Below are 69,998 nucleotides of genomic sequence, written 5' to 3' on the forward strand. Positions count from 1 at the left end.
CCCTAGTGCAATGCCAAGTGCCTGGCCCTTTGGCTTTACCCAAATAATCAGTTGTAGCATCTACAGTCTCTAGACCCAAAGTGGCTGGGTGTGACCCTGATGTCCTACCTGGAGGGGACCTTTGTTTGGTCTACCTTAGTCCAAAGGAGATAGCTCCTCTCTCCTCCTGGAACCTCATTCGCCAGGTGTCCTCAGGTGGAGCTGCCCTAGGTGAAGACGCTCCGGCCTGCTCAGGGACCCTCGTGAATGAGCAGCTGTCTCCAGGAAGGACTTTCTATGCATCTGACCCATCATCTCGTGACCTAAACTGCAGGGTATGACTTAATGAATTCTGTGGAGAGGGACCCAGAGAGGCCCTGGGAGGGTAGGTTGACTACTTCATGAGGTATGAGGACCTGGTGTTGTGCCCAACCATGATCTGAATAGCCCACAGCAGACCCCAGGATGTAACTCCCATTAGATGACTGTTGCCAACTCATATACAACAGGAGGTTTCAGAACTCCTATCTCCAGAACCTAGTCTCCTACTGGGACTAGGTCTCAGAGCCAGGGGACCTAGGATGCCCCTTGGGACATGGTTCCTGAGCTGGTTAGTTTTGTTTGTTTGTTTGTTTGTTTTTTGATCAACTTGACACTAGCTAGAGTCATCTGGGGAGAAGAAATCTCAGTTGAGAAGATGTCTTCATCATATTGGCTTGGAGGCAAGGCTGTGGAGCATTTTCTTGTGTAACGATTTTGGTTAGTGCCACCCTTGGACAGATATAGTCTGGGTTGTATAAGAAAGCAGGCTGAGCAAGTCATGGGGAGCAAGCCAGTAAGCAGTACTCCTCCATTGTCTCTGCTTCAGCTCCTGCCTTCAGGTTCCTGCTTGTGTTCCTGCCTCTGTTATCCCGATGATGGACTCTCAGATGGACTAAGCCCCTTCCTCTACAAGCTGCTTTTGGTTACAGTGCTTATCACAGCCACAAAGCTAGCTAAAACAGACCCCACATGGAGGACCCCTTGTGTTGGGCTAAGGGCAGGAAGGAGAGTCACCTTCTGAGGTATAGAGGAGCCCTCAGAAACTTTATATCACTAAAATTGTCACCTGTCCCCCGTCCCCTGCATGAGGGTAGTGAATAGTGACAATACCCCTCCCACAGAGGCATCTGGTGCCACCCAAGATAAGTGGGCGCCACTCCCTGCTTAGTCAGTTACCCACTCTTTAACCTATCAATCACTCGGTGAGCCCACTTATTGGGGTACAGGACTGAAGTGGACCTTCCGTGATGTTCCCTTCCTTCTCTCCCTCCCTCTCTGTTTATCTGTCTCCATATTTACCTCTTCCTTATTCACCTTCCTATCTCCACCTGTCCCCGTCTCTTTCTGTTCTGTCTGTCCCTGTCTTGTTCTGTCTCTTCTGCCTTTCATTTCCTGTCTTGGTCCTGTCTCTACCTTCTCTGTCTCTCTCCTTGTCTCTCTCTGTTTCTCTCGCTCTTCCCTCCCACCCCTCCCACTCTGTGAGTGTTAGTCTGCACCAAGCACCACGGAGCCCCGTCCAACCAAACCTCACAATGTCCCTGAGGGGCTCATTTTGCACATGGGGCAGTGAGTTCAGAATGAGAATCAGTTCACAGAAGAGGGGCCCCCAGGGAGGAGAGCCTGGGCCATCTCTGCCCAGCCCAGCCTGCCCCGGCCAGCTCTGCCTGCCCTGGGACCATAAAACTGTTTATGAGTGGAGCCCTACCCGCTGGAGCCCAGCCAGGTTTCCCCGGGAGGCTATCATGCTTCCTGGGAGTCCCCAGGAAGATGTGAGGACTAGGAGGCAGTGGGAGGCAATGACAGGCACCAAGGGGAGCTGTGGACAGGCCATGTGGGGTGGCCATGGCTCAGTGTCCTCCATCTTCCTGCAGCTGGCACAAGGAAGCCTGACCTTAGCCCAACCTACAGTCTTTGGGGTGTTTCTCCTGCTCGCCTCTGTGCCTTGCATCCACTAAATTGCAGGATGAAAAACCCACAGGATGGGGAGGGCGTCACGACACAGCATCATCAGACACCTCCTGATGTCCTTGTTCCAGTCTGAGTGGCAGATGGGGGTGATGGCCCTGCTTGCAAGCCTGAGCCCAGAGGCCTGTCAGACAATATTGAAGTAATGGGCTATGGAATTTCTCAGAAAACGGCCCGGGATCCTAAGGCTAGCAGAGCATGGGAGAGGCGAAGTTTATTCTCCCTGAGAACCCTGGCTCTAACCGCCTCTTGGAGTTAATGTCATCCCCACCCCCGAGAATGCTCACCCAACTAGGAAGATGGGAGGTATTAACCTTCTGTCCCCTTATCCAGACTGATGGCCACCTGACCCAGCTGTACCCGTCTCTCAGCATCTGAGGGCCAAGGGAAAAGGGTATGTGGCAAGTGGGGCTGGTTTCATACACGGTGCTGTCTTTCAGGGCTGCCCAAGGCTGCCCAGGCCACCTCTCTTGCTGACACTTGCTGAGCCAGAAATGGGGAGGTGGAAAAGGCCACAACAGACTTCCATGTGGACTCTACTTGAGGCATTTGGACTATCTCCACCTCCCCATCCAAGAAAAGGGAGCTATGGGCCAGGGACCACCAAAGAGAGCCTTAGAGGAGACCCATGAACATAGAAAGGCCAAGGAGGTGCTGGGAACCTGTGAAATCTTGCTTCCAACTCAGAGAGACGACAGTATTCCACATGAAGAAAGAGATCTCATGGCTCCAGAGGACCCTTTCGGTAGGGAATCCACCCGAAAACCTGAGGCACAGTTTGGAGATCTGAATAGATCCAGGACTGGGTCCCTGGTGGCAATCCAGCCTGTCTCTGGGCAGTCACTACAGTGGCTGGACTCCATGTAGCTGAGAGGGAACTTGGATGGGCTGGGCCTGGAAGAAGCCCATTTTTTTCCTTCCTCCCTGCAGGACACAGCAGGTCCTGAGAGCTCCTAGATTGCTAGTTCCAGTCCCACCCCTTCACAGGGAAATGATGAGCTGGCCTGGAGTGGAGAGGGGAGGAAAGCAGAGGGCAGGGGAATTGAAAGTGCATTCCAGACTGGTGACACAGCCCAGTGGCCCCAGGGCAGGGAGGGCACCAGCTGTGCTGCTGTTCTGGAAGGTCCCTGAGCTCTGAATCCCCTGAGGAAGGAGGGTACAAGTCAACTTTAAAAGCTACTTGGAAGTCTTCTCAGACACCCTCCTCCCTACTCTGGACTGAGGCTCCCTAAACTGCCTGGTTTAGGTCTAGGGCAGAGTGGACAGTCCTCTCTGGTCCTCATCAGTTTACCTGCCCGTACCTTCCATGGCCCAGAGGCCTATGCAGGTGAGGTGGGTAGTTCACACCGCCCTTGGGGAAGCCCTGGTAGGTCTACCCCTAGAGGTGGGAGTACCAGAAGGGAGGGAGGGGACTGAGGATGAGGGATGGCTAGATTAGCCATTCTCCATCAGCTGGGTTCTGTGCTAACCTGTGCCAGGCACTGCCTCAGGGCCTTTCCCTGTTTTAGGTCTCAGGACCTGCAAGCCTACAGAGCCAGCTACCCAGGTTACAGCTGCAGGACCAAGGAGTTGTGGGCGGTGGAGCGGGGTTTTATGCTAAGCTCTGATGGGAGAGCTGGGCCACAGAAATGGAACCCTTTTCTGGCCTAAACTCTAGAGGATGTAGTTCCCAGTGATTCCAGGAAGTTGGTGATGGGTGTCCTTTGCTGGGGACACCCTTTAGAGTAGCAAGCAAGGCTCAACCTCCCTGGAACATCTGCTACTCAGGAGGTCCCTCCCTTTACTCGCAGGGTTCTTGCCTTCTTTTCCATGGCCCATGCAATAAATAGCCCTTCAAGGGAAATTCTGCTGGCTTACAAGCCCTTGATAGTTTTACGGGGGACAGGCAGGGTGCTGGGGCTTGGCACTGGATGGCTACGAGTTTCAGATCGCACCACAGTCCGCAGTCAGGCAGTCCCCAGTCATCTACGGCCCTTTGGGGTTCTGGGTCCTTGTGTGGTCCCTTCGCAAGTAGGGCTGTTCTGGGTGATCCGCTCGTGGGTGGTACCTGGAGAAGGAGCCATGAGGTCTCTTGACCTTCTGCATAGGTTCATTCACACCTTCTGTGGGCCCAGTTAACCCACCCCAAATTCAGAGCTCCAGAAATCAGGAAGTCATAAATCCCACCCCTCTTTTTGAGCCTCCAAGTTTTGGGGTAGTTTGTTATGTAGCCATGGACACCTATGAACCTATGACAGCAAGTGTCACCATTTCTGGGAAACTGAGGGCTGGAACAGGACTTGTCCACGGAGCATTGGGTACACAGCTGCCTCATCAGCATGTGGACAGTTAAGTAGGCTCACTTGGTACTGAACCAACAGTCAGTTTCACACCCAGGCCCCTTGGAACCATGACTGATGAGCTTCTCTGTCCCCTGGAGCTATTAGGATAGGGTGACATGGTGACTCATTATTTAAATCTAAGACTCAGGCCAGTCATGGTGGTTTATGCCTTTAATCCTAGCACTTGGAGGCAGGGGAAGGTGAACTGCTGTGACTTTGAGGCTAACCTGGTTATATAATGTATTTCAGGATAGCCAGGGCTACATAGTAAGATCCTGTTTTAAAAAGCTGGTCCAACACAAAACAGGAGCCAAGGCTTACGCTAGCCTGCTGAGGAGGCTGAGGTAGGAGGATTATTAGTTCAAGACCTGCCTGGGCCACAGAATGAGCTCAAGAGCAGGCTGGGAAACTTAACGGGACACTATATGAAAACTAAAAATTAAAAAATAGGGCTTTGACGCTGGTTGTTGTGGTACGTGCCTTTAATCTTAGCTTTTGGGAGGCAGAGGCAGGTGGATCTCTTAAGTTCAAGATCAGCCTGGTCTACACAGTGAGTTCCAGGACAACCAGAGCTATGTGAAAGAGCCCATCTTTAAAAAGGGGCAGGATGAACTTTTGGTTATACTTTAATGGTATAACCTGCCTAGAATCCCCCAGTGAGGGGCTGGAGTGTGGCTCAGTGGTAGAACCCCTGCCTAGAATCCCCCAGTGAGGGGCTGGGGTGTGGCTCAGTGGTAGAGCACCTGCCTAGAATCCCCCAGTGAGGGTCTGGGGTGTGATTCAGTGGTAGAGCACCTGCCTAGAATCCCCTAGTGGAGAGCTGGGGGTGTGTCCACATGGTAGACCACCTACCTAGAATCCTTTAGGGATACTTGATGTCATTCAGCTTCAGAGATTGACCTATAGATGGACAGGGCTACCCTTCTTGCAGAGTGCCACCTAGGACTCCTGTCACCCAGAGGAGACAGCTCCTCTTCCTCCTATAGTGGAGCCGATTCTGCTTACTGAGGCCTGCCATATGCCATACATAGCCCATGGCATTCAGCCTCCTCTGCCACCAGGCAGTCTCCATGCTGGCTACATTTAGGCGCCATGCCAGGCTCTGCCTGAACAGATCCTTCAACAGACCTAATTAGCAGCTATTTCTGCTTTATTATCTCTTCATCGTCGAGGCCTGCAGAGGCCCAGAGAGGTGAAGCAACAGGTGGAAGGACACATAGCCAGCAGGTGGCAGAGTGGCTGCCTCTCTGAGCCAGAGCCCTTTCTCACCTCTGAGGCCTTTGAACCAAGCAGACACTTAATAATGAGGCTGCTGACATTTCTAGGAAGGTGATTTGTATGGCTCATGTGGCTATGTTTTCCCTTCAGAGGGAGGTGGCTGCCACAGGGATGCTGGGGCCTCCCTGCCCTAGAATGGGATGAGGATGAGATTACCTGCCTGGACTTTGCCTTCTGCTTTAGAGGAGCCGCCTGGGTGACCCAGCTTCCCCAGTTGACAGGAAAGGGAGGATCTAAGGCTGGTCCATGGCTCTGTCCATAGGGCAGGGGCAAATCTCCAAGGCAGAATATCTCTGAGGTCACTCGGTGGAGATGTGAGTCTCAAATCCCCCTCACCAGAGTGCTCCAGGGTGCAGGAGCGGAAGTCACCCTGCCGAGATAGAACAGGACACATAGCTGGCCAGGGCAGAAAGACTGAGGGTGGAGTCTGCAGCTGAGACAGCTCAGTTGTCCTTATTGTCTGTCTCAGGGCAGTTTTCCTTGGTGAACAAGCTGGCTGGGCATCTCCGGTCCAGGCATGGCCAGCCGCACTGTCCTGACTTCTCCTAGCCACCATATCCTCAGGAGCACAGCAGTCCAGACAGTGTGGGATGGTTATGGAGAAGCAAGAAGATGAAGCTGTTCGAGTACCATTGAACCAGTGGTACCCTAACGCAAATCACACGGACCAGCACAGTCTCGGGCTTCCTTGGCTGATTTGTATTGGGTTGTGGAGTCCTGGTCTCTCTTCAGACAAGGTGGGGATGGAAACCATCACACATGAGGATATGATAGGAAATGTTCCTTTTTAAAAATTTTATTTATTTGTGTGTGTATTTGTGAAAGCAGGGTCTCTCACTGGCTTAGACTTTGCCCAGGAGTCTAAGCTGGCTGGCCAGGGAGCCCCAGGGATCCTCCTGTCTCCTTCAATCCAGTACCAAAACTAAAGTATGTGCCATCACACCCAGATTTTTACATGCGTGTTGGGGACTGAACTCAGGAGTTTGGGCCCCAATCTCTTTCTTTCTATTTATTATTATTATTATTTTATTATTTTTTTTTTAGACAGAATCTCACTAAATTGCTCAGGTGGTCTTTAAACTTGCCATTCTCCTGCCTCAGCTTTTGATCTGAGTGCTGGGATGATAGACCCAGACTCATTTTTTCCTCTCATACTTCTTCTTTTGATATTCTCATCACATTCCAATCTTTTGGTTTCATTGAAGATTCCTTTGTTCCCTGTCCTAAGGCAAGGTGTCCTGGCCTGTAGAAGACCATGCCATGCCCACTGAAGCTATATGTGGGTGCCTCTTTACAAAAGAGTCTTTGCCCTCACCTCACCAGTCCCCAGCAGAGTATAACCAGCCTGATATGGCTCCCACATGCTAGTCCTCCAGGCCAAGGGCACACAACCACAGACAATAGCCGCTCAAGCACTCTGTGTGTGGGCCTGTCTGACTGGACTACCATGGTCTAGGGGTGCGGCTCAGAGACAAGGGATACCCCAGAGGCAGGGAAATGGCCTTGGTATAAGAAGTACAGCCCTTCTAGAAGCAGGATACAGATAAGGAGAAAAGGTGCAGCCGAGAAGCAGGATGTTGCTGTTTGGTATCATCTCTGCTTTTCCCTTTCTTCCAGTCATGGCTTCTGAGGTCCCAGCACTAGCAGAGGCCAGCTATGAAGCCTCATTAGCAGGCTGGAAATGCCTGTGGGGTTGCAAGACAGACAATTCACTGGGTAATAGTTCGGAGGCAGTGGGGCTGGAACTTGGGAACGGGGTTGTGTAAACAGGCATTCCTGGAGGCTAGGGAGATGGCTCAGTCAATAAAATCAGTCAAATCCCCACCTGAAAAAAAAACAGGCTTGATGACTCAAGCCTGTGGCCCTAGCTCTGGGGCAGGGAGAGACAGAAGGGTCTCCTGAGCTCAATGGCCAGCTAGTGTAGCCTAGCTGTGAAGGCTGGATTCAGGGAGAAACCGTGACTCAAAAACATCAAGTGGAAGGCCAGCTAGGTGGGTAAAGTGTTGGCACACAAACCGGATGGCTGGAGTTTGGTTCCCAGAACCCACTGCTGGAGAAGATTGGATACTTCTTCAAGTAGTCCTTTGGTTTTTACATATTCACCATAGTACATGCACACCACACGCACACACACACACACACACACACATTCTTAGGAAAATGGTGTGAATGCAGATCAGATTATCTACATGGAGGTGACAGCAGCAAAGGGGCAGGCCCGGTAGAGACATCCTCATTCCAGGAAGTGTAAAGTAGGAGAGAAAGCAAGGGCCTGCATTGCACCCTAGCTCGCAAATTATCGAGAGATGGATAGGAGCCATGGTCTCCGGCAGTGGAACAATCGCCAGGAAAACAAGATGAGGATTTTCCAAAGCTGGAAATACAGCTATCTCTGGTCCGTGTCCTGTCATTAAATGAGTTCTGTGTTGCTTTGCGGAGACAGGATCTCACTCGGTAACCCAGACTGGCCAAGATCTCAAACTCTCCTGCCTCAGCCTCCTGAGTGCTGTGCATTACAGATGCACAGGTCCACATCCGACTTTGCCATGTCAGGCCTTCTGAGAAAGGGGCCCTTGTTCATATTTGGGCCGCTTTGCCAGGCTGGGGCCCAGGTGTTGGATCACAAGACCACAGCTACTCTGGATGCCAGCACTCTGTGGTGGCCAACTAGGAACGCGTGGCCAAGGCTGGAAAGCAGCTGTGTCCCCATGCTCCTACCTGCTCTTGGGTTTTCACAGGCAGCACATCCTCCACGCGCTTGTCCCCAGAAGCGAGCTTGAGTCAGGACACACGTGCACTTTAAAATCTAGCTAACGAGTCAGCAAGCTGGGTCAGCCGGTGAAAGCACTTGCCATCAAGCCTGACGACCTAAGTTTGAGGCCCAGAATAGAGACAACCAAAACCAATTCCTGCAAGTTGTCCTCGGACATCTACATGTGCCATGGCATGTACACATGTATACACACACACACACACACACACACACATACAAAACAAATATATGCCCCCAAATCTTGCTACCATTAATAGGGACTCTCATGGCCAGGCGGTGGTAGCACACACCTTTAATCCCAGCACTTTGGAGACAGAGGCAGATGGATCTCTACGAGTTCAAGACAAGCCTGGTCTACAGAGCAAGTTCTAAGACAGCCAGGACTATTACAGAGAAGCCCTGTCCTAAAAAACCAACCAACCAACCAACCAACCAAACAAACAAACAAACAAAAAAAAACAGGGCCTCTCATCCCAGACACTTGGGAGGCTAAGACTGGAGGATGGCAAGTTCAAGGCTAACTTAAATTACAAAATGAGTTAAGAGCTAGTCTGGGCAATTTAGCAAGACCACACCTCCAAATGGAAAAGTCAAAAGAAGGTTGGGACTATAGTTCAGTAGTAGACTAGAATCCCCCATGAGGGGTTGGGGTGTGGTCAGTGGTAGAGCCCCTGCCTAGAATCCCCCAGTGAGGGGCTGGGGTGTGGCTCAGTGTTAGAGCACCTGCCTAGAATCCTCCAGTGAGGAACTGGGGGCATGGTTCAGTGGTAGAAGGTTGGCCCAGCATGTATGATGCCAAAAACTGGCAGTCCGGTTAATATGATATACATGCAAACAAAACACACAATGAAAATCATGCTGTTGCAACACACGGCTGAAGGACTCTGTTGTTCAGGCTTTTACATTTGTCCTAGATGTCCGATGTCTTTGTCTTACTGAGTCTAGGTCGTCATCGTCTTCTTCCTCTCCTCTTCTTTCTCCTTCTCCTTCCCCTCTCTCAGTCCTCCTTCTCTTCTGGAGGTAGGGCCTTACTGTGTAGCCCCTGTTGGCAGCAAGTCTCTGTAATTCTTCCGAGGGCTGGGACTGCTGGCCTGTGCTACCACACTCAGCCTGGTGTTCTTTTCACTTTGAACTGGGAGTCAGTACCCTCCTGCTGGTCTGTAGCTGGTGACTTACTCTAAGCTTTCTAAATCCGGAAGCTGGTGGCCTCCTAGGAGGCTGGTGGGCGAAGCAGGGATCATCTCATCATGGCTTTTTATTTTGCAGATTTTTCCGTCTTGCAGAAACGTTAGACAAGGACACTGAGGGCTGGGAGTGTGGTTCAGGCGTGAGCGTGCCTGTCTAGAGTGCACAAGTCCTGGGATCCATTTCTAGCAGGGCATACACCAAGTGGGGGCATACCATTTCTAGCAGGGCATACACCAAGTGGGGGCATACACCCAGAATCCGTCAGGAGGTGAAGGCAGAAGGATTAGACATTGGCTACTTAGTGAGTTCAAGGCCAGACTAGGCAACACGAGATTCTGTCTCAAAAAGAAAACAAAACAGGGCAAAGAAAAGTAATGGGAAACAGTTCATCTTTCGCCTAAATTCACCAGTTGTCTCCATACTTACCTATCATCTATGTGTCTATCTGTTTATCATCTATGTCTGCTGTCAATTTCTCTCTTCCCCTCTCCTTTCTCTCTATACATGATCCATTTGTCTATCAACCAATCAGTTATCATAAATCTATTATTTATCTTTTTTCTTTTCTTCTACCTTTCTCTCTCTCTCTCTCTCTCTCTCTCTCTCTCTCTCTCTCTCTCTCTCTCTTTCTTTGTCAAGACAGGGTTTCTCTGTGTAACTCTGACTGTCCTGGAATTTGCTCTGTAGAGCAGACAGGCAGACCTCGAACTCACAGAGATCTACCTGCCTCTGCCTCTAGAGTGCTAGGATTAAAGGTATGCACCACCACCTGGCTTATCTAACAATCTTTTATCTATCTATCTATCTATCTATCTATCTATCTATCTATCTATCTATCTATTTATCATTATATATTATCTATCTACCAATCATCTATTATCTGTTATCCATCAATCAACAAATCATTTATGATCTATCATGTATCTATTTTGCTTCTGATGTATGTATGTATGTATGTGTGTATGTGTGTATGTGTGTGCCATTTATCTCCTGTATCTATAAGGTTTGTATCTATATATTTATCTTCTATCAGTGTCTATAATCTATGTAGCTATATATCCACCTTTCTGAGTATCTGTCAATCTTCCTTTACCCTACCTCTTTCCTTCTCTTTTCCTTCATATGTCACTTCCCCACCCCCTCAGCTTTCCCAGTCAATAGAAAGAGTGCTGCAGACATCAGGAGCCTCCATTGGGTTCTATGAGATTCTGAGGTGTGTGGTGATAACACCATGGGCACACTCTGGGGACTTCCTGTTATATACCTGTCACTGGCTTAATCCAGCACCTCTGGTGGTTCTGTGTTGCTGCTGGCTTGGAGAGGTGGTTGGAGTCCACGGCAAACAAGAGCTGATGTGATTCACCTCCTTATCAGCTTGCTGCCTTAAGGACCAGACTTCGAATTTAAGTGGTCTTGTCCAGCACCATCTCCCCTCAGTGCCACTCCTCGGCCCCCTAACATTCCTCCCACAGGAACTGTCGTACCACAGCAGGTGACCAGAGTTAAGAGCATGGGGTTATACCTTTCATCTGTTTCTTTATGTTGTGTCCTGCAGACATGGAGCCAGGTTGGTCACTATCTTCCCTGTCTTCTTCCTGCAACAGCAGCCTTTTCTCCCTAGTCTGTTCTCCAGCATGCACGAGAGACCCTCAAGCAAAGCCACCACTCCTGCCTCAGGGGCCGGTTGTCTGTGTTCAGAGCAAAGTTGAGACTCATGAAATCGGATGGCTGTGGCATCAAAGGACAGGGAGGCTAACTCTGGCAGGGCTGCAGCTTTTGCCTTGGACACTGGTGCGTGACTTAGGTCGTGGTGGGGTTGGACTCGGGGATCCTGGAAGGAGCTGTTGATGCAGAGGTAATTGTGCCTTGAGGAAGCCCACACTGGTCTGCCTGAGGGGACAAGGGCCCAGGATGAGGGAGCACCAGCTTTAAACACACATTCAGAGTCACAAAAAGGTCTACTCCCTCCATGACACTTCCGGATTCACTGAGGAGAAATCTTTAGGGACAATGGCTGGTACCCATTATGACATTGCACTTTGTATTCCCCTCAATGGCTTCATTCTCTGCAGAAAAAAACAAAAACAAAAACAACAAAAACGACTCAGTTAAGCATTTGCTTGCTATCTCAGTGCTCAGAAGGTAGAAGCAGGAAGATGTGAGTTTGAGGCCATACCTTGACTCAATATGACAAACCAAAGTGTGTGTGTGTGTGTGTGTGTGTGTGTGTGTGTGTGTGTGTGAGTGGGGGAAACCCCAACAAACTCAGTTTCCTTCCTTTGGACTTAAAGGCCCATGGTCATACCACCCACTGCCTCTGACCTGTTTTGTCCCATCATCCTTTCCTCTTTGCAGGACTTGTGACTTGCTAAGCCGGTTCCTGCCTCAGGGCCTTAGCACTTGCTGTTGTTATCTTACCTTGGAATTCTTGGTCTGAGTCTTTTTATAAATGCACCCTTCCCAGCCACCTGAAGTGACAGCCACTGGCTGCTTAATTTATTGCTTCCTAGATACTGTGGGTTCCAAGTAGGCCTGGTATACTTCTGCCTCTCAGTGTTTATCCAGATGCCAGGCACACATTTCTGAAGGCTACCTGCAGAGCCGCCTGTTGCTCAGACAAATCTGAGCTTCTGAGAGGCCAGTTTACCCAGAGTAACACAGAAGTGGGGATGGCGGGGCATTGTGGGCCAGAGTTGAACCCCTATGCAGGTAGAGTTCAGAAGCTAGAATCCTTACTTGGCTCAAAGAGGAAGTACATGAACACAAGTTCTCTTCCTTGATTTGGGGGATTTTTTTTTTTTTGAGACGTCTCATATGATAGCCCAGGTTGGCCTGAAACTTACTATGTAGTCCAGGCTGGCCTAGAACTCCCAATTCCTCTGCCTCAGCCTCAAGTGCTGGAATTATAGGCATAAACCATCATAAAGGGCTCCAGATACCTTTTCTATTTTCTTTAAAATTTTATTTGATTGTTTATTTTGAGACAGGGTTTGTGTAGCCAGGTTGGCCTGGAACTTTTTTGATCTTACTGCCTCAGCCTCCTGATGCCTCTACAGGACTGATTTCCACGGGTCATTTTTAGTGTATCTGAACCACATTTAAAAGGGGTATGGGGTGTGTGTATGTGAAATGAATAATAACCTTATTACTTATTTAACTTCATATTTGCAAAATGTTACCGGTGTAATCCAAACTCACTACAAAAGTTACTAAGAAAAGTTTTACTCTGGTGGATGGAGGGATGACTCAGCAGTTAAGAGCACTGCCTGCTCTTCTAGAGGACCTGGGTTTGATTCTCAGCACCCACATGGCAGCTCACAACTGTAACTCCACTTTCAGAGGATCTGATTCTTTCTTCTGGCCTCTACAGGCATCAGGCTTGTGGTGCAGTTATACATGAAGGACACTCATCCACCTAAATTTTCTTTTTTAAAAAAACATAAAGCTTTTCTCTACCCTGCCTAGGATCCAGAGTCCCGAATCTTCTGAGCCACCATGCTTTGCAGGTAGCAGTTCTGACCAGACACACCTAAAGGCCTGGTGGCCACCTGTAGCTTCAACCTCTGACCAGGACAGAATTACAGAATTCATTCTACTCTTTGGGTTTCCACTTATTTATTTATTTTAATTTTTATTTATTTATTTATTTATTTTTTGAGACAGGATCTTATTATGTAGGTCAGGCTATCCTTGAAGTTGAGGTAATCCCACACCTCAGCTTCTCGAGTTCTGGGATTATAACATGCACCACCATGCCTGGTTGGGCTTTCTCCTCTCCTGTCCCTTTCCTTTCTTCCCTTCCCCTTTCTTCCTTCCCCTAAGGCAGGGTCTAGTGTGTGTCCCTGGCTGGCCTTCAGCCAGCTGTGAGTCTCAAGGATGACCTTGAATTCCCCATCTCCAGCCGGAGTCATTTTTATTTGGTGCTGGGAATAGAACCTAGGGCTTTGTCTCTGCGAGGCAAGCACACTATTGCCTGTGTTACCTTCCCTCGCCTCTAGGTTCTTCCTTTCAAAAGCCACGGTGCATTCCTCTACATAGGTCTTCATTCACAAAACATCCACAAGTCTATTGTGGGTTTATAGGCTATTTTAAATTTAATTTCTGTTTGTGTATTTAAAAGTGAAAATAAAAACACTTACTAGGGAGTGGAAATCAGCCTGGAGGTGCCCTCCCACCCCAGCACAGACTTATCTTGTTTTCTGGGGAGCCTGAACTGGAAAGGCCCGATCCTTAGCCCGGGGGAAGGAGGGGGGGGGGCAAGATAATGACATAATTAAGGCTTGTGGCCGGGCACTTTTGATCTTCAAGGACCAGAGCCCACATGGCTGAGGCTCCATTTGGGTTAATTGCCCAGAACCAAGAAAGCCTTGCCCAGAGATAAAGGGAAACTGGTGTTTCAACATTACAAATTGTTCTGGGATGGCTCTGGCAGAGCCTGGAAGCCTGGGGCCCAGCTGGCCCCACCCGCATAGAGAGGGTCCTGTGGGTTCCTGGGGACGGCTGGGTGCAGAGACCACCTGCAGGGTGAAACACTGACTTCCAGTTTTGTTGGTTTTTTCCCAGATAAAGGAACCAAATTCAAGGCGAGCCAGGGACAGATCATACCAAGAACGAAGTCAGCAGCACAGAGCAGAGGGGGCTTCGATGTACCTCTTTTAGGGGCTGGGGTAGGATGTCAAGAATTGGAGTGACCCATCCGTCCATATAGCCTTCGCATTCTTGCCTAGTGCAAACGCAACCTGTGCCATTCTAGTTTCCTGTCTCCTTGGATCTCCCAAGGGATGGAACCATGGGTCCCTGGGACTCAGTGCCACCTGCTCTCTGTAGATTGGAATAGGGTCTAAGTCCCTCTGCCTCCGGGTGGCTGTGTGAAATTATTTCGTAGGGAGAAAGACCGACATCAGTATCAGGGCTCAGTATCGGTCCTTGCAGCTAATGATCGCAATAACAACGATTGCAATAATTGAGCACGGATAATTGAGTTCCAAGTAGTTGCAGGGCACTGGCTAAGTGGATGAGTCTGGGGGGAAAAGAAGTCCTTCACGTTTAAGATGCGGGGCTATGGGGCGATTTCTCAGTCCAGTCCGATGGTCTCCCTCCTCTCACTGTCGTTGTCTACCCTCCCCTGTGTGCTCCAGGTCTTGGATGGAGAGGGCACCATCAAGGGTTAGTTGGTTACCTCAGCTGCTCAACCCCTCTCTTGGGCTATTTGAAGCACTTGACACTTTAATTATGGGCGGGCGGACACGTAGCGCTGCGCCGGGGGCGCTGGAGACAGGCCGGAAGCATCCGCTCCGGGGGCGACCGGACATCCCTGGTCACCGCCAGGTGCACCTTCTGGTGCCGGTGCCCACCTCCTCGCCTAGCTCGGGGCTGCTGGTGTCTTCTTCCTCCAGGGACCCTCCACCTGACATCAGGTGTCCACAGCCTCTAAGATGTTTGCCCTGGTTGGAACAGCATTATTTGGGGGTGGGTGCGGGTCTTTCTCTGGCATCGGGCTTGGGGGTTGTTCTCAGTCGCTGGGGCGGGGATGCCCCGTGGAGCCTGGAGCGACGCACCTACAGGCTAGGGCAGCAGCCGCCCACACCTCCTCCGACTCTAAAGTATATTTAGCCTCATTATCAAATGTTTGCAGTGAACCGAGTGAACCGCCTAATAGCGGCTGGAAGTGAAACTCGAATCCCAGCCAGAGGGAAGCACGTGATCTCTCCCACCAGAAGGGATCACCGAGGCGCGGGCGGGACAGGTGCGGTGGCCTCGAGCGCATGCAACCCCGCCAGCTTGGCTTGGTTTCTTGGTGTTCTCTGGAAGCCTGACACCTGAACCTCACCCCCTCACACAGCCCCTTCTCCAGAGGCCAAAATGAGAACTGGAGAGTGAGCAGCGGGTCCCAAGGGGAACCGAGGCACGGGGCTGGTCTGAGTTGGCTGGTTCTCCTTTAGGCCCTTGACCACATGCTTTAGCCAGTCGCAGTTTTCAGAGACCAGGTGTCCATGTATTAGGCGTCTTCCGAGGACCTATGGGGTGGGGTGTGTGACTGGGTAGGGGTCGCTGCCTCACATCCGAGAACCCTGTAAGCTTAAGGGCGCGTGCCCCAGTCCCCTCAGGCGGCTGGCGCCGGGCTGCACAAGCTCTTACCACCCTCGCGCGGCCGCTGTTGTTGCGGTCGCTATGACGACGGGTCGCGGTTTTATTTTTAATAGCGGTCGGCGATTAGAGCAGTGCCTGCACCCAGCTCCCCGCAGCTCCCGCGTCCCCGGCGCTGCATTCAGGCCTAGCTTCACTCTGGTCCCAGATGTCCCCTTGCGCCTTCAGAAATCCTCCCGCCCTGCTCTGATTTCCAGCTGGGCGCCCCTGCAGCGCCAAGAGAGTAAGGGGGAGAGAAAAGCACCCATAGGCGGGGTCCCCAGGAACCTGCGGGCCTCCACGCGGAGGTGGTGGCCGGACGGGCGCGGCATCCCCTCCGCAATGCAACCCGATCTTCTTCCTGGATTCCCATATCCACCGTCACACCGGGTCGTCGAATTGCAAAGAGGTGTCCTCTGGTCCTCTCTGCCTGCGAGGAGCCCGAGGGCTTGGCAGGACAGAACGCGCAGTACTCTCGGCATAAGAAGGTGAGGAACTCTACCCAGGTCCAGCTGGGTCCTGGTAGTCGCCGCCAGAAGCCATCCAGTGAGCCTCCATCGCCAGAGCTGCACAAAGTTCCACCAACACGGATAAGGCTTTGGCTTTCGAGGACCTCGAGGTGGGGCGCTTTTCAGCGTTTTCCAGACTCCCTTGTTAGGCCAAGAGGGGGTGTCATCTTATCTCCTGAGCACCTCAGGTGTTAGGGCAGGGGCGTGGCGATGGGGGGGAGGCTGCAGGCCTAAGGAAGTCTGTGTAACAACAGTAGATGCCGGTTGCAAGGATTCTCAGGGGAGGCTCAACACCCCCGCTCCCCCCCGGTATTTGGGGCTAGGTGAGCCGCCCTAAAAGGGCCCTTCCAACTTGGCCTTTGAAATGCAGGAACCCGGAGAGCTGGGGATGAAAGGCTCCTGCCCCGTTGCGCTTTTGTCTGGGGACAAAGGAGATTGGAGAGGGGGGTATCGACCGGGGCAGGGTGCACGGGTTAATTCACCTGATAAGGAGTGAACTGGACGGGCAGTATTCTCTATTGCACTCCTATCCGTGGAACGTTTCGGTCTTCGGAGCCCTAGGCTTGTCTAGCTTTGGGATTCGAAAGATCCACAAATCCCCTAACTCCGGTGCATGGCGAGGCACTGATAGTATTGGCCTTGCCGTCGGGTCACTTCCCACCTGAAATCCGTCTCGCAGTGGGAGAACCGTCCAACCCTGATCAGACTTCTGCCCCCGTGTCGCTTCCCCGCCACCCGGTCTGTGCTATGACTTGGCCGGAGGTGGCGCTCTGCGTTCCCTTGGATCCCGAGGCAGAACCCAGGAGTTCCTCACCCGTAGCTTCTTTTCTGTCTTTCCTTCTACCCCCTCAGCTCCCCGGGTTCAGGGTGCGGCTGGGCCTTCGGCCAGGGGCTAGGGATCTGGAGGGTGCAGGGTGTCAAGGTGGCGATGAGGCAGGCGGCAGCCTCCTCCCAGACCTGGGCTTCGTTTCCACCTCCACTCAAGAGTGCAAGTTCCTCAATCAGGTGTCCCAAGCTTTGGCTCTGGGGCGCGGGCGCGTGGCAGCCGTCAGGTGAGTGCCCTAGACGCGCCCCTAAACCCGCCCCGCCTCTCCGCAGAGACTCACTCCCCCTCCTTTTATGGAGAGGGGAAGGCTGGAGCCCTGGATCCGCACGGTGGGAAGCGGCCCGAGCGCCGGGCGGGGGCCGGGCCGGCTCTCATGCCCTTTTTGGCGCAGCAGCTCTGGGCGCTGCCCTTTACTGCCGCTGGGGCCCGAGAGAGAGGCGAGCCGGAGACGGCCGTGCTTCTGCAGCGGCCTCCTCCCCTCCCCGCCCGGTGCCGCAGGATTGCAGCTGGCACTGAAGGGTGGGCAAGCTCGAGGGAGGGGCGCTCCGGGAGCCCCGGCGCCTGTGGGCTCCGAGCCGCGGGCGCCGAGCTTGGATGCATTTAGCTGCCTGCGTGAGCGCGTGTGTGGTCACTGCAGTGGCGGTGGCGGCCGGGCCCGATCTGGCCCGCGAGACCCCTACGCGCTTCCGAGGTGCGGGTCCCGGGCGGGAATCCGGGGGAGGCGGGGGGCGGGGGAGGGGGAGGGGCGCGGTGGCGGCGCTATAACCCCCTCCCTGTCGCCGGCCGGCTCCACACGCGCGTCCTGCGGAGCCCGCTCAACTCCAGGAGCCCGGCCTGCCTGCGCCTTCCCCTTCTCCACCTCCTCCTCTGGTCTTCCCGCGGCTATTGCGGCGGCGCCAGCGGCGCCAGCTCGGCCCTCTGCCCGCCCTCCGGCCCGTGCGAGCGGCTCAGCGAGGCCCCGGGCGGGTTGGTTGCTGCCAGGCGGCGCGGCCGCGGGAGCTGCCCGGCCCCGGCGGGCGGAGGGCGGAGCGCCGCGCCGTAGCCGAGGGCGCGCCGCGGAGGGGCGCACGCAGGCCGCCGGGCCGCGCTGTGCTGGGCCGCCGCGCCGTGCCCGGCCCGGGGCGGCAGCGGCGAGAGGAAGGCCCGGGGACAGGGTCTCGGGGCTGCCCGTAGCCTTCAGGGAGAAGCGAGGCAGCCGCCGGTACCGGACCGAGAGTCCAGACAGGTGATCGGTGGTGCGGCGGGAGCTGCAATCACGCTCCGTGGTCCCCTCCCGGGGCTGATGGCAGGAAATATGCGGATTTACCGGCCGGGTCGCTCCTAAAGCCAGCGACGGGGAGCGAGCGCGGCGGCGGCCAGCACGGGGAACGCACCAAGGAAGAAGCCCAGCCCCCGCCCTCCGCCCCTTCCGTCCCCACCCCCTACCCGGCGGCCCAGGAGGCTCCCGGCGCGACTCTGTTCCTCCTCCTCCTCGCTGGCTCTGCACTCGCTGCTCGCGCCGGGCGCGCTCCGCAGGCTCCCTGCTCTCCGCGCCACCCTCCTCCGGGCCGCGCTCCCTGAGGGATGGTACTGAATTTCGCCGCCACAGGAGCCCGGCTGGAGAGCCCGCCCCGCGGCCTCGCCTCCCTGCCGAGCTTCCAGCGCCTCGGGACGCGATGAGGACCTGGGCTTGCCTGCTGCTCCTCGGCTGCGGATACCTCGCCCATGCCCTGGCCGAGGTGGGTGCCACCCCCGCGCCTCCGTCCCTTCTTGGCTCCCTCCGCGCACGCCCCCCTCGGCTACCTGTTTCAAGCTCTGCGAAGAGCATTTCGATTTTTGCCAGGGTGGTGTAATTTAAAAAAAAAAATTCCCAACTGGGTTCTATTTTCTGCCATGCCCAAGTGTGTCTGGTGAGTTTCCAGCGCGTTGCGTCGCTCCGCCTTGGGGAGGGACGGGGGGAGCCGCGAGGTGAACCAGTGGGCAGAAACTTCGGGGGTCTGTGGGTGCCTTTCCTGAAGGGGCAGCCTGAACGCAGCGGACAATGCAGTAACGGGGTGCGGGCAGCGGGAAAGGGGGTGTGTGTGAACTGACCATGCCCTGGGAGGGGACTAGGGCGGGCAGTAAGCAGGTAAAGGAGGGTGCGGCTGAAGCCTGGGACTGGGCAGGGTGGGCAGCGCCCAGCTGCAGTCCCCGGTTCCCGGTCCCCAAGCCCAGTCGGGCGCGGGGCTGGAGCAGTCTCCGCCCGCCCAGGGCCTGCTTACAGGTGGCTGAACGAGGCAGATGGGGCCGGGCCAGGCGCCCGCGCCCTCCCACCGCTACCACCACCCCCAGTCCCCGGGAGCTTTGCCGTGATGAATGACTTTCCACAGCCCCTGTCGTGGGAACTTCGTGGTTGAGTCCCCCAGCGACCCTGACTCCCTTTAAAAAACTGGGAGGGAGAGTGGGGGAGGCTGAGCGGTGGGGGTGGTCTGGGCAGGGACCGGAGAGGCGCGAGGTGGATATTTAACCCCTTGCGTTCCCTGCAGCCTCTTTAAGCCCCACTGGATTTGGGCGTCCTAGTCAGCGCTAGGGCCGTGACTGGGCCGGAACCGGGTGGGGCAACAGCGCGCGCGTGCGTGTGGGGGTGCGCGAAGACCCTCTCCCCTACGGGCTCGGCCCAGGATTCCCGGGAGTGAAATTGAACCCTCAGGCTAGATTAAAGTGTTGGGGCTGCTGTGACTCCAGGCATGGATCCGTGACGCATTTCGACGCTCTCTTTCTACATGTGGATTTAGCGATTAAACCAGAAACTCTTCGGGCCCCTAGCTGCCCCCGAACACCCTGGGGAGGGCCAGATCGCGGGTGCTTTTTGTCTGAACATGTCAAGGCGGTGTTGGGGTGGTTTTTTTTTTCTTACCAAGGTCAGACAGACAGGAATGGGGTGGAGGACTTGGGGGGGGGGGTCCCATCTAGCCCCACCCGAGTCTCTGGTTCTAGAGCTTGGCGGGGTTCGGGCGGGGCTGCGTGGCCCCTGAGGCCTGGCTGGAACCCCTGGGCGCCGTCCTGACGGTGTGGTCTGCTTGCAGGAAGCCGAGATACCCCGAGAGCTGATCGAGCGACTGGCTCGAAGTCAGATCCACAGCATCCGGGACCTCCAGCGACTCTTGGAGATAGACTCCGTAGGTAAATCGCGCCCCTGCCCCTGGTTGCGGGAAGGGCGCGGGCGGCGGGGCGGGCAGTCTGCGAGAGGAACCGTACCCAGCGCTCGGCCGGGCCGGGTGCTGCGCAGGAGCGCACCGAAAGGTCAGACTCCACTCGCCGGCCATAAACGCCCAGGCGTATGAGTCAGGCGTTTCTCCTGCAGCCGCCACTTTCTCTCCCAGCGGCAGCCGAGGGTTGCTTCGCTTGTCCGGGGGTTGTTTTTGCATTTAAGGGAAACGCAGCGGGTGTGTCACTGAAAGTTCAGCTTTAGAGTGTGCCGAAAGACCCTGCCAGGTGTGCGGGTCAACGGCCGCCTCTGGCCCTGGAGTGCGAGAGCCCGCCCGGAGGGCGCGCGGCTCTAGCAGGTCTTCCGCCAGGCAAGGGCCCCCGGAGCGTTGAGCAGCTAGTCGGTCCGGGCCTTTTGTAAACTACTCTCCCTGGTGTCTTGATTGTCCGGGGCTGGGTCTCTGTGGTAGCCACGGGAGGCCAATGTTTTTCTCAACATTATCCTGTTAAAAAGGCGCGCTTGGGGCTATTTTGGGGGCTCCCCGCCTCGGGCTAGAGCCAAGTCCCTGTAGAAAACAATTTGTAAATGTAAGATTGGATTAGACTCGGGTCGACAAGTGCTAAAATAGAGGGTCATGAGTGGGGGTGGGAGAGGCACACTGTGCTGGAGAACAAGGTCTCCTCTGCCTTTTGTGACAACCTTTTCAAAAAGAACCCTTGGCCTGGGTATTCTTTTTGACACGCTGGTATAAACTATACCAGCTTAAAAAAAATGACCCGATGAGTTTGTCAGGACTAAAGGGTACTAAAGTGAAGAATTCTGAGTGACGATCTCTCCCGCCCCCACCCCTGCAAACTTTTCAGAAAAGGGGGAGTGGCGAGAGAATTAAGTAAAATCACATGGCCTAACCATTTGGAAATTTGTACCTAATTATGGTGGTGGAGAGGCCTAAACTGTTTTTGTTGCATGCCAGAATCATTTTTTTAACAAGGTGGCCCCGTTTCTGTAGTTTCTTGACCCAGGAAATCCTTGGCCTGATCCTTATCAGGAGTGGCAGGCCTAGGGTTTCCCTTGGAGATCAAGGGTGGGACAGGGGGTTTTGATCTGATCCCTTGGTGTGCAGGTCTGGGTGGAGGACTTGGCTTGGGTCACTGGGGAAATACACCCGTAGTTGTTGCTGGTCCCCAAAGGCTTTGGAGACGGGGTGCACTGCCTTCCTGCCCTGCTTAAACCAGGGCTGGGCCTCCTGCTGGCGGGTTGCAGGGAGAAATGGGCCATTCACTTTTCTGCTGAGACCATTCTTATGCTGTTCTTTACAGCCACGCCTCCCCAACCCCCCACCATGAATGCTTTTAGCTTCTCGGTTCTGTTAGGTTAAGCCAGTGTACCCAATGGGGGGCTGGAGGCTTCTGGGTTGGGGCCTCCTCAGGAGGGTCCAAAGAGAAAAAGCAGTCCTGCCCCTGGATGTTTCAAATTGCTTCTGTAAGAATGGTGTGTGTGTGTGTGTGTGTGTGTGTGTGTGTGTGTGTGTGTGTCCCTGTCCCAGGGGATTTAGGACATCTACCCTCTTCAGTCCACCTGTCAGTCACTAGGGGGGGTCTCTGGGGATCTCCATGGGAAACTTCTGAGAACCAAGTATGGTTTTGGGCTTTGACTTGAAGACTGGAGGAAGAGGACCCTTTGTGACACCAACCCCAAATGGGGTCTCTCTGCAGGTCTTTCCCCCCACTCTGGTGTGGAAACTAACTAGAGTCTAGTCTTTGGCCCGGGGAAAGGAGTGGCTGGTTGGCTCTCCTCCTTCTCATTTGATTCCTTCTGGAAGTGCGCTCTGTGGCTCAGGCTGCAGACATTTGTGGTGATCAGTCAGTTTTAGAGTCAGCTGGAAGGGGTCCTCACTGGGGTGTTTCCAGGGGTGGCCTCTCCAGATGAATTCTTGATGTCCCTCTATCTAGGTTGCAGGCAGCAGAGAAAGGCTTGGGTGTCCCAGGCTCCCCAGTCAACACCTCATCTAAGTGGGTGGAGCTTTGTGATTGGCACATGGCTCCTCTAGTGGGCTGGCGGCATCCCCATTTTCCAGATGGGGAAACCCTGAAGGCATCTCCTCCCAACCTTGCAGTTCCTTAGCTGTGTGGCCCAGCTCCAGAGGTGGCAGGATTCCAATACATTGCCAAGAATGTCCCTGAGCCCAGAGCATTCCATTGCTGAAGTCAAGGAGCTCTTAGTGGCCTTTCAGTGTGGTTGGTGTTTGGGTCCAGAAACTGGCATGCAGCCTTGCTGTGAACTGCAGCTCAGGAGTTCAGGTCGAACATGTGTGTGTGTGTGTGTGTGTGTGTGTGTGTGTGTGTGTGTGTGTGTGTATAACGGGAGCTTTGTTCTCTAGAGCCTCTGGCCAGGTGCCCATGGGTCATTGAGTAACTGATACATAAACATCCCATCCTATAATACTATAATAGCCAGGACAGGGCTATGGGATTCTGTCTGTCCTTCCTCTAGCGGTCAGGGATTGTCAGTGAGACATCTGCATAGGACAAAGGGAGATGACTTGGTTGACCTGAGAGGGGCTTAGCCACTAATTCATGATAGGCTCTGCTGTGTCACACAGGGAAACATCCTCAGGCTCCCAGAGAACTCTGCCTCACATCAAAGATGCCATGGTAGTGGATCCACCGTTAGCTTGTGGCCACTTTGATGCTTGTTTAGTTGTTTGTTTGTTTTTAAAGATAGGGTCTCATATAGCCCAGGTTGCCGTCGGACTCTTACATTGTCAAGGATCCTCTCCTGTCTCCTCTTCCATGGAGATAGGTTTACAGGCATCATCACCACGTTTATTTAATGTAGTGCTGGGGATGGAACCCAGGGCCTCGTGTGTTCTGGACCCTCTTCCTGCTGAGCTGCGTCCCCAGTTGCTTGTTGTTGTTGTTTCAGCTTTTGTTTTCTGAGAAGAGTGGCCTTGAACTTCACACCCTCCTGCTTTGCCGCCACATCTGGCTCCTTCCTTATCTGTCTTGATCTGGGCTTCTGGGAGTAGGAGCTGTAACCAGTCTCTATGGCTGAGTTTCTGTCTGCATTAAGATCAGTCAGGAAACCTTGGGTCAGGGAATTGAGCCTACTGGGCACTGGACCTGGAGGGTCCCAGCTTTCTTTTGGTCTTGGTGTTTGGGGTTTTAAGTTTAGACTTCATTATTTTTCCGAGACTAGATCTTGTCTATCCCAGGCTGGCTTTGGATTTACTTTGTGTCTGGGGATGGCTTTGCACTCTTGATCCTCCTGCATCCACTTCCTGGGGAAGGGGCTTCACCACATGCCTGGCTGATTTGTTCTTGTTCAGTATCTCTGGATTCTAGTGCCCTGGCTTCGGCAGAGTCTGTGACACTTGCTCTGTGCATGTTGAGGCAAGCAAGGCCTCAGAGGACCGCAGCTGGTACCACTGCCCACTCTCCCAGGTCCTGTGAGTGGATGGCCCATTCATCTCTTGTTGGTTTGGCCATGGCAGGATGGTCATCACTAGGTCGTGACTCATCATTGTCACTGTTTTGTGAAGAGATGCTTCTCTGTAACAGTTGGTCGACGGGAAATTTTTACTGCATGAGCAGTTCCGATCTTATTTTGGGTCTTTAGAAAAAAATCCGTGCCTTTGGAACATTGAGTCATTTAGAATAGTTTTTGGGCTCAGATTCATCGTTGACACTCACACCTTAGGCGAGTCTTTGCCTTTCATCTTACACGTGTGGGTAGCAGACATCTCAGAGTAGCGGAGGCTGGCGTGTCTCCTGTTGGTTTGCAGATACTAGGAGGTCCCTCCGTTTGGGCAGAATGTCACTAGACGTTGAGTGTCCCTGGGGAAGAAGTGGCAGGGAAGGGGAACTTTGCTTGGAGTCTGCATGGTACAGTTTGGGAAAGCCAAGTATAGGTTACATTAGGGACTGATCTGTCTACACAGCCTATACTGGAGCTCTGTGTCCTCCTGTCCCCAGGAATTGAAGAATTTGGGGGGTATTATGTCCCACGGGCAAGTTCTCCAGGTTGATCTTAACTGTATTCTCCATTCTGTGGGTAAGGGTAGCCCCGTCTTTGCTGGACACGTGGTGGCCCTCAATGTGTGAACACTCCTTCAAGCCACTGGCTTTTCTCCCACCCCTTCTGTAGGTGGACCTTACACCCCAGGGCCCCGGGACTCTAGCCTCAGGCTTGACTCTGCGCCTCATTTTTTACTCTCCTAGCAGCTGCACCCCTTTGCTGTTTCTCATGGCCTCTGGCCCTCAGAGAAGGCTTATTTCAGGAACAGTGGAGGTTGGCTTGCAGCCCAGTCTGGCGTTTGCTTCCGATGCCCCTTAGAGGTTAGGACACTTCATCAAAGCCTGCTTTACAAGAGGGAGGCCCTGTACACACAACAGCAGGAGAGAGGCCGCCGCCCTTCCCATCTTGGCTTCGGCTGATAGTGGTACTAACTGCTCGAGAACCGGGCCCAGCTGGGTGGCCCTGGGACCTGCTGGTCCCCTTCAGAGGTCACGTCGCAAGGGAGAGTACCTGAATGCCTTCTTGAAAGGACCTCAGGTTTTCACAGAAGAGCTGCAGTTTGGGGACATGCCTGCTGACAAGAGAATAGGGGGTTGGTTGGAGGTGCGCGTTGGAAACCCCATCTGGGAGCAGAGGGTCTGGGGTTGGGGACTGAGCTGTTGTTGGGCTGCTGTAGAAGCCTCACTGTTCGGGTCTCAAGGGTATGGCAGATAGGTGTGGGCACTGGTTACCATCTTCTTCTCTCCAACTCTAGGGGCTGAGGATGCCTTGGAGACAAGCCTGAGAGCCCGTGGGTCCCACACCATTAAGCATGTGCCCGAGAAGCGGCCTGTGCCTATTCGCAGGAAGAGAAGTATTGGTGAGCATGGGAGGGTGTGCAGTAACTGTGAGGGAGACAGGTCCCCACTAGAACTGTGAGTGCTCCTTACTTACTCCGGGACAGGCACAGCCACCTAGCCTTCCTCCACCGAACAAAGGCTTCGCTGGCCTCCTGCCCTCCCCGTGGAAGCCGCCCTCTTTCTCCTCTGTAGAGTGTCTCCTGCCTGCCCTTCTGCAGTCTTGTGCCTGGGCCAAGAGTTTCCAGGAGGGGAACATTATAAATTCCTTAAGTGCCCAGTCTTGTCAGGACCTGTCTGCAAGGAGGCTTCGTTGGAAAACGTGGCCAAGCTTAATTTCCAGTTCCTGATGGGAGCTCCAGCGTGCTCCTGGGCTTCAGCTGCAGAGCTGAGTGTACGCTGCCTGGAGCCCGCTGGACACCTCCTCCCGTGCCCCTTCCTCAATTCACCCTTGTCGCTAGGCTTCCCCCTGGCCCTCAATCCGGGAAAAAAATTAGATTCTCCCAAGACCTGTGCGTTCTCTTCCTGGGGTGGGGTTGCAGCCCTGACCGCTCAGCTGCCTGTGCACCGTTTGCCAGCTACTACTGTGTGAGCCTGAGCAAGTGGATTCCCTCTCTGGGAGATTTAGTTATCAGTAAGATGGTGGATTTTATCGATGCCTCATTGGCTAGCAGAGAACTTTCCTGAGGTGAGGTGAGATGGGAGTTTCCAGCCAGGCCTCAGTCATCCAGCTAGGACTCTAGAACCCCTATTCCCAACTGAGCTGTGTGTGTGTGGGGGGCACACTGATTGCAAAGGACTCAGATGGTGGAGCACTCTATGTAAGATCGGTGGTGAGAGATGTGGAGGGACCGAGCCCAGTCATTCTGTGTCTGGCCCAGTGTTGGGAGGGGGCTCTGTGTTCGAGGGACTCATAATCCAGAAGGACAGTGCAGGAATCTGGGCCCCATCTCTGTTCATTCATGCATTCCTTTCTCGCCCCCAGGGAGTCTGTAAGCACCTGCATAGCTCCTCTGGGGTGTGTTGGCAGCTGTGGGTGTGTCTCCTAGGTATGGTTCACTCCGGCTGGTTAGCTGGCCTGAGTCTCTTCTACCCTGAGGACCCTGGCCCCCCTACTTCTTCCAGCTCTGAGTCTAGGGTTGAGGAACCCTTCAGTGTTGATAGGGCAGCAGGAATTGTCAGTAGATATCCCCCAGAGACTTCCTGGTAACCTCAGCCTCCTCTCACCACATTGGCTAGTCCCAAAGCTAGACACTACCAGGCAGCCATTATATAGTAACCAATGGGGTCTAGGGTTCGGTGGGGTTAATGCAGACTGTTTGCGGAAGAGAAGGGTGTGTCCCCCATGGTCCTGAGGGGATTTCTCCTCTGCCGTGCACACCTGGCAAGCAGATGGCCCCAGACTGGTTGTGTTCACCTGTGTGATTAGTGCAGGGAAGGAAATAGCTGCCTCTTCCTTGGGGGACAAATAAGTGTAGTTTTTCTGGCTTTCATGACCAGGTCCCCAGCTCTGGGCTGTGTGGAGACTGGGGTTGAGTTGCTCCCATTTCTTGGCCTGCAAAAGCAAGGAGAGGGGTACTAGGGATGGAACCAATCAATGCCTAGTGTATGCTAGGTAAGTGCTCTGCCACTGAGTTACACCCCTAGCCCCTTACTGGGGGGATTCTAGGCAGGGGCTCTACCACTGAGCCACACCCCCAGCTCCTCACTTGAAGGGATTCTAGGCAAACATTATGCCACCGAGCCACACTCCTAGCACTTCACGGGTGTTGGCATGGGTGGGCGTGGGGGGAGAGGGTCTAGGCACATGTTATATTGCTGAGTCATTTTCCTAGCCCTCTTCATTTTCGAGACAAGACCTCCCTAAGTTGCCCAGGTTGGCCTTGAACTATGTCTGTTGCTTTGATGTGAGTTTCAGCCCTGTATATTCAGGGGCCTATTGGCAGCCAGCATGTCTTTTTTCATCTGGAAGCCGTCACAGGGATGAGCTTTGCCCAGGTCTAGCCTAGGTGGGCATCTCTGGTTTGGGTCGGGAGATTGGAGGGTCCTAGGTCTCCTGATTCACAGTACTCTTGCCTTTGCAGAGGAAGCCATTCCTGCAGTTTGCAAGACCAGGACGGTCATTTACGAGATACCTCGGAGCCAGGTGGACCCCACATCGGCCAACTTCCTGATCTGGCCCCCGTGTGTGGAGGTGAAGCGCTGCACCGGCTGCTGCAATACCAGCAGCGTCAAGTGCCAGCCCTCAAGGGTCCACCACCGCAGTGTCAAGGTGAGAGCCCTGCCCTGTTGGTCGGCAGCCTTGCAGGATGCTCTTGGCTGGTGTGTGTGGGGGGGGAGCGGGGGGATGGGTGATTTGAAGGGGGGCATATGACTTAAGGTTGTTAGCACGGCTTTCAGCGACCTTCAAGAGTGACTCTGGGACATTCAGTGGTCACAGCGTGCTTCTGTCATTGAGAAGTTGTGGACGAATGTCTCTTTATTCTAGATAGGGTAGTATCTGGATTTGGCTCTGATGACCAACCAAAGAAGGTGGTTCACTCAAGTCTACCTTGCTGAGGAGCTGAGGAGGTTATTTTGACTCATTAATAGGCAGCTGTAGCACAGGAAAGCCTGCCCTGACCTTGGTGATACCTGGAGAAGTCCACGTCCCTAGAGCTTCCTCCCAGAGAGTCGGTCTCCTCTCCTCTCCCCAGTGATTGTTCCTCCTTATGTGCATGTGTGGAGGGGTTGCTTGTGAATCTTGTAAACTTCTGAGCTTGTTTCATTAGCTTCCCCGGGTCTTACTAGCCCCCGCTGGAAAGGAATGTTTTAACTCAGAGGGAACAGCCACGTATCACCATGAGAGGTATCTGAGGCCCCTAGTTGGCATACATGGTCATTATCTGTATGGATGACTGTGGAACTTGATTCTGTTCCCTTTAGAACCTGTGTGTCCCTCTGTGTTCTTGGGGGCTCAGTTTGTTGGCCTCCTTGCAGGATGACGGAGGGTTTCTAGCCCCCAGGGATTTGGTTCTGCTTTGGGCATGGGTCTAAGAACATGGTTGAAGGCCGGTTGTCTATGCTACCAAGGCTGGAGCCCTTTGTGCTCCACCAGTCGGACACTCTCGGACAGCGGCTCTCAACCTTCCTAGCGCTGCGACCTTTCAATACAGTTTCTCATGTTGTGGTGACCCCCCAATCCTAAAACCATTCTGTTGTTATTTCGTAACTGTATTTTGCTACTGTTAGGAATGGTACTGCTGTGGGACCCTGAAGGAGTCACAACCCACAGGCTGAGCATCATTGCTCTAGGCTGCTCTACAGTCTGAAAACTGACTCCACCTGGTTGAGACCCTTTTGCTAAACATGTGACCATTTGGGTGAGCGGACACAAGGGACTCTAGACAGCTGAGGGGTTAGCATACCTCTAAGGATAACATCTGCTTCGGACCCAGCCAGGCTTCTGTAGCCAGGCTACTTTTCTTGTGTGAAGGGTGCCCAGAATTATGCATGAAAAGTTCAGGCTCCATTCTTGTACCCCAGTATATCCATCTCAACTCCCAACCATGCACTGACCCTTGGCCCTGGTGGAAGGGAGGTGCCAGAAGAACATCTTTCTTGGTAAGGACTTGTATTCTGGACCCTATTTGTCACCCACAACCCGGCACCTGCAGTTGAGACTGTCTTTGATGGCTGCTGTTTGGTCTCCTGAGAGTTCCGGGTTTGACTAATGTCATTGCAGGCGTCCTCAGGACTGGACACCCCATCAAAAGCCCTGGGCTTTTCCCAGGTTCCCATGGACTTGTCTGGGGTGCTCTCTGCGTTGGCTATCCACCCTCAGAGGTTGGACAGGATGTTGGCAACCATCAGGGTCGTGCTACCAGGGCTGGCTTAAGCACCCTGGTAGCTCGTGTGACCTGGACCAGCCTCAGCCTTTCCTTGGGCCTCAGGGTTCCCACTGATGCTATATCGAGGAGTCCAGAAAGCTGCCATCTTGTTCTTTGGGTACAGGCGATAGGTTTGATCTAGTATAGTTCTGTCTGTTTATTGATCTGTCTGGCTTCATTCCTTGCCTGCCTGCCATGGTGGCCTTGTGTAGTCTAGACTGGCTTAGCACTGTGTAGCCCAGGCTGGTGTTAACCCTCCCTCAGCCTCCTGACTGGAATCACAAAAGTGAACTATGGCAATGTGAGTTCTGGAATAGCTTTTCCGTGCTGGAGACATGCGTGAAGGCTCTAGTGTGACAGATTGTGGAAGGGTTTTGACTTGGAGGTTTTCATTCTCCGGCCCCTGGGACAAGGACCGTCCATTTCCGCTGGCACGGCTGCCCACTGGGATTGATTGCACCTTCTCTGTGCTTTATGGAACTGTGCCTTTACTCGTTACCCCATGGGGCCTGTTTGCTCAGTAGGATCTTGGTCAGTTGAAAGGGACCAGTCTAATCCTGGTTGTGCTAGGCTTTCCCATACTTCCTCCTAAGCTCCCACCCACATACACCACTGCCACCCACCCAGAGCTGGGAGGGGACATCCGGCCCCAGACACTGCAGGCTCTGGAGTGGGGACAGAAGGTCATTGGAACAGGAGCCCCATTGTGGATGCCAGCTCTGCAGTGTTTGGGGTGGAGGCTGGTGATGACCTGGATGGAGGGAGATGGGCCCAAAAGTCCCAGACTCAAAGTCAGCAGGGTGGGGCTGATGATGAGACTCATAGCAACCATATCTACCCTGTATGATATGCACCATCAACCCTGGTTCTGGTGTGTGTGTGTGTGTGTGGGGGTGGGTGTGTGTGGGTGTGTGTCTGTATATGTCCTTTCTTGTGGTTTTGTGTGTTAAACCCAGGACTTCTCATTATAGGTAAACATTTATCACTGAGCCACACCCCAGCCCCTCACTGGGGGATTCTAGGCAGGGGCTCTACCACTGAGCCACACCCCAGCCCCTCACTGGGGGAATCCTAGGCAGGGGCTCTACCACTGAGCCACACCCCAGCCCCTCACTGGGGGATTCTAGGCAGGTGCTCTACCACTGAACCACACCCCAGCCCCTCACTGGGGGATTCTAGGCAGGTGCTCTACCACTGAGCCACACCCCAGCCCCTCACTGGGAATTCTAGGCAGGTGCTCTACCACTGAACCACACCCCAGCCCCTCACTGGGAATTCTAGGCAGGTGCTCTACCACTGAACCACACCCCAGCCCCTCACTGGGGATTCTAGGCAGGTGCTCTACTGCTGAGCCACACCCCAGCCCCTCACTGAGGGATTCTAGGCAGGTGCTCTACCACTGAACCACACCCAAGCCCCTCACTGGGGATTCTAGGCAGGTGCTCTACCGCTGAGCCATGCCCCCAGCTCTCTGTAGTTTTTATTGTGAGAGAGGGTCTAAGTTAAGGTACTCAGGCTGGCTTCAAACTCTCTCTGTAGCCTAGGCAGGCCTTGAACTCCTACTTCAGTCTCCCAAGTGCTAACTGGGATGACATCTGAACAGCCTGGGACCTCACCCATTTGGCCTCCTGTTGTTCTCATCGTGTGCTACCCGAGCCCAGGAGCTAGCAGTGTTCTCCAGACCTTGCTGTGAAGGCTGGAGAAGGATGCTCTGTGGGTCTGCACAGTGGAGCACAGGCCGGGCTTGTGGAGCAGCTACCTGTGGTGTTTGGACTGAACAGAGGTGAGGCCTCTCCTGTCTGCATTGCATGGGACTGCCAACGGGTCAGGGGGTAGGGCTGCCAAGGGTTCAGGTCGTCACCTCTGAGCCATTGTTTGACCTGGCTTCTGGGCTGTATAGGGAGGTTCGTTACTCAGTCTTGTGCTCAGGGCTCTGCTGGGTCAGACTTCAGGCTTTGTTGTGTCCCCAGCTTGGCTAGAGTCTGGAACTGTGTTCTAGGGAAAGTCCCAGCTGGGCTCTATTGGGCAGCTCGTGCAAAGATTTCAGAGAAGGTGGTCAGACTGGCTTTCGTTCTGAAGGGGCTTAGGATCTGAGGAGGCTGGGCCAGCATGGAAGCTGTGTGTGTGTGTGTGTGTGTGTGTGTGTGTGTGTGTGTGTGTATCTGGGGTCTCTTCCTATCAACTGCTATGTATGGGGTCCTCAGCTGGATGGGACAGGGGTACCCCTGCCTTTGAGGCCTGGCACCAGCTTCCCTCTTCTTTGGATGTCCATGGGACACTTGGGGGACCAGAGTGCAACACCCTCTTGGTCAAGTTAGAGGACTGGCCTGGGAAGATCCCTGGTCTCTGGGATTGTGTGGCCTCAGGACCTCACTCCTTTTAAGTCCAGGCTATTAGTGAGAACTGAGGGACCTGGGCCAGTTGTCCGCCAGTCTGCACTCAGGTTTCCCATCTGTTAAAACAGGCTGTAATAGGGTTCGTGCAGCTCGCCTGCAGGAGGGCCTGTGCTCTGTGTCTCAGCTCAAAGCCAATACTGTCCTGAGGCTTGGGAGCAGTCAGGACAAGCCCTCCTTGGGGAGGGTGGCAGTGAGCAGACAGAGGCCTGGCTAGGTGACCATCTGGGTTGAACTTGAGGGAGCTAGGGATTGCTTGTGGAGCAAGTGGCCCTCCTGGGGCTTTGCCATCTCCTTCTATGCTTTCACGGAGGCAGCTTTGAGAATTTAGTATTCGTAGCATGTTCTTCATGGGGGAAAATGTAGCCGTTTCCTGGCCAGACAGAGGTGGCAGAGAGGCTGGAATCCTTGCATTCCCAAGGCAGGTGCTCCCATAAACCACTGTTTGTTTTTGTCTGGTAAACATGGGCCTGTCTGGGAGAAAGGGGGCTCCCCAGCTGGGGCGGCTCATCATTTGCCCCTTATGCAGGGGACCCGTAGGTTCAGAGGGGAAGGCTGGACCTGCCCTGCAGCCAGGGTCTAGGTCAGGCCTAGGCTTAACTGGGCAGTCTTGAGGTTTGCTGGATTTCCAAGGACTGTGAACATCTTTCAGGTTGGGGACGGTGGCAGGGGTACTTAAGGGCACCTCCGCCGCCTACAGCTCCTCTAGGGACTGGCTAATCTGGCTGATGTTTTCTCCTTTGGGAGAACTCCCTCCTTCCCAACCCCACCCCAGGGCCCTTCACGGGAGGGACAGGGGTTATCCTTCTGTTCCCTGGGGTGGAGTGTAAGACCACATTTCCGAGCTTTGGGACTGGGGTTTGCGGTGCCTCTGGGGACATGCCGACTTCCTGAGCAGGGCTCGGAGGCTTGTTTTAGTAAGAAGCCTTGTATGAATACTGACTTCTGTTGAAACTGGCTCCTGTAGGGTGGCCCTGTCCCCCATCTCTAAGTGAGTCTTTAATGTTGTATCTGTGTTTAATGCATTGTCTTGCTCTGTAGCCAGGCTGGCCTGGATCTCAGTGTATAGCTCAGACTGGACTTGAACTTGAAGCAATCCTCTTACCTCAGCCTACTGAGCGCTGGGGTCCAGGCCTGCTGCACCGTACCATATACTTGACTTCTGAGTGCCTTTGCAGAGGTGACCTTGCTCTTGAGAGCTACCTGGGTGGGTGTGAGCACTGCCCCATTTCACAGGTATCCGGACAGCATAACCCGATTACACCTCAGATGCCCCTGCCCTCACTGTCCCTAGTTGCTGTCCCTCCCACCTTGACGCAGCGAAACCTCCTGGGCTGGCCCTTGGCCCCTGACCCCTGGCCCCACGCCCTACATGCTGAGCTCATACTTGGCAGACTACATTCACACCTGAGGCACCCACACTACTTCACACGCCCGCCGGGTACCTGGCACCCTTTGCACCCACGTTAACCATTAATGTAGCCAAGGTGGTAGCCACAGCAGAGTCTGGTCCCCGGTGCCCTGAAGCAGCTGTTTGCCCTGGATGCCTGGTTCTCTTGGTTCCTGAGTGTCAGTGCCCAGGAGAGCAGTGAAAAATGTTCCCCTACCCACACTCTCTCAGTCACTCTGCATGGGCCAGGCATTGTTCCCACCATTGACCGCCCAAGAAGCTGCCACCTCTACAGGTGTTGTAGGCCAACCGGGGTGGGTTCATCACTATTACAGCCTCAGTTTCCCCAGGGTATGGTGGGATGTGAGGGATGTGGACGCAAATTTGGCACTGGTTGTGTGCAAAGCTGAGAGGATGACATGCGTTCTAGGCGGTGCTGAGGTCGAGACAAGCCGCCAATCACGCTCTCTGGGTCACCTCAGGAGAGGGCTTACTGTGCCTGAGTTTTTTTTTCTATCCATGGAGGTGACAATCCTTCCTCCTCACTGGTTGGCCAGGAGGGTTAAATGAGAGCTGGTGTCTGAGCTCTGAGGGAGGTGACCCGGAGCATTCCCTAGTGTGACCTCATGCTGGACTAGAGCAGGGTGTATGGCCCAGGCTGCCTCCTGATGCAGCTCCTGACGGACCGGGTGCGCTAACTGCTGTATGAGCGTGATGCGGGAGTGTGGAGTTGCATTCCTGTGTTGAGAGCTATGTGCACCTTGCACATCTGTGTGTGTTTATGGGGGGCAGGACACACACATGTCACAGAGCATATGACAGTCTGTTGCCCTGAGAATAGCAGGCTGTCCTGGTCAGCCTCTGGCCGGGACCAGGGCAGATTTGCTGGGGATTCTAGAGTCCATGGTACCTGCTGTGTTGGTGTGTCTCCCGCGACCCTGAGTTGAGAGGGAAATAGCTCTCTGAGTGAGGTCCCTCCCTCAGCAAGCTTTGTAGCCATGCTGTTGTCCCTAGCTGAGGCTCCGTTTTCTTCACTAACAACACAGATGCCAGAGCAGTACTGTGCTCGGCCGTCCTGTGCCCAGTTCACCCTTTCTTTGCTGGTGCCCTTCAGATCTTTTGGGCACTTACGAGTCTCATGTAGTCCAGGCCTGTCTCAGCCCTCTATGTTGTCAAAAATGACCTTAAGTTCCTGATCCTCCTGATCCATCCTCAGTCCTGGGATTACAGGCTTGTGCCACCACGTTCATTCAGTTTATAATGGTGCCGGGGGTGGAGATTGGTGTTTTGCTAGGCAAGGACCTGCTAACTGAACTGCATCCCTTGCTGTGTAGCCCAGACTGGCCTTGAACTTCTGAGCTCCAGAGTGCTGGGATGGCAGCTGTAGGTCTGGCATCATCAGGGTTTATTTTGAATGGAAACAGGCCTGAGTAAAGGGAAGATGCCCTGGGGAGGTTCGAAATCTGAGTCCCAGTTTGGGTTGAGCCGGGCAGGTCCCCCTCGGGCACATGGTGTTGACACTGGCTTTGTTCCCTTGGCAGGTGGCCAAAGTGGAGTATGTCAGGAAGAAGCCAAAATTGAAAGAGGTCCAGGTGAGGTTAGAGGAACACCTGGAGTGTGCGTGCGCGACCTCCAACCTGAACCCAGACCACCGGGAGGAGGAGACGGGTGAGTGGCCGGCTCTGTTTATTTGCTGCGTGTGGGTCCTGCGGGATACGAGGTGTAGCAAGTCAGTCACAGAATGACAGGAAAGTTGCTTCCACTGAGTGAGGCGGCAGGTCTGGATTTCCCAGCTGTCCGGACTGGCTTGCGGGGCTAGAGTCAGGTAAGCAGGGTGTCACATCCAGGTGGGACTGTAGACACTGGTTTCAGACTGCGCCCTGCTGCCCAGGGTCTTGACCTTCATCCTGCCCAGCATACCTGTCCCTTGCCAGCGTTCAGCCGGTCCAGGTGCAGAGAAAGACCCGGAAGTGTCTGTGCACCAGGGTGGATTGGGCCTTCTTTCTGCAAGATAAACACCCTCTAGTATTTATTGCTGTGGCTTCCCACCCCAAGCCCTCAGGAGGCCACTCACCTTCCCTGCCCTTTCCTTGACAGGAAGGCGTAGGGAATCAGGTAAAAAGCGGAAAAGAAAAAGGTTAAAACCCACCTAAGGCGGCCAACCAGGTAGGCCCTGCCCGCCGGGTGCGCTGGGGGACTCCCTCGCAGGGCTGGGACACAATCACACCAGCGAATCAGCTTCCATGGGCCCTGATTGGCTCAAGGCTCTGTGTGCTTCTGGGGCTGCTGGACCGGGTCTCCTCTCAGCTACAGCTTTGCCCTTCTCTTGGTCATTGATCAGGCACCCGAGTGCCCCGTGGCGGGAAGGGTGGGGGGGCTCTGGTTCTGCTGGAGTTCCTGGGGAGAAGCTGCTCACTGCACTGATAGATGAAAGGCCAGAGGCTTTTCCAGGCGACAGGTGAGGCTTGTTAGAGGCTGTGTGGCTCTGAAGCGTTTTAAGTGGACAGGGCAGTTGGCCTTGTGACCGATAGCAGCATGGGAAAAGGCGGTAGACGTCCATCTGCATGAGACCAGGAGGAGAAACCTGAACAGCTGTCACTGGTGGTCCTTTCTGTTTGGTCCTGTAGATTCTGTCTTCAAAAAGACTGTCAGATCTACGGTGGTTGCCAACACTCTCGTATTCCAAGCTGGAAGAGTCGGGTTAGGTAACGCAGGGCTGTAGAGCCTCTTAGGAATGCTTGTTCCAAACCCACCCTGTGACGGCAGTTTTTCCCCGGAAGTGTAGGGAATGTAGGTGAGGCATGTCATTTCCCAGGCCTGTCCTGAGTGTCAGCTTGTCTGGCCCAGAGTACTGGAGCCTGTCTGGCTGAGCCCTTCCTCCTGGCACATGGGACTTAGGGGCATCCAAGACAAACAGTTATTCTGGGCAAGAGAGTCCTCAGAGATAGGGTGTCTGAGAGCCCTGGCTCCCATAGGAGTGTGGCCGGGGATGCCTGCTTTGGGTATGTGTCTCCTTGAGCAAGTCCTTGGGCTTGTTCCATGTGGCTCTGATGGGCCTGCTGCTGACAGAGACCCTCTCTGAGTAAGAGGCAGGTGTTCCCGTGACTGCCTGTGTCCTGCTGGCTACCGTCTTTAGGCTGTGAGTGGAGGCTTTGTTGGTTCCTTTTGGATCTGGAGGGTCTACCCTTGTAATAGCTAGTGTTTGTTCACCAGCACCATAAGACAGCTGCACACACACACACACACACACACACACACACACACACACACACACACCATAGGTCTGCCTCGTCACAGAGACCCACACACTGTGTGGCTGGTGGTATCTGTTTTCTCAGTCGCTTCAAGGCCCAAAATGTCTGCTAGACCTTCAGCGAGCACAAGCCTTAGACTGGAAGAAAGAAAGAGGGGAAAGGACAAAAATAAACTTTCTGTGCCTCAGTTTCTCCATCTGTGCAATGGGAGCATGGGTACTGCTATGAAATGCAACCAGCCTAGTCCCAATTCTTAACTGTGGAAAATTTGATTTTTTTTTTAATTACATATCAAGTTTATGTCTTAAGAAGTAAGTTGTGTGGAGCCAAGTAGCCCTGGTATTTTCTATCTTTGGTTATAGCCTCCACTCTTTCTCTCTTCCCACAGATGTGAGGTGAGATGAGCCGGCCGCCCTCTCCCGGGACACGGATGTACGTGGCGTGTGACATTCCTGAACATACTATGTATGGTGCTTCATTGCCAATGTGCGTGCGGTCTTTGTTCTCCTCCGTGAAAAACTGTGTCTGAGGACAAAGAGACAGTGTCCGTTTGTTCAGTGTGACATCAAAGCAAGTACTGTAGCACTCGGAGAGGCAGCGAGAAAGCTTCCTTGTCACAGAGAGCGAAAACAAAACCACAAAAAAAAATCAAAAAAAATTAAAAAAAAAATAAAACCACAAAAAAAAAACCCACAAAAAACAAAAACCCAACAACAACAACAACAAACCCACCACAAGAAACAAAAAGACTGCGGTGGGCAACAGAAGGGCGGTCCTGCAGGACTGATCCTTGAGGGGTAGCCGATGTTGGCCACTGCCCTGAATTCTGCCTGTGGGCACAGGTGCTTTTCGCTGAGGACGCCCGGAGCCTGCCTGGGATGCTGCCCGCTGGTTCCACTAGGCAAGGAAGCTGAACAGCTGGGAGATGCCCACGGGCCTGGAAGCTGCCACCTCGCTTGAGTCTGCCTAGGACTTTCCAGACGGCCTTACGTGGAATTTCTTTTTCCTTTCCTTTGCTTTCTTTCTCTCTTTCTTTTTTTTTTTTTACACCATAAAGTGATCAAGCTTTTTCTTTTTAATTCTCTGCCTAGCTTTTTTTCTTTCTTTCTTTCTTTCTTTCTTTTTCTTCTTCTTTTTTTTTAAACCTCTTGGATGACATTTTTGTCGATAACACGCACGAGGCTGCTGTAAGTTGGGACAGCGAGACGGTTATTTTTTCCTAGCCAAACTAATGAGGTGTATTAAAATAAACATGGTATACCTACCTATACATCATTTCTGATGCGCCTTTGGCTTCCTGTGTTCCTCAGCCCCTTTAGTGTCAACTTGTAGCTTAAGTCATATGAGAGGACTACGTGGGAGTCATTCAGTGGCTGCCCCTGCCCCCAGCCCCCTGTGTGGTTACCCCCATTGCTAAATGCTTTCCATGGCCGTGCGAAGATGTGACTGATATTAATTTTGGGTAAGCTGTTGGGCTTCACTGTTAAACAGAATTGTGTGTTTGTGGTCTCCTTGTTTTGTTTTGTTTTTGTAAAGGTGAACTTTGTATTTTTAATATTATCAGTTTATATACCTGAGAGCCTGCTATATATATATTTTTATTTTGAACTAAAAGGAGAAAAAAATCAACAAACTTCATGCACACCAGAGGCATTCTGTGGTCCTGTTTTTCTAGTTGCTGGTTTCTAGAGTCTCTCCATCTCCCACTCTGGCCGGGCACGTGGTTGATTTGGGAATATGAAAACTTGGGGATTAGAGAGAATCAGGGCTGGAGAAATGACAGGCTATCTGCCCTGGGCTCCTGAATGGAATGGGAACAGACCAGAGGGGGCTGTCCTGCCTGCGAGTTTGAGGACAACACCTATGGAGTCAGATGCCAGTGTTAGCCAGCAGTGTGCCGAAGTGGCTGCCAGTTGGTGGATAGGTCAACATGGGCCTGAAGCTTGTGGCTCCGTGGCCATCATAGGTCTCCCTGTTCCCCGTGGGCTGTGACTCCGTGGCCATCAGAGGCCCCTGTTTCCTGTGGGCCGTGGCTCCGTGACCATCAGAGGTCTCCCTGCTCCCCGTGGGCTGTGGCTCCGTGGCCATCAGAGGTTCCTGTTGCCCATGGGCTGTTGTGCGTTCTCATGAGACACATCTAGAAGGAGTATAGCAGTTCACCCTTGCTGTGCTGTGCTTGAACACTGTCCAGGTGGACAGCATGGCTCAGGCTAGAGGGTTGTGCCACGCACCAGGGCTTTCGCCCTCTAGGCTGCTCTGTGTGAAGCCACTTGGTTCAGTATTAACGGCCCTTAAATCAGGGGAGTCAGAGGCCTGGTGCTCATGGGAAATTCCTCAGGCTGGGAGGCCTGGGAGCCCTGTGGGCCTGTTTCATGGTGTCTACTCAATCCTACTTGGATCCAAGCCCTTTCCCCCACCCGCCACCCCACCACCACCCCACAAGTGAGCTGCCTTGGTGGGTGAATGGCCTGCTGGGTGCTCCACAGACTTTGCTGCATGGTGGAGCAGTTCTGCCGTCTCTTGCCTTTCCCTGAGCCTCACCTGTATAGGGAACTATTCGAGCTATCCTAGGAGTCCCTTGGCGCTTAGTTTTCCTGCTGTTAACTTGTTTCAACTGGTTGCTGTGATAGTTCCTGTGACCTTGATAACTGACTTTGATGGTTCTTCCTGTGACCTTAGGATTTCCTCCTGTGATGCCTGCTTCCTGTGAACTCAGTGATTAAACTTTCCTCTGTTAGAGTGATGTTTCCCTGTGACCTTGAGAAGTCCATGACTTTGAGGTCTCGTGACCTTGAGGGGTTTCCCCAGGACTATGACCTTGAGCTTTGTGCCGTGTTCCTGGGATTTCCTGAGAATTCTTTTTCACCTGGAGCCTTTCTCCTGACTCCCAGCCTTCAGCGTTCTTCCTCTGACTTAGAAGTTTCCTCTTGTGGCCTTGAGGTTTCTTCCAGCTCAGTGACCTTGAACGGTCCTCCCTATGCCTGTGACCTTGGCATTTTCTCCTGTGACTTTTCCCCCTGTGTTGTGTGATCTTCTTCTTTTATTTTTTTTACAGAGTTGTGACCTTGATTCTACTGTGACCTTGAGGTTTTCTGTGAACTTATGACCTTGAATTTTGGGTCATGACCTTTTGGGTTTCCTCCTGTGCCCCCTCTCTGCCCCTGCTGTGTATCTTAAAGCAGAGTCATGGATGGATCTGATGCTTCAGATGGGTTCTGGTGTCCTCAGTGTCTTTGGGGTGTGTCACATCTGTCCCCATCATCTGGCACAGCTCTTCTATACTTGCTTGGAGGCCCCACTTTTCCTTGTTCCCGAAGCTGGGTTTGTGCGAGCTGTTTTTCCCTTGCTGGAGTCCTCTGTCTTGGCCTCTTTCCCCTGGTCCCCTGGTCTGTGGGTGGGCTGGCCTGTGCTGACACAGGTAGCTGCCTTCAGCTGACCAGACCCAGCACTTCCAGAAACAGGGGCAACTGGACCACTTGATGAGCTCTCTAGAGCGGTCCCATAGTCAAGACCTGGTATGGGCGCCAAGGATACCCAGCCACTCTTGACCTTAACTTCAGGTTTCCCTGGGATTTCTGGCCCTGGTTGAGATTCTCTCTGATTTTAGGATGGGGGTTACTTCCTCAACATACGCTGAACCCTTTAGGAGAGATGCACATGGACATCATGAGGACACAATTTTAGGGGAGCAGAGGGGACTGGGTTGAGGCTGGCTTGTCAGGAGCCTCTAGTCTCCCTGGTCCCAGGAAAATAAAGCTGTGACACACCCCATGTCAAGCTGTGACTCTGGCTGAACCTAGGCTCATGGGCTCTTTACTGAAGCTACGTGGTCCAAAGAGACTCATCGCTGAATCCCCCCAGGAGCCACAGTCCCCAGAAGAGCACACTGTACAACCTCAGAGCGGAAGGACGGCTTTGACTCTAGCCTGGAGGCCAACGGAACCCAGTGGGAGACATTTAGGGCTGCTGCTTACAATCCTGCACAACTGAGAGGCTGTCGTGCAATGTCCCTGGAGTTGCCCCAAGGGTTACTTTCTTCCCCCCCGGAAGGTTGGTGTCCCTTAGGACACCAGGGTCCAGTGAGGCCAGGTCAGATGGTGGAAGGATATTCACCCCTGCGAGGTGAGACGGCGAGGGTTGAGGGGCTCAGGATGCTGGAGATGGGATTTGAGCACGGTCGCTTTGGGTGCATGGTGCCCCAAGGTCTGGGGACTTGGGGCTGCAGCCAGCTTTAGCGGTGTGCAGTCTGAGTTGCGGGTGTGCCTCCCATCAGGCTGCTATTGCTGGGACACAACAATCGTGGCCAGAAGTGACCTGGGGAGGGAAGGATTTCTTTCAGTTTAGAGTTGTGGCCCATCAGCCTGAGACGTCAAGGCAGGATCTGATGCAGGGGCCGTGGAGGAATGCTGCTTCCAGGCCCAGGGATAGCATCCACTCCGTGGGATGGGCTTACCCACAGCAGTTATCAATCAAGATAATGTACCACAGGCCTATGTGATGGGGGCATTTTCTAAACAGGTTTCCTCTTCTAAAACGACTAGCCAAAAATCCGCCAACACAAGGCAAGATGCTCTATAGCGGCACTTAGGGCTTGGCGTAAACCTAGAAGCAGAGTCCCAGGTGCAGTGCCTGGTGCTGGATGCTCTCTTATAAGACAGCCAGAATCTTCCCTTCCACAGGATGCTCCCCTCCCCCGCCTTCCAGAGAACTCTATGAAGTGGGTCTCCACAGTAGGTTTCAGCGTCCAATCTGTGTGTCTAACTAGCAGCCCATGTTGTGGTATTTTGTTTTTGGCTTCAATAATGAAGTTTAAAATAGTTTCATTCTTTTAAAAAAGAATGTGGACTTCGATCAAAATCCAGGTAGTGCAGGATGTGGGCAGGCTTCAGTAGGCTGTAGGCGTGGCCAGCCTTTTGGGCCCGCCGTGTGCATGGCTGACCATGACCTAGGGCTAGGGTTGGGGCTTTTCGTACAACAGGCCAGCATCCTAGAGAGTGAGAAGGAGGTGGTCCCTTCAAATACTAGTGTGATGCTGAAAGGAGCCCACATGGGACCCAGGTGCACGAAGAGTTAAGTCCCCATCAGGAGCATCCCCTGTCCCTGTAATCATAAATGATGGTGCCTTCAAGATGGCTGCCAAGCCCTCATGAGCCTGTGGGAAGATCCTTGAGAGGAAATACAGGTGACAGCCACACCAGGTGTACCGTTACACCCTCCTCCCCTGGCTGTTCAAGACCCACATGGACCCGTTCTAGGCTCCTGTGCCTGGCACCATGGCCACTCTAGGTTCAGGGTAGCTATGTGGGCTGTAGAGTCCTGAAGGAAATGTAACCATGCTGGGAGTTGAACGGGGATGGGGGGGAGGGAGATGCTATCAGGCAGAATAAGAAAGAGCTACTACGCTACTACATTGACGACTGCTGTCCTGGGCTAGGGCTGCCTCTGTGTTCCCCACCCCCAGCCTCCCTTTGGCTTTTTGGTACCCCACAGTCCTGGACCTCTCAATCAGACAGACATCCCCATGCATGTTCATCCCACCCGGCTCCAGGCTACCTGCTTTCATGCCTTTCTCTGTGGACACCCATGATGCTTTGAAGATGGGTCACACCTGAAGACAGTCAGCCTCTGGAGAGATGGGGGTGACTGTGTCTCTACATAGGGGTGCACACCTTGGTACCCGCCTGTTTCCCTAATCTTTCCCAGTTTCCACAAAAGGCAAAGAGAAAGTAGGTCACCTGCAGGCCCCAACTTCCTACCTATCATCTAGAAGTCTCTAGATAGTTTTTGCTAGCCCAGAGGCAGCTGGACATAGCACCCCAGTGCTGATATCTGCTTCTCACCTACTGAGTCCCGGGGCCCTCTGAACATCCCAGCTGCCGCATAGGACTGCTCTAAGGGTGTTGGGAAAGGTCATGGGGAAGAATCACAAGGGTCCCTGTTCAGAGATGGGGGGCTCCTTACTGGGCTCCTGGGGTGCATTGGCCCCAAAAGCAGAGGGAGAAGGATGAGTAAGCGGCTCTCACTGGGGGAAGATCCCAGCAAGGGGAAAGAGGGTCAGCCTGGGGAAACTGAGTCAACTTCTGAGACGCCTCAGAACTGTCCACTCAAGGGCAAAGGTTGTATTTATGTCTCATTTAGTATGCAGGCTTTGGTGAATTCAACCCTGTGGTGTCCCCAAGTTGCCAGTCCCAGCTGAGGCTGCAGAGTCAGGAAGCTGGGGAAACCCAGTGGGTATCTCTGTGACTTCCTGACTGTGGCAGGGTTGAGTGGGGAAAGTCCTCTGGGGCCCAGGAGCTATCCTGAAGATGACTAACATCCCCTGGAGTGTTTGTAGCTGCACGAGCCTTCACATCACACTGCTCACCTGGCTGCCCCTTTCTTGAGGACTCTAGCCCGCCCACCTGTCCTTCCTCTGCAGAGCAGCCAGATCTCAGGCCATGCCTCGAATGGCCACACCCACCCCCTTCACGTCCCCGCCCACCTCAGCCCCACTGAGGACATTGTCATTATCTGTGTCCCACTGAGGATCAGGCAAGAGAGCTCTGTGTAACCTTGAGCTGGCTTATTGTGACCTCAGGTGATATCACTGCGACCCGACCTTGAATAAACTCTCCTTTTTAACCTGAGGACACCCTATTGTGACTTTCAGTAACCCGACTGTGACCTTAGGTGACATTGTAACTTTGGATGGTTTCATTGTGACCATTGGTGATGTAACTTTGGGTAGCTCCGTTGTTTGATCCTGGCCACCAATCTGTGACCTGGAGTGACATCACTGGGAGCTTGTATGAACTCACCTTCACCCTTGGGTGACCATGCTGTGACCTGGGTTGGTTGGTCTGCTGGGGTTAACATGCAGGATTTGGTCCAGAAAGGATGCTGGGCAGCAGGTTGGTGGGTCCCCACCATGAGGGAGCCTAGGGAGGCTGGAGAGGGCCTTGCTCTGGCTCCTGTGCACCGTACATTTCCTGTAGGACAGACTTGGGATAGTCAACCTTCAGATAGAGGCTTCTGGAAGTTTCTTCACACAGGATCCCTTAGAGTCCTCCCCGCCCCCCCCCCGTTGTGTATTAGCACTGGGGCTTTTGGGGGGAAGGGCTGGGATTCCCCCAGCATCTCTGAATAGATTCTGGCCCTAAGAGCCAAGTATACCCAGAGCCAGGTTCTTATTCCCTGGGCGTGGCCTTTAGCATTCTTTACAACTCTGATTGGCCCTGGATGGGAGCCAGGGCCAGCTTGGCCTGGGAGGTGGCCATAATATGCAAGAAGCCTGCCACCTGCCCCCCACCCCCGGTTGCCTGAGTCTGCCCTCTCCCTGCAGGCACTCAGACGAAGAAAATCATAAGAGTTCTACAGAATAAAACAGCCACTGTTTCCAGTCAGGCCTTTGAGTCGCCAAAAAATGTGGAGTATTCATGATTTGGCCCCTAGCCTGCAACGCTCCTTGGAGGGATGACCAGAGAGCTGCCCTGCCACGCACTGGGCATCTGTCTCCGCAGTGTTTGTGGCTGAAGGCCCCCGCCTCTACTGGGGTGACAGGAATGTCCCCACACCCCTTCTGGCTCCTGAGCCCGGGCAGGCGCTCAAAGTCCCTGTTTTAGGACTGCGCTACCCAGAAGGCTGTATTAGGGTGTATAAGGAGGGCACAGACACAAACCTTCTTCACGTAACGCCAACCTCCTCCGGGGCAGTCCCAGGCAGGGCAGCCACTCTGCCGTCCCCTCAGGCCCCAGTTTGGAGTGGGCTGTGACAACTTTTTGCTGGCAGCGGTCAGTGGCACTCCGGCTTGTCTGAAGTTTCCTCTGTAGCCTCTGGTTCTGAGCCTTATTGTTTTCGCCTAGGCCTTCAGATCCCCTGACACTGTGGGTGCCTGGAGATGGGCAAGCCGCCCACACACAGCTGGCTACATCCAGCCAGGGGTTTGAAGTCGTGCTTGGTTCCCAGAACCTGGAACTTTCTGCAGAAAAAAAAAAAATAACCACTGCAGACTTGCTGGGATTTGAGCTCAGGCAGGGCCATCTGGGGAAGAAAGCACCGTTACTTAGACACCCTGTGACTGTAATATGACTCAGGAGCCGCTCTCACCTTTTGTTAAGTCAGGCCAGGCCAGAAGAGCTCCCAGGTCTTCTGGACCTCCACAGCCCAATTCGGGGGCTGCTCAGAGGCTACCACCCCTTCCAGCAGTAGCAAGAACCATTCAGATAGTAGTACTGTCCCATAATGCCCAGGGCTAAAGGATGGAGAAGCCATACACTGGACTCGGCAAAGAGCTTAAGCAAATGGTGGTTGAGTTCCTCAAGAAGTTCATCTACCATTCACCATCTTCTCAGCGATCTGCTTACTCACTAACCGGTTACCCACCCACCATTCACCCACCTGTCCTTCTACCTATCCATCTTTATACCATCTACCCATCCACCGACCTACCTACTTATCCATTTTCTATACCTGACATCCATCAGCTATCCATAAATCTACTCACTCGCCCATCTTTCTTCTGTCCATCCATCTACCACCCACCTTCTCGTCGGCCTACTATCCATCCACCCATCCCTCAGTCTACCACCCGTCTACTCATCTATCCATCATTTACCCAACTGTTCTTTACCAATCCGCTCTCTGCTCATCTACCACTCATCTATCTAACTGCCTATTTATCCGCCTCTCTAGCTATTCACCCATTAACCTCCTATCCATCCAATCAACGCATCATCTATCCACCAACCTCCAAACCATTCACCCACACACCCTCCGCTCTACCAGCCATCCACTAACCACCCATTTATACTTATCCATGCACCCACTCACCATCCACCATACCTTAGTGCTTTTTAATGCCATTCCATTATGGCTGAAGAACATAATTGCATGAGTTTGATTCTTTTAAACATATTGAGACTTGTTTTATGGCTTAGCATGAGAAATATTCCATGAGTTCTTGAGAAAAGGTGTATTTTTTGTTGAGGTTCTACTGGAACACACAGATACACACATGCACGTGCATACACACACACACACACACACACGCACGCACGCACGGACATGAACACAGAGGAATGCTTCTGTTACAGACTTGATCAGGAATCTCAGGATCACGGACAGACACCTACTTGTGATCCTATGTCCTGTCGTCCTGCAGTTGAGTGCCATGGGCACATCTGTGTGCATCCACACTTTATCTGCACTCATCAAAAAGAACCTTCTAGGCTTTTAAATATTCCTCAAAGCCAGGTCCCTGGGCTAAGGGCCCTGCAACCCCCCTCTTGGCAATCCCCAGAGCAGTTGCCCCAGACTGGTTGGACTGTGTGGTGCATGGTTCCAGTCCCTTTTCATTGTGGCAAAGTGAGTTCTGGCATGCCTGAGACTGCCGTCTTAGTCCCATAGGTTGGGAACAGCTCTTGCTTCCTTCCACAGCCCTGTTGTGTGCTCGACAACCCTGTACACAGCCATAAGAGAGTGTGGAGACAGTGTCTTGCCTGCCTTGGGTTGCATCTCCTCCATACCAAGGGGTCTGAGCAGTGAAATGCCACTGAGACTGAGGAGATGGCTCAGTTAGTGAAGTGTTTGATGTATTAGGACCTGAGTTTGAATGAATCCCTAGCATCCACATAAAAGAGAGAGAGAGAGAGAGAGAGAGAGAGAGAGAGAGAGAGAGAGAGAGAGAAAGGTATGCGACATGCACCTGCAACCTCAGAACTGGGGAGATGCAGACAGGAAGTTCCCAGGGGTCTGGTTGGCAGCCAGCCTAGCCAAATTGATGGGCTCCAAGTTAAATGAGAGATCCTTCCTCAGAAAAAAATTGAGGTAGCGAATGATAGAGGAAGATTTCTGATGTCAACTCTGGCCTCCACATGTACACATACATGAGCATGCGTCCACTAACACGCACACGGGCACACAGTGTCCCACTAATAGGCGGCTGGGACTCTTGGCAAAGGCCTTGGCTGACTCCACGTCCTGGGGTGACCAGGCCCGTGTGGTCATCTTTAAAGGTGAAGGGGTCTCCCCATTTCATACCTTTGGAAACCTCCTGACTGCGGGGGTGGGGGTGGGGCTTTTGGTGCAGAAGAAGTAAACAGATTAAGATTTTAGTAGGTCTATATTCCCAAGGGATCCCTACCCTGAGCTCTGAGCCCCATTCTCTTTCTTATTTATTCTCCCTGATTCCCACATCCACTGCTTTGGAGTAAAAAGGGGGGACCAGGAGTCAAAATGGGGGTACCTGGCAACTGCTCAGGACCCCAGGGCCTCTTTGTGAAGGGATGGCACTGAGCCCTGCCTGCAGCCAGTGAGGAGTCTGTTTACCTAATACGGGGTGGAGGGTGGGAGTGGGGGTGGGGGTGGGGGCAGGGAGGTTGGCAAACAGCCCTGGGCTGTTAGCCACCTTACAGCAGCCTGGGTGGCGTCCAGGGGCCCCTCAGACACGCATACCTTCCTCCCAGGATGCAGCCCCCCTCCCACCTTTTTAAACACTGCCTGGCGGTGACCCCCAAAGAGAAGGAAATCCCTAAAGCCAGCTTCCAAGGCCTGGTGGGAAACCAGCCTGGTAGGGGTGGGGGGGTGGGGGGATGGGGATAGGGGATGTCAGGCCTCAGGAGTGACCAGCATGCCAGTTCGAGGGTCCCTTGCCCTGCTCTAAGCTCATTCCTGAGCTATCTTTGCCACTGGACAGCTGCCAGAGGAATGCACTCAGAATCCTGCAGGGAGGGCTCCTGTCCAGACAGGGTCCAGGGCCAGAGATAGGCAGGGACTTGTCTGAAGACACACAGCACAACTGCAGGAGATTCCAGAGGACAATCGGACTCCCCAGGAGCTAACTCCTTTTGGGGACCCCTCAGATCTCACCTGACAACACAACCTAGATTTAGGTGGAGGAGGGGAGGGAGCAGGCAGGTAACTTTGGGAGTGCAGAGGGACTTTTCTCTACCACTTGTACAACAGCCTAAAGGACACCCTCAGGGAAGAGTCTGCCCTGCTCATCCTCTGGGGCGCCTTGGAATTCTGGCATTTCCCCCCTCAAAATCTGGCCTAGATATGCTTGAGAGCTCCTGACCCCAGAACACTTTTATTTATGACAGAAAATCCGTCTCCATGGCAACACCTTAGGAAGCTGCAGCCTCAGATCATAACTTCCCGAGCAGGGAAGACAATCAGGATTCTCCCCCAACACCACACACACACACAACCCCCCAACAGTCGAGAACAAATTCTGCCTCTCTCTGCAGTACAGGAGGAGGCCTGGAGCATGAGGGGTGGGGGCAAAGGAAAAAGACAAAGTCGGCCAACACTTAGTCCTTCATCCTGATAGGCATAGCTGCTGCAGAGTTCCCCTTCCAGAAGGCCCGGGCAGCTCACCAGCCTCCACCGCCCTGTGCGGCTGCCCTCCTCCTGCTCTCTGCCAAAGTCATATCGGTGCTTTCCTTTCTTGTCTGGGAAATGGGTATGCGGCATGGAGGAGAGCATGTGCTCTCTTGACATCCCGTGAGAAATCCACGCAGCAAACTTCATCGAGCAGCTCCCAACAGCATTGCAGGAGGAAGTCTGCCCAGCTCCGGCGGAGAGACACTTCTATTGCCAGGCTGGGAAGGGTGTCCTGCATCTCAGCTGGGCAACAGAGTGGAGGAGTGCCTCTGGTCCCATGAGCCTCACATTCAACTATCCATCTGATTAGTCCACCCACCCACTTCCACCTACCCACCAAGCATACAAACACTCCATTCATCTGTCCATCTGCCCATCCATCCATCCATCCATCCATCCACATCCATCCATCCATCCATCCACACACTGGCCTATCCATATACCCATCTACCTGCTTACCTATCTACAGATCCACTAATTTATCCACCTACTCATTTGCCCTCCCATCCACCCACCTATCCACCTACTTGCCTATCCTTCATTCACCCTTCCATTCATCCACTCATCTGTCTGTCTATTCATTCACCTATCCTCCTTTCCCATTCACAATCTACTAATTTATCTACCTGTCCATCCATCCATCCATCCATCCATCCATCCATCCATCCATCCATCCATCCATCTTCCCTTCCAATTCATTCACCCATTCATCATTCATCTACTTACCCACCTATGTACCCATCTACTTATCCACCTACCATAAGTCACTGAACGCTTCCCAGGGGTTGGTCTCTATGCTAGGTACTATGAGGTCCTTGCTTTCTGATGCTAACCACCAAGCAGAAAACGGGGCGCACTTACATGTACACTTTAGTACAGACCAAGGCAAAAGGTTTCCACAACTTGTCTTTCTTGGGCCAACTGCTGTGTGATGCTCTCTGAATTCTCACAGCCCCTCTGTGGGTTAGGTGTTGTGCGTGACTACCTTGACTACCCCTTACATATAGGACAGCCAAGGCAGTGACTGAGCCATCCCACTAATCTGAGATATGTTTTTCAAGGGACACTGTCATGAACCTCTGCCTCTAACCATGACTAGCCTCCTAATAGCCAGTTCAGCTCTGGAATCATGAATGGATGAATTCACTGATGAAGCCCTTGTGATCCAGTCACCTCTCTATAGCACCACCGTCTAGGGTCAAGCCTTCAAATCACGAGCCTGCGGGGACATTCTATACATTAATCATAAGCAACCGTGATACACAACCGCTGCTAAAATGGCTAAAATAAATGATGCTAACACCACCAAGTCCTTCTGTATAAAAGCGCTTGGAGAGCCTCATTCTTCTACCAATGACAATGCTGGCATCACCAGCAAGGGTAGCAGAGACTTCTACTAGTGTGACTTACTGGATCCAATGAATGGAAAGAAAGCCACCAGAACCTTCCTTCCCCTTTCTTCCTGAAACTTTTATTTATTTTTGACAGGGTTATATATTGCTCAGGTTGACCTCAGGTTTCACTGTGTAACTGAACTTACCCTGTTTCAGCCTCCTCATGCAAGGATTTCTGACCTGGACCACCAAGCCTTTTATATGTGGTTTTGGAGACGGAAGTCGGGGCTTCTCTCTAGGTACCCTCTGGGTAGGTAACCTCTCTACTGACTTAGCTATACACCCAGTTCCTCACCAGAACCTTTTGATCCCTATCCCCAGACTTGATGCCATGCCTTTGTCTGTCAGTCATTTTACACAAAAGACCGGATGAGGACTTGTGCAGGCCACATGGTGGCTGGCCGTGAGGACCTATGGGGTTCAGACTTCATTCTCTACTGTGCCAAGTCTGCTTGGCCTCGGCCTCCCTCCCCAGGGTGAGAGGCACTGTGGCTTCATCCCCAGCAGCCTCCAGCATCTGTCCCCAGATCAGTGCATGTGGCTGTGTAGGCTCAAGGGGGGCCTGCGGTGTGTGCCCACACAGTCTTTGTCCCCAGTCTCTTGGCCCTCAGGCAATGCAGATATATTTCAGGAAAATCCAATTTATATTTGCACGCATTTGGGAGAATAGACTCCAAAGCTATGAATATTTCATCTTGCCTCTCGTTCTCTTCCTCAGATGTTTTTGGGGTCAGGAGAAAAGGCTGAATTCATTTTGTGTTTTAGTGGGACAAACACATTAGTTACACAGCTGTGCTTCCACTCCATGGGCACCCCATCATCCTAGATGCCCAATGTGGAGGGAACGGTGGAGAAGAACTGCTTATCTCCTTAGGGACCAGGCAGCAAAGACACAACAGAAGGTTCTAGAGACCATATATACCCTTTGACCCCATCCATTCATTCACCTCTCTCCAGCCAGGTCTTTTAGCCAGCCGCCCATCACTCTCAACTTTTCGGTGGATGGATCCATTGATGACATCAGCACTTTGTGACCGGTAACCTGGCAGGGAGTGTGGCTGGGAATCCCCTACCTGCAGTCAGTGTGGGGGGATCCAAGGGTGCTCCTCTGAGATGAGTAGCCAAAAATAGATGGTGGTAGGCTCTGACCCTCTCTGAGGGAGCAGATGAGCCAGGCTCAAGGGTGAGAACATCTCCAGGTCCTGATGTCTACAAACTTAGGATGACTTCTGCTCTTGTTCTGAAGATCCCTGGAGATGTCTCTGTTACCTTCTGAGCACTAGGACCCCAAGTCCTGAACTCCCAATCTATGGCCAATGGATGACCTCCCAAACTCCAGGGACTCCACTGTGGTTGTTTGAAGGGCTACAGAGGCCCCTACTGGGCTGAGGTGAGGAGGTAGAAGAGGATGAAATTGTATGTGTCTCCTGGGATGTTCCTGCCGAGGACCTCGGCCAGCAGGTTAAACAGCAGACATGCCTGAAGATATGGCTCAGTGGGTAAGACGTTTGCCATGCAAGCATGACGACCTGAGCTTGGATCTCCAGAACCCATGTAAAGCCAGGTGTGGAAGCACATAGCCTTAATCCCAGGGCTCCTAAGGTGAGTTAAGAAGCAGAAACAGGCAAATTCTGGAAGCTTGTGGGTTGGCTAGCCCAGCGAGCAACCAAGAGAGCCTTTCCAAGGTGGAAGACAAAGATCGACACCTGAGAATATCATTGCACACACACACACACACACACACGCGCACATGCACGCACGCACACACACACACACAAAAATGTGAACCAAAAAAGCAAGCAAGCAATGACAAAACCAGCACAGCCTTCCATAACACCTGAGGTCCAAAGCTACAGTGGGGGCAGGGCAGGGTTCTTGGGCTGCAGAGCAACTGCTGATGCCTCCTTTGTCTCCTGGCCGTTCACACCTTCTTTCCTTGGTCTGTGACTGTCCTGTGTTCCAATTTCTCCACTCCATTCTTCCTGGACACACCCTTAAATGCCTCTATAGTCTTTCAAACAACCCCTCATCTCCAACAAGGTATCATTTTTGAGGTCCTGGTGATTTGAGACTTTAACATATGAATTTTTGATGAACATAATCAATATGAATAAATATGAAGTATGTGTGTGGGGGGAAGACAGTCAAATCTCCAACAACCTTCTAGAATGTTTTCTTCCATCTTAGGGAGGATGCTGCATTCAATATTTGGGTCCCCTATGTTAGTTTAGTTTTGATTTAGTTTTTTGAATTATAAGAGTCACACCAAATTACCCAGGCTGGACTTAAATTCACTCTATTGCCCAAGCTAACTTTGAACTTGGTAATCCTCCTGCCTCTGCCTCTCAAGTGCTGAGATTGCAGGTATGTCCTGCTCTACCTGCCCCTCCCTTTTCTCGATGTGAGAAAGAAACTTCTCTTGAGATTTGGCGTTCGATCATCATAACTCTCTCAATAAATAGATCAGTTGATTATTTATTTATATGGGGTTATGTTGTGAGCGTGGCATGGCACACATAGAAAGGTCGGAGGCCAACCTGTGGGGGTCCATTTCCTCCTTTCATCATGTGGCTTCTGGGAATGGAACTCAGTGTAGCAGGCTTTGGCAGCAGGCATGTTTACCTGCTGAAGCATCTCACCTCCTTGGCTAACATTATTTTTCTAACAAACAGAACTGGGATTGGGGTTGAAAGAGAGTCCATTTCACGGGTGACAAAGAATACAATTCTTGCTTTCAGAAACAATTACATGGCTCATTAGCAGAGGGGTGGGGTGGGAGAGAGAATGCTCATCTTGCCTGTGTTCTGGAGCGTGGAGTGGAGAGCCACCATCCAGTCTACTGCCGCTTTGTAGACCCTACCCCACCTCCACTGCAAACCCTGGAATTGTCAAAAAAAGGACTCATGGCATTTTTAGATCCTGGATCTCATTCTCTATGACCAGAGTGTTGCTTTAGCGGGATAATGCTCTTGTGCACTGTAAAGATTTGTCACTCATATTGGTTCAAAGAAACACTGATTGGCCAGTAGCCAGGCAAGAAATATAGGTGGGGCAACCAGATAAGGAGAATTCTGGGAAGAGGAAAGGCAGAGAGTCAGTCACTAGCCAGATGCAGAGGAAGCAAGATGAGAATGCCTTACTGAGAAAAGGTACCAAGCCATGTGGCTAAACATAGACAATAATTACAGGTGAATTTAAGTAGTAAGAGCTGGTATGTACTAAGCCTGAGAAATAGGTCAAGCAGTTATAGTTAATATAAACCTCTGTGTGTTTTTTTGGGACTGAATGGCTGTGGCACTGGGCAGGGCAGAAGCTTTTGTTTACATTTAGTAGCTGAAGAAATGTCTCAGTGGATAAAAGAGCTTATTGTACAAGCATGAGGACCTGAGTTCAAATCCCAGCATCCACTGGAAAGTTCAGGTACAATCATTCAGTCATCTGTGACCCAAGCCTGTGGGGGACAGGGACAGAGTGATCACTGGGGCTTGCTGGCTACAAGCCAATCTCCAGCTTTGGCCCTCTGACCCTCTGTGCTTTCCTTCAGAACTCAGGGAGATAAGGGGGGGGAACAATAGAGCAAGGCACCCAGCACCCTCTTTTGGCCTCCTATGCACACACCCCCTCATACACCCACAAAAGAAAACTTCATATTTAGTGGGGTGTGGTGGCATGCTTGTAACCCCAGCACTCGGGAGGTAGAAGCAGAATGATCAGGAGTGCAAGGCCGTTATTGGCTACATGACAAAATCGAGACCATCCTGGGATACACGAGACCCTGTCTAAAAAAAAAAAAAAATCAGTCAACCAAAGTCAAAAGAACAGTCCGTCTCTAATGTAGCCAAGCGCTGTGGAGGTGATTCACCAGCATTCCTCATCCTCTTTAGCTGCTTCTAGAAATGCTCTGGTCTGCATCATTTACAGATGTGGAAATGGGCTCTCAGCAGCCTGCAAGAATGGGAAGTAGAGGTCCTCTCAAAGGTACAGAGGTCAAGCTGGGCGTGGTGGCACATGCCTGTCCATCCCTGCACTCGGTAGGTGAAGCAGGGCTATCCTTAGCTGCAGAGTGAGTGTGAGGTCAGCCTGGGTTACATGAGACCCTGTCTGAAAAAGGCAAGGAAGAAAAAAAACAAACAGAACAAAACAAAACACTCCCCTGCCTTGCTATTACTTTATACAAGGTGGCTTGAAGAAAAACACACCTCCCATTGTCCTTCAATCTAAAAGCTGCTGCCCGGGCACATACCCTTCTAGTCTTCTCAAGTCCAGGCCTCCTGGCTGCTTAAGCGTCGGACCTTCCACGGGGCTTGGCGATACATCCCCAGTCAATTGTGAGAGGACTCATGGTGGACAGACCTAGTGACAACCTGTCTGGGTGTCTCTTTAGGGTGGTGTCACCATCCAGCTGTTGGGAGGTGTCACTCTCTCACTGCCTCCAAGTCACTGAGTTGCAGGATGCCACATCACCCTAGTGCGCCCTGGCCTTTCTCTGGGCAGCTGTGCTAGATGAAGTGTCATGGTAGACCCGCAGGCCCAGCTCCCACACCGCAGCTAGGCTTCTCTGCCCACCCAGCTCTTCCTGAACCCAGGCGTGTGGATCAGGCAGCCTCGACCCTGTAGTTATACTCAAGAGTAGGCACTTTTCCAGGTCCCTCGAGAAGCACACGGCAATTCCATCCACGGGCAGAACTAGAGAGGAGATCGCTGAGGGCTCTTGGGAACAGCCTCCCAGATCCTACAAAGCGGCACGAAGCCCTTTTTGAGGTTGATGGATGAGAATGTGATACCTGGAACCCTGGTGATCATTTTGCAACCACGTGGGCTTGCTCACGGCTGATGTCTGAGGCCAAGTGAGGACAGTGGAGCAGAGAATCCCAAGTTCCCTGTCACATGATGTAATCCATGGCTCCGTTTAAATCTGTCGTTGGTTGGTGCTTCTACACTCTCACAACCCAAAGTGTCCTCCAAGATCCCGCCTACTTCTTTCCTGAGCTGTGGCAGAGTTAGTGTGAAATCTGGTGGGTGGGGGTGGGGAACTGGGGGAGGGGGTTGGGGGGGTATCAGCCCTCTGGCCCGTGGCGCTTTCCCACAGAACTATGAGCGGGGTCTGAGTCAGCAGAGCTATTTCTGGCATTTTCTCTCATTTTAGCCACTGTCTTAATTTGTAAGATGTACTTTATGCTCCCCAGAACCTCCAGCCTGCTCAGGAGCCTCCAGGGAATTGCCAGCCCTCTGGCCTTCCCTTCTTTCCAAGAGGGAGATACAGGGTCTGGCTTGGACAAGGCCATGTGAGGAAGTTTCAGCTGTTGTTCCGGGATGATTGATTGCTTTCTGGAAGCTTCCTGGGCATTAGCTGCCCTTCAGGAGCCTGATTCCATGAAGCTCCCAAGGGATTCTCGGAAGTGGGCAGGAGGAGGACCCTTACTAAGTTCACCGGGCCTCCACAGTGGCGTTCCTAGGGCTGTTCATCTCAGTGGCCCTTCAGTCTTGGTCCTGACACAAGGGATGCCCAGGGCTTCTGTGATACTATCCTTATTCAAGGACACTGTGATGACCCAGGAGATGCCTCCATAGCTCGGGCCAACAACTTACCCAGCCCTACCCAGGTCACCTGAGATAGCTGAAGGATGTAGAAAGGTAAGCCTGCACTGTGGGTCAATGTGGGGTCACAGATGTGGGGCCACGCTCTTGCCAGGATGCTCCTATGTCATTTCCTAGACTCTGCAGGGGATGCTCAGAGATCTGGAAGTCAGAGCCACCATGGTCCCTGTGCTGACTTATCAGTTCATGCATCTACCATGATCCATGCTTATCCACTCGCCCACCTACTAGCCTCCTGCTAATCCACTGAGTCATGGTCTCTCTATCTACTATCAAGGTTGGTGGAATGTACATCACAGACCAGGTCTTATTGACCACTGGCGATCAAGGTCTATCTATATCTATCCTGGGAACTCGTGTTCTTGAGATAAAGTCAGCTGGCCCGGATGATCATAAAGGAACTTTGGGAAGGGCAGTGTTGCGGAGTAGCACCCTCAAAAGCAGTGGTTCTCAACCTGTGGGTTGCGACCCCCTGGGGCTCGAAGAGCCTTTCACAGAGAGTGTTTATCGACTCTCCTGCCTATCAGAGGTTTACATTATGATTTATCCCAGTAGCAAAATTACAGTTATGAAGTAGCAACGCAATAATTTTCTGGTTGGGGATCACCACCACATGAGAGACTGACTGTGTTTAAGGGTTGCCGTGTTAAGAAGGTTGAAAACCACTCTGCCGGAAAGAACTTAGGTGAAAGCTCCGACTCTGCGGATGTAAACTAGGCGCGTTGAGTTTGAGGTAAGTTCTTCTTGGAGTGAGTGCTGTCCTATCAAGAGGCAAGAGGCACAGCTGCAGACACATATGTACACACACACACACACACACACACACACACACGCACATGCACACACACACAGGTGTCAACGTGGTCTGACCGCCAAGGTCCACAGAGGGAGCGGTGCATACACAAACCCAGGGTCACCGGCTGTAGCTGAAGTGAAACCCAGAGCGAATTCCCCTGGAGGCTCAACTGCTCCAGCCGACACCCCTGGCATCCAGAGCTGTGCGGAGCTGTGAGGAGGGAGTGTGATTCCAGGCCATGTCTTCTGTGGTACTCCGCTGTGGCACCTTGTAGCTCTGGACTCTGCAGACAGTAGCTTGGCAGGGCTCCTGCCTGTGAACTAGGGCTGGCGAATGAACTCTTTTGAGGTGTGTTCTTTACCCACACTGCCCAGTGTGGCAGCCACCGGCTACCATGTCTACTGGGCACTTGTGATGTTGCTGGTGCAATGTTTCATATAATGTCAACTTGGGTGCCCACATGTGGCTAGTGGCTGCCATATTAGGCGTCAGCAACTGCTGAGTCCCAGGATGGTCTCTGTTCTCAGACACGCCTGCCACAGGGATACCAGGGAGCTTCTGAAGAGCCACGGAGGGGAAAAGCAGTGCCTTGTGGCAGATCCTTGGGGCACACTAGTGTGCCCGCAGTGGTGACTCTGATCCCATCCAAGTCCTCAGCTTCTTGTATCTAAATAGAAGCCTCCAGCTGAGCCGTAGTGAAATGACCCGATTCCCTCAATGCCCCAACTGTTCCTCCGCCTATCATACCACAGGGTGCTGCGGAAAACGGACTTTTAGGGATACGCTGCGCCAGACCCTCATGAGTACCCACTTCCCAGGACTGACAGGAATGCTTGCTACACAGACTGCACCACCCATAACAAGTCTTAAGATGGTAGCCATTTCCTACAGGCTCTAGTCATGCCAGGCCTCCTTTGAGGTCACATAAACACCAGTCAGGTGCTCCTGACAAGTAGGGAAAACCTGAATTAGCTCTGGGAAGCCAAGAGGGTGTGTAGTTACTCTGTCACCATGCAGTTGGCATCCTTGAGGTCGTCAGAAGGGAGAAGCCTCTACATACATGGGGCTTGGTTGGGCTTTTAGTGTCCCAGTGTGAGCATCTGAGGACCAAGCCTTCTGCTAGGCCATGGGCAATGGGATCTGGGAGAGGGGAGGGCTGAGAGGCGAAGTCTGAAGGTGGCTAGGAGTCAGGGCTGCCCTGTACAATTCACTCCCCCTTACTAGAATGGGGATAGGTTCCCGAGCAGGGCGGTGCTGTGACGGGGGTGTGGCACAGTGAGAGACGGTAGCAGTAATGGGGTGGTGATGGCAACCGCAAGGCAACAGTCCAGAGGAGATGGCAGTCATAAGGGGGTGACACTCGTGGAGAGGTGGCGGCTGGGGGACCGGTGGTGAGGAAAGGATGGTCCTGAGGATGTGGCCGTTGTGAGGAATGATGGCTGTGAGGAAGAGGTTGTTGGGAGGGGTGTCGGCTGTGATGAGCGGCCATCAGGGAGTGGTGGGGTAGCGATGGTTATGAATTGGTGACAGTGTCTTGGACGCAGGCGGTTCTCGGTGGCGGTCCGCTGCACTGACTTCAGAGCACATGTGTGACAGCGCAGGCATACTCCAGAGCACTCCGAGAAGGGCCAGGCGTCCAGAATTCCACAGGAGTGAAGCAGGCGAGAGGAGACGGGCCTGAAACACGTGCTCACAGCCAGCAGTGCACAGCTGTTTCCTCTTGTGGCTTCCACAGGCTCGGATGATTTGTTTTATTAGAGGAGAGTCGTGTTTGCTACCAACCAGCAGCTCTGGAGGCCCCGGGGAGGCCGACAGATGTCGGCGATGGTCGTGGACTCAGCCAGCGTATTCTTTCTGGGTGTGCAGATGGGTGGGGCTGTGGACTACTAGTCAACTCGGGCTGAGTGCCACACGAGCTCCAGCCTGCTCTAGACTCTTGCAGGGGGATGCACGGGAGCTTTATTGGATATGGACAGAGGCAGGCCCACCACAGTCCATCTCCTCTGCACTCTGGGCCACATCTGCTCTGTGATGGGCATGAGCAAGGATGTGGTCCAGTGGCTGCTCCAGCTTGCCTATTGGTTGGTTCCTAGCTCTGTCTTCACATTTTTGGTTGGGAACCCTGGGGGGAAAAAAAACATCATCTGTGCTCACTGACATGAGGAGGGATGACTGTTATCTTGCAGAGTCGGGTGTGCAGCAGGCTCCTGGCTAGGGGGAAATCCTCAGAACTTTAGGAAGTCTGTAATCCCTCATAGTGAGGTTCTGCAGGGGATATACTATCCCGAGACACCCTCTCCCAATCTAAGGCCTCTAGTTCATTTCCCACAGCAGGTTGGGGTGAAGCTGGGTTGAATGGGTGCACTGGGTTGAGTGAATGGGAGACAACTCTAAAGGCTTGATCCTCACGGGGATCAAGACTTGGTCCAGGGATATTACTTGGATATTTAACCAAGAGGCAGATTTTATGTTTTAGAATTATTCTTTATCATTGTTGTTGTTGGTGGTGTTTTGTGTGTGTGTCAGCGTGTGTGTGTTACAGCACACATGTGGAAGTCAGAGGACAACTTTCAGGCGTTGGTTCTCTCTTTCCACTGTGAGTTCTGAGGGTCGAACTCAGGTCATCTGGCTTGTACAGCAAGTGATGATCATTTACTTGCTGAGCCATCTCACCAACCCAAAAGGAGAATTTTCACAGCCAGGTTTGGTGGTGCAGGTCTGAAATCTCAGGTACTCAGGAGACAGGCTGGGGAAAGTGGATCATAAGTTCAAGACCTACCTGGACTACTGAATGTGTTCAAGGCTGGTGGGGTAACTTACAGAGACCTTGTCTTAAAAGTAAAAGGAGGTCTGGAGTTAGAGCTCAGAAGTAGAGCACCTGCCTAGAATCCCCCAATGAGGGGCTGGGGTGTGGCTCAGTGGTAGAACCCCTGCCTAGAATCCCCCAGTGAGGGGCTGGGGTGTGGCTCAGTGGTAGAGCCCCTGCCTAGAATCCCCCAGTGAGGGACTGGAGGCCTGCTTCAGGGATAGAGCACTTGCTTTGCATGTGGGAGGTTCTGGGCTCCATTCCCAGTACTACAGAGTAAAACCCAGTTTTCTTCGAGTGTCTGTGCTCTGCAGATGCTGCTCAACAGGCTGGATCTGCACTCTCAGGTTTGTAGCTGGCCTTTGGTCCTGGGTGGGTGATGCTTTTGCACAGCGCTGGGCAGAGGTTGGAGGGCGGAGCCATGAAGTTCTCTTTGACTCTAGGGGACTTGAGAATTCACCCTGGAGGCAGCAGCCGGCTTGGGGCCATCTCCATTTCACTCTCCTCTGCCTCAGAATTGCTCCCGCCAGGCATGCCACAGCTGCCCAGCTGCCATGCACCTGGTTTTCTGGGAAACTATGAAATGAGATTTTCTCAGGACTCTGCTTTGGGGAGTGGGGCTGGGAGGGGTGAGGCTGGGAGGAGCCTCCAATGACACATTAACTCTTTCCCCTATGGAGGCGGTTCTCAAATAAGCATGGCCTAGGTGCTCCAGCCCTTAAGCCCTTAAATCACTTCTGAACGCTTATATCAGTGGTTCTCAACCTGTGGGTCACGACCCCTAATTGGCTAGCAGATATTGACACTATGATTCATAACAGTAGCAAAATTACAGTCAGGAAGTAGAAATGAAACAATGTTATGGTTGGGGTCACCACAACATGAGGAACTGTAGTAAAGGGTTGTGGCACAAGGAAGGTTGAGAACCACTGTCTTACACCAAAGTTCACAGCAGTTGGCTCAGCTTCGAGACTTTTCATTCACTGGCCACTGGGCCCAGCTTGGGAAATCTTTCTAGTTCTTACTGGAGGCCTCCCAGCCCAGCCAGAGTGGCTACCATGAACACATCCTTTCTATGTAAAAGTCATTTAAGTTTTACCCTGTGTTCTGGCTCCTTTATGGTGGCATGTTCTCTGCTTTCCTGGAGCCTCACTCTGTCAACCTCAAGGGCACAGTTCGAAGTGCAGCCATGTGGATCAGGAGGAACAGGGCCTGAGCAATGCCTTGGGGGTGACTCTCAGGGTGACCTCGTGCTCCCTAAAGACCTCAGGTGGTCAGGAGATCCCTAGAGATCTCAGAGAACCCATGCATCGCCCAAAGAGGAATGCCGACATCCCTGAATCAGGATGACTCTCGCCTCGTTGCTACCCACAGACAGCGGCACTGGCGGGAAGGATGGAGGTGAGCATCATGGTTACCCACACAGGGCAGTGGCATGCTCTTTTTTAAAGGCCAGACTTTTTCCTGTGGCCATTTCAGGTTCTCTGTGTAAACTCTAGCATGAGGGCAACCCTTCCCCAGGAGCAGCCAGGATCCTGTTATATTAGGGTTACATAAAGGGTGTGTGCGCACCCCCCCCCCCAGTCTGATCATATCCTCTGTTGGGCTCCAGGAGCTCAGTGGCGGATGTATCTGCAATCATGGGGGTTTGGGACTCTGAACCAGCTCTGGGGCGCTAAAGAAGTCCCTTGCAGGACACTTCCAGGCTTGTGTCCTCCTTAGAATAGGTGTTTTCACCCTTCCACTGGGCTCTGAGGACCCGCCAGTGGTCTATGTGTCTGGAAAGTTCTTCCCAGCGTTCATAGACTCTGGCTGGATACTGAGTCTTCCAAGCTGAGCATGGAATCTCTAGGTCCTGTGGGTACTACGCATAACACCCACCTGTGGCTGCCAGGTGCTGATCCCCACCAGCCTAGATTCTTGGATGTGGACAGTAGATTTTATCAATACGATATGCCTGCTGAGACTAGGTGAGCGGCAGGGGAACGACCTGGGGGCCTGGAGGTCGGGTCTCCCCTCCAGTGACTCACACTTCTTCCCAGCCCCCCAGGGCTTCTTCGCAGATGCTGGGTTGAAGGCAGTATTGCTTCCAAAGTCAGAGCTGGCAAGACAAGACGGTCCTCTGTCCCTCCGGGTCAGCGCAGGGCCAGGCAGCGGGCAGAGGCCGGAGGCGGCCCAGAAGGAAATGGTTGAGATTTGCAGCCAAGGCAGGAAATGGACAAATTGTCGAGGAGGAGCTGGAATGGCAGCTGGAATGTTGCCCCCGGACCCCCCCCCCCCCAACTCCTAGATGCGGAGCCAAGCCAGGAAGTGCCTGGTGTCTTGGCCGAGGAGCTTTGCCCTTGCTGAGTGGGAGCTTGCCCAGTGCCACCTCCGGTCCCAGCTATAGGCTTTTAGGAAGAAACCCAGAAATAGATTGCAAGGGCCCCAGAGCAGCAGAGGAGCTGGGAGCTTAGCCAGGACAGTGGGATCCTGCCCCTGCTACCTTCCACGTGGGGCTCCCGCAGGTACCCTGCTTTGCATATGGGTTTCCTGAGCTCTCAGCCTTCCTAAGCTTGAGATGACCATGTGACCATGCTTCTTTAGATGCCACAAGCTTGCAGCCCTCTCCAGGTGGGATTCTTTTTTTTTTTTGCAGTGGAGACCCTCTACTCAGTCTTTAAAATATTGCTCTGACAGTAGCTCCTGGATCAAGCTATCCCTGAAGCATTCCATCCCCCAGATCTTCTATATCCCTTCCCCAATTTTACAATCCAGACCTTCTATATGGGGGCCATCTGTCTACCCTTCTATGGTCCCAACCAGATTGCTAGGTCCCTGAAAGGAGTTTCAGGTGGATTTTCTCAAGGCCCAAGCATATCCCAGCACTCCGCGGGACATGCATTTGCTAACAGATGTTTGCTGAACTTGGAAAAGCAGCTCCTGTCACCTCAGTCCCTTCCAGTTCAGTTAGAGAGGCCTGCAGGGTGACGATGAGGCTACGGCAGATTCTCTGGGCTCTGGGGGTGCAGTGAAGGGCTGTACCCCGCTTGCCGCTGTTATTCCAGGCATCATTCTTCTGCCTTTGTTTCACCACCTAACCTTGGAGTCTAGAAGCCTAGGTTTGAATCCCAAACCTGGGTGCGCTTTTCAGCACCTCCACTTCCCTCTTTGAGCAGGGTACAAGGGTTCCTCCTTTTCAAGGGGCTGTGGGAGATCTGAGGACTAAGCTGTCGGTGGCGATCCAGGTGCACACTCCCGAAGCTCAGCACCGCAAGAACTGGCATAAATCTCCATCCACTTAAAGATGCTCCTGGCTCAAAGACAGAGGAAGGAAGAGCCCTATGACTGCAAATCCCCAGGCTTGAGGACACGCCCCCTCACACACACACACTCCTTACCCCTAGAGGACTCCTTTGTCTCATGGCGAGAATGAGCAGGCCTTCCCTGAACCAGAAGCTCCTTAGAGTCACCCAGAAGGGATACCAGGACTAACCCAGCTCTGCCCATTTTCACAGCTACCTCTCTGGCCTTGCCCCACAATGCTTTGCTTCAGTCCAGTTTGTGAAGGAGTCATTCTCTCTCCTCAGAGCCCTGAGGATGCAAGCTGGCCCAGAGGAGCAGGGTTGAAGAGTCTAGTCTCCCCTGAGGTGGGCATAGCTATTGGCTCCTGTTACCTACAGCAGGGGTGCAGGGTAGACCCCGTGGGACCTGAGGGGTGGGGGGGTCAGGGTGCCCAGCAGAGCTGGGTCTCTGCACTGGACAGTGGAGGAGATGAAGTAGCTCAGGTAACCCTCTGGGGTTATGTTTGCCCTTTCAAAAAGTGTCTGGATGTGGGCTAGCCTTTGGAGCCCTGTATTCCTTACCAGGTGGAGGAGAACTGGCCCTGCCGCTGTGGGCCCTGCCAGACCCACTCTCCACCTGTTCTTCCCCTGGAGGTTTGCCAGAAGCAGTCCTGTTCTCTTGAGGCTGGCCAACAGGAGGCGCTGGCCCCAGATGAGGCTAGCCCATAGCAGCTCCATCAGAGGGAGAGAGAAGGCTGGGGTTTCTTTGCCCTCACCTGGGTTGTGTCTTCGAATTTCTACCTTCTGCCAGGTGAACTCTTACTTTCTGCTGTTGCTAGGCAACCATCTCCCTTGACCTGCCCCAAAGACGTCAGTCCTTCTATGGGACCCCAGTCAGCAGCCAGTCCTTTGTTTGTTTATTGTTGAGATTATAATTCAATTGCAACATCTTTTCCCCTTTCCCCCTTCAAGCCCTCCCATATACCCCTCACCATTCTCCTTCAAATCCATGGGTTCTTTTTCATTAATTGTTAATATATAAATATATATATATTTGTCTAAATTATATATATATATATATATATATATATATATATATATATATATATATGTTTGTCTAAATATAACCCGTGAGTCCATATAATGTTACTTGTATACATGTTTTCAAGGCTGGCCATTTGGCACCAGACAACCAATGGCTGTGCTCTTCTTTAGGGAAGGCCACCTCTCCCACTCCCAGCTTTTCCTCGGTTGCCTATCGTTCTATGTGTCGGGTTGATGCCTCAACACCTTTCCCCATCCGGTCTGGTATATTCGCTGTTGTCATCTTTGTTCAGCTCATGGCTGGATGGTCACATTGTTGAGTCTTTATGGGTGTGGCTCCTGGCGGTCGTAGGAAGCACAACTGCGCAGCAAACTCCCTGATCCTCTGGCTTTTGCAGTCACTCCTCCTCTTCTTCCGCGATGCTCCCTGAGCCTTAGATGGGGAGAGTTTTGGAGATGTATCTGTTTGGACTGGGTTCCACAATCAGCAGCCAGCCTCTCTGCCTCCCTTCCTCTCTCCCTTTCTTTCTTCCTTCCTCCCTCCCTCCCTCCCTCCCTCTTCCTTTCCTCCCTCCCTTCCTCTTTACAAATTCTCACCTCTCCTTCCTTCTCTACTTCTCCTTTCTTTGTTCCACCTCATTCCTCCTCTATCCTTTCTCCCCAATCCTCTCTTCCACCTCCTTCCCTCCCGTTTCCCCTCTCTCTTCTTCCTGTTTCTTTCCCCCTTTCTCTCCTGTTCTCTTTTTTCCTCAGTCACCCCTGCCTCTTCCTCTGTCCTCCTCCCTCTTCTCTCATTCCCTTCTCCTTTCCACAAGGCAGAGTGGTACCTGAGTACTGCAGACAGAACCCTGAAGAAGGCGTGTGCACTGTAGATAGAACCCTGAAGAAGGCGTGTGTGAAGGTTCAGTCATATCCTCTCTTCAAGCCCCTCAAGAGGGCACAGGCCCTAGGCTGGGATGTCAGGCGGACCTGTGGGCCCAGTGTAATCTCTAATGCACTGAGGGACAGACATACCACTGAGCAGGACCTGCCCATGCTGGGGATAAAGGTCTTACAATCATATGCCAGCTTTGGAGGCCCAGCCAACAGGACCCTCTGACTATCTGGAGTGTCTGTGTGTCCTGCTTGCTGGGTGGCAAACCCCTTATGGACTCCTAAGGGGGGCCTGAATGGTTACTCAGCTGCTCTGTGGTCTCCCTCTGCCGTTAGCAATGTGTTGTGCAATGAGCATGCCATCTCCATGCCTCTGTCTGTCTGTCTGTCTGTCTGTCTACTAAGGGGGTCCAAGGTGCTTACTCAGGATTACAGCAAGGGCCCAGGGACGTAACCAGTATTTGTGGCCAACGGCTAGCTCCAGGATCTCCTGTACCTGGCCTAGGCCTCCCAGTCATTTCTCAGTCCTCCTAGGGGCTCCCAGGCTGGGGAAAATACCAAGAGGGGACATCAGGGCTGGCAGCTTCCTCTGAGATCATATTTGAGCCCCATCTAGGACACTGAGCAGCCCCCAGATCTTATCAATGTTCTAGTTTTTGGTTTGCTTCTAGCTCCTCTGGTCACCTCAGGGATTCTTGGTGGCCTGTCTAAATCCTGAGGCTTCTTCCAGGGGCCAGGGGTCAGGACAGCCTTGCAGAAATACGGGGCCAGGTCTGGCTCTGGATAGGATCCTCTAGGAAAGTGTTCATCCGCACCCCTACCCCCAGGCTTCCATTCTTGGTCCCTTGGTCAGTGTTAGTCTTCTGTGGGAAAACCCTCAGTCCAGTGTGACAGCAGAGAGTTGGTCACCAGCCAGGGGAAGGGGCTGGGTTTTTATTCTTCTAAAGGGCTTTGAACATCCCATTCTGCCTGAAATCCCACCTGCTGAGAGTGAGGGATTAGGAGAACTGGAAGATCTCATTTTACCCCATGAGCATCTGCAGGCAAGGCCTGTATTTCACACCCCATCCCCACCCCCCCCTTTGGCATTTCTGGGGTGGTTTGTGGGCTGGGCAGAGTGGGAGAGAGCCTCTTGGAAGGAGCGAGAAGGCCAAGGTTCTAATCTGGAGAGTCCAGAGAGGAGCAGGGCCAGAAAAGAGGGGATCAGGAGCCAGCCATGCACTGCAGATTCACCCAGGCACCCCTTTTTGGGTCTGGGTCTTGCTTAGATCCAAGGTTACCTGCAGAAAGACAGGCAGAGCAAACCCAAAAGGAGCTGTGGGGCCACGGCAGGACTGGTGGTCATTGTTGCCCAGGCCAGGCCCTCCTCTGAATGGCCAACAGGGAGGGCTCACTTTAGCAGCTGAACCTGTGTTCACAGGTGCCCAAGTCCCAAGTTCACTGCCAGCAAGCAGGCCGGAGCTAAGGAAACATTTAGTTTAGGCGTAAACAGATAGGAGTGGAATTCTTTCACAGGTTGTGGGGACATAGGCCCTGGGTGGCGAAGCCAGGGATATAAATAGGGCAATAGCTGTTCCTGTCTTTAACCAAAGTGCTCAAGGGAGGCCTGGTTGGAACCTGTTAGTCTTTCAAGGCTCACCCTTGACCAACTGGAGAAGCTGGGGACGAAGCTAACCACCGCCATGTTGGAGCAGTAGGAAGCCTCCTGGTGACCCTGCCAGCAGCTGTGTCTAGGTGGCCTGGAGCTCACGGGCACCATCTTTTGGTCCCGCTGTCCCTGCCAACTACTGAGCCCCTATGGGTTGGCATTGAGCCAATCTCATCTCCCTGCACCCAGCCCTTGTCATATCACGTGTGTGCAGAGTGGCACCCGGTGATCGCCCCTCCCTCTTGCCTCTTTGCCTCCAGCATTCACTTCCCTATTGGAAATCAGAAACTGTACACGGGAGGGGCTTCCTGGTGCAAGGATGGGAGGCCCAGGTCCTGTCATTGCAAGCGGCTCCCCAGAACCCCTCTCCCAGCAAACTCCCCCTTCTCAGAGCATCCCACGTCATCGGAAACAAAAGCCAAGAATGCCGAGGGGCCCCTGGGGCGTGTGACAGCATCTGCCTGGGCTCCAGGAATCACCACAGGCGTGTCTGGGAGCTGGCGGGGGGGCCAGGACGCGTCCCTGCGGCTGCCCATGGGGTGTGGGAGGCTGAGGAGGTAAGGAGTGGGCTCTTTCCCAGGAGCCCCCACAGGAGCTTTTCTCGCCAGCCAAAATGGTGGTTGATCTTGCTATTCCCAGCCTAGTGTCTGCATCAGGAAATTAGCTCAGTTGTCCCTGCCAGGGGAGAGGACAGAAAGCGTACTTAAGATGTGAGCAGGCACGCTGTACTGAGATGCTGCCGTTACCTCCACTCAGAGTTGGGGAAACTGAGGATCAGGTGATGAGCAGCAATCACACTTGGTATTTACAGTGGCATATCTATCTGCACCTGTGTCCCCGAAGACTAGCAGAAGATCCCAGGGAAGCTTCCTGTGTGAACTTCTGTGTACCTGTGCGTGCATCTTCGTGTGTGCAGGTACTCATTCACATGTGCGGAGGCCTTGACAACCTCAGGTGTTATTTCTGAGGCACCATCTACCCTGATCTTTGAAAAAGGGTCACTCATTGGCCTGGGACTTGCTGAGCAAGCTAGTATGGTATCCCAGAGAGAGAGATTCCTCTGTCTCCATCTTCACAGAGATGGGTTTGCAAGTGTGTACCACCCTATTTGGCATCTTAACGTGGGTTCTGAGGATCGAACTCACATCCTATGTTTGCTCACCAAGCACTTTACCAACTGAGCCACCTCCTGTGTGAAGGATTTTTGAGATATTTTCTTATGACAGCCTCAGAATGGACATCCGGTTTGCCTATTTCATAGACTAGAAAACAGTGCCAGGTAGATTCAGGAAGCATGGTAGATCCAACTCAGATTCAACATTCCTTGTGAAGAAGTCTGTACCATGGGTGGGGGGGCCCGAGGGGCAGAGCTGAGCTGTCTCAGAGGCCCCTATGGTGATCACACATCTGTCCCCACTGGGCATATGCTGACCCGTTGATACCAATCCTCCCAGCCCAGGCCTGTGTTTCTCAAACTCCAAATTATAAGATGAAGACGTTTAACTTAAATAACAAGCAGCCTAAGGTAGGGTCATCACCCTGTCTTTTGTCACCAGCCTGTGTGGCCTTGGGGACTTTGTCCACATTTTTTGATGCATCCATTTATCTAGGACCTGGGGTAATCGCCGTACCTCTCTCATGCGTCCACTGTGGGCGTGAGTTTGTGTGTAAATACTGCTTGAAGGGTCTGGGGAGATGGCTCCATTAGGAAAATACATGCCACACAAACATGTGAATATGAGTTCAGATCCCCAGAACCCACAAAAAAAAAAACTGGGCCCAGCTGTGCATTCCTGTAATCCCAGTGCTAGACAGCAGAGACAGGAGAATTTGTGGGGCTCTCTGGCCAGTTCTGCTGAATCGGAGAGCTCCAGGTTCAGTGAGAGACTTTGACTTAAAAAAATAAGGTGGTAAGTAATTAAGGAAATGGCTTTTCATTGACCTCAGGCCTTCATACATACATATGTACACACACACACACACACATGTGCCTTAATACACAATACTTGAATGTGTACAGATATGAACATTCACATATATACACACACAAATGTGACAGGCATAAACACCCCCTCCACTGACCGCCACACACGTTCTTGGATTGTTAAGGGCTGTGACTCAGTAGTACATGTAAGAACATAGATTCAGTCCCTAGTACTAGACATGTGTAGAGCATGTCTAATACCCAAGGAAAGCTCCACGGTTGTATGATGAATATCCCTAATTTACAGGTCTGTTGGCATCGGAATTAAAGTAGGCACTTCCTGGGCCCTGGAGTGTCTCACAGGTATGCCTTCACAGGTATGCCTTATGTCTGTCCTTCTCCAGGGCTCTGGAGTCTCCTTGGATGGATGGACATAGGCAGGTGGGAGAAGGGCTGGTCCAACAGTGCCTGCCTGGAGCTGAGACTATCCTGGCACTGGGTACTATGTACTTCTGTGACTATGGTGGAGGCATCCTACATACTGAGGCCTCCTCCTCTTGGGGTCTGTTACACATACATTCTAAGAGGCATGCATCCTCTGTCATCCTGAGCCTGGTCCTGGGAAATCGCAAGCATTTCTCCTCAAAGAACATGAGTCTGGGCCCAATCTGTGTCCACCCACAGCAAAAGCTCAGCTAGGAGAGGAATCGATATAGAACCCAGGTCCTGTTCTCTCTTCAGTGTCTCCTACCTCTTCCCCGTGTTTCTCCATCAGAGTGGGATTCTGGCAGGGGAGATTCTGGCTTCTAACAGAGCTACCCTAAGCCACCTGGTGCCTCTCTTTTCCTACGTGGAAAGGTGAATCTTCAATGCTTGTGTCTTCCTCAGGGCCCAGGGTAGGGTCAGCTGAGCAAGGAAGGAGTCCTTGTCCTATGGCTACACAAAAGCTGTTGACTCTTGAGATTTTCAAGGGGCACTGCTGAGCAGCCGGGTCCCGGTGGTACAGGCCAACCTGAGCTTCCTGATAGCTTCCAGCCCTACTAGGGTCTGTACCGGGTGGTCCTCCACAGCTCCATTCAATCCTCACGCACCTGAGAGTGTAGCACAGGAACCTGAGTACTCCACAAACACAGCATCTAAGACCAGAAGACAGAGCTTCTTGTGCAAGGTTCCTGCAGCTAGGACTTTGGACAGATCCTGAATTCTTGGCTCAGGGTCCCTCAACAATGGTGACCACAGTCTTTCCTTTGCTGGATGTGGACCCTGGTGGCTGGGGTCCTTCCCGCACAGGTTGGTGTTCTGTGGTGACGGTGTGTGCTTCCTGAGGCTTCTATAAATGGGATCACAAGTGACAGGAACTCAGCCTCTCTTATTGGAGGCTGAAAGTCTCACCAAAGTATCCCGTCTGGGATTGGGTCCCTCTAAGACTTCCGGGCAGAATCCTTCTCCCAAATCCATTAGTATTTCTCATCCATTCTTTCTCTGTTGCAAATATTTCTCACAGGATATTGGATGCCATGACTTCCTGGCTCTTCTGGACGTTTCTTCATGGTCCCACTGGAGCACCAAAAGCCTTTGGGGCTTTGAGATTTCTGTCCTCGTGGGTGTGGCTTCCAGGAGGTTTGGGGTGGAGAACAGCTCTTGGGACTATTCTGGGATCACCACAAATGTCACCTTCCTGTGAGTAGGGACATTTCTCTAGACATGGAAGGGTGATGTCATCACAAATTACAAGGGTTCTGCTGGGGCGTGGTCAGAGGCGTGGCCTCAGTGTCTGCTGGGTCCTGGTGTGACAGTTTAGTAGTGGAGCTCCTCAGGTTGGTCACCTTCTGCAGGGCTCTGGGGCACTAAGTTTGCTTAGAGGAACCGGGCCCCGAGTCTACATGCTCCCTGGGAAAATCAGAAACTCTAGGCAAGAGACTTGTTTGTTTACTTAGGATGTGACTGTGAATCCAGTTAAATGGCCGAATTGGTCATCTCTCCTGGGAGGCCCCAGGGGCCACCCGTCAGAGGGGGAGAGGCACGGAGAGCAATGTGTGTCCCCTGGGAAGAGTCCATGCCTAGGCAACTCAAGCTTTCGACTGGCAAAGGCCATAGCGGGTAGACCCACTGCCTCTTCAGTGAAGCTAGGAGGCCTGGGGACCTGATCCCTCCCTTCCAGGATGACTGAGAAGCATGAATGGGCAGCTGGGCTGGAAGCTCGGAAATGTCACTCCGCTTTTGGAGAGCAGCCAGGTCCCCCAAAGTTAGGCTTCGCTTCCAAGGCAGGTGGGAGAAGAAGGACAGGGGAAAAGAGAGGACTGTTGGACCCATGAGGGCTGGGGTGATGGCTCGGTGGGTAAAGTTCTTGCTACGCAAGCCTGAGGACCTGAGTTCAGATCCCAGGCACCAACGTAAAGGCTGGGTGTTGGAGCATATGTTTGTAATCCGGGCTTGGGAGGCAGAAAGAGAGATCCCTGGAGACTACGGACCAGCTTACCGGTGAGCTCCAAGTTCGCTGAGGGATCCTGTCTAGAAAAAGATGATGAGAGCCTGAGAAAGACACTTGAAATTGACGGCTGCTTCCCATACATGCATGCACATGCATACATACCTGCACAAACAAGGATACATGCGTGTGCACACCAATAAGTACATAAGTAAATCCTTAAATGTGAGTGAATTGATAGCCAACTTAAAAGGTTTCCACAGTCACATTAAAAAGCTAAAGAGAAAATGCAATGCTGAGCTTAGTAATATATTTATTATATTGAATATAATAAAATTCTTCTATTTGCACATATAGTTAATTAAAAATGAGATAACTCGATTCTTTAGAAAAATACAGCCTTACATATGCTAGACAGGTGCTCTACCACTGAGCCACACCCCAGCCCCTCACTGGGGGATTCTAGGCAGGGGCTCTACCACTGAGCCACACCCCAGCCCCTCACTGGGGGATTCTAGGCAGGGGCTCTACCACTGAGCCACACCCCAGCCCCTCACTGGGGGATTCTAGGCAGGTGCTCTACCACTGAGCCACACCCCAGCCCCTCACTGGGGGATTCTAGGCATGGGCTCTACCACTGAGCCACACCCCAGTCCCTCACTGGGAGATTCTAGGCAGGTGCTCTACCACTGAGCCACACCCCAGAGTATTTCAGTTTGGGAAATACTTGCATGTATCTAGTTATCATAAGAATTACAATTGAAAACTAAATCATGCAGTTGGTGTGTGATTTTTTTATTATAACACCAAAATATTCATTTTTATTCACATTCTCAAAGACAAAAATGCTTCAGTTTTAAAATTTTTCCACGGGCTATTTTCTGAGCATGTTTTGTATGATTAAAGACCGTTGGCATTTCCTCTTTCTGTC

The 69,998-nt window shown here is 52.8% G+C and overlaps 1 protein-coding gene and 1 long non-coding RNA gene across 5 annotated transcripts; one reads left to right on the forward strand and one right to left on the reverse strand.

Moving 5' to 3' along the window:
* Positions 1 to 6,365: 6,365 nt before the first annotated feature.
* Positions 6,366 to 17,240, reverse strand: LOC148123104 (uncharacterized). Its single transcript, XR_015737270.1, has 2 exons — positions 16,996 to 17,240; positions 6,366 to 16,238 (listed from the first exon to the last, which is right to left on the reverse strand). It is a non-coding gene; the product is annotated as an uncharacterized LOC148123104 (long non-coding RNA).
* Positions 17,241 to 17,564: 324 nt separating this feature from the next.
* Positions 17,565 to 37,207, forward strand: Pdgfa (platelet derived growth factor subunit A). 4 transcript variants are annotated; one of them, XM_085683135.2, is made up of 8 exons: positions 17,565 to 17,698; positions 18,596 to 18,725; positions 20,052 to 20,148; positions 24,945 to 25,049; positions 27,111 to 27,298; positions 34,220 to 34,346; positions 34,776 to 34,844; positions 36,321 to 37,207. In XM_085683135.2, the coding sequence occupies exons 2-7, from the start codon at positions 18,663 to 18,665 to the stop codon at positions 34,829 to 34,831; spliced, it is 636 nt and encodes a 211-aa protein (XP_085539261.2). In that variant the 5' UTR covers positions 17,565 to 17,698; positions 18,596 to 18,662; the 3' UTR covers positions 34,832 to 34,844; positions 36,321 to 37,207. The 4 variants fall into 4 exon arrangements, with proteins under 4 accessions (XP_085539261.2, XP_085539264.2, XP_085539265.2 ...); XM_085683138.2 differs by lacking the exon at positions 34,776 to 34,844; XM_085683139.2 differs by lacking the exons at positions 17,565 to 17,698; positions 18,596 to 18,725 and adding an exon at positions 19,047 to 19,249.
* The last annotated feature ends 32,791 nt before the right edge of the window (positions 37,208 to 69,998 follow it).

Source organism: Myodes glareolus, chromosome 2 (genome assembly GCF_982192425.1).
Source record: "Myodes glareolus chromosome 2, mMyoGla1.1, whole genome shotgun sequence".
Lineage (NCBI taxonomy): Eukaryota > Metazoa > Chordata > Mammalia > Rodentia > Cricetidae > Myodes > Myodes glareolus.

What these genes read in the sequence shown, in the direction of transcription:
- Pdgfa (XM_085683139.2), top strand. Translation starts at nt 19,079, where the DNA reads ATGCCCTGGGAGGGGACTAGGGCGGGCAGTAAGCAGGTAAAGGAGGGT. An exon ending in TCGCAGGAAGAGAAGTATTG is followed by an intron (nt 25,050 to 27,110) that starts GTGAGCATGGGA and finishes TTGCCTTTGCAG; the next exon opens with AGGAAGCCATTCCTGCAGTT. An exon ending in CCACCGGGAGGAGGAGACGG is followed by an intron (nt 34,347 to 34,775) that starts GTGAGTGGCCGG and finishes TTTCCTTGACAG; the next exon opens with GAAGGCGTAGGGAATCAGGT.